The following is a 72,089-nucleotide window of genomic DNA, read 5'->3' as shown; positions in this document are numbered from 1 at the left end:
ACCAGAAACCGGAGACTTTTTTGGGCGTTATGGGACGTCAGAATCGAATGATCAAATCGATACTGCTACGGTTTACTGAAACCGAATACCGAGTAGGCCGAGTAAGAGACGTATACCGATTCCGAAAACCCGCGTTTCAGAGTCCGAATACTCGTTTCCGAATCTGTGTCATTCACAAAAAAACTCACAGGACAAAAACTCACGAGAGGCGCGTGTGTCTTATTACTCAGCTACTCACAAACTCACTTGTGCAAACGCTTGCTCTGACTCAAATGGTGCCTGACTAAACTTAGTGCAAATATATTGGAGTCCAGAGAGGTCACATAAAGCTTATTCTCGATCATAACTCCGTCTAAAAAAACACGTTAAAACTGTGCAGGAGCAGGATTCCAGTCAAACAAGTGAGTTTGACGGTTTTGAGACATCATCTTTTATTGAAAAAAAACCTTTTTCATTTTGCTGACGCGCATGGCTACTTCGACGCGCGCGCATACCAGAAACCGGAGACTTTTTGGGGGGCTAATGTTAAAGTTCTGAAAGTTTCTATGCTCGACGAAGAGAGTTTATCAAGTTCTTGTTTAGTCCACTTTTATTCTTGATTTGTTCATGAGGAAGATTTTGAGGTCACGAATTTCCAAGATGTTGCTGAAGAAGAAATCCATCAAATTTGAAGACTAGATGGTCCAGTTCTTTCAACAAGGCTTATAGTACATGTGATGGATGCATTGTCTTGAAAGAGACGCACAATTTACTTCTGAAATATCGCATAACTAGATAATTGCTGTTTTCTTTTTTAAGACAATGGACGTGAAATTTTCCATAACCATGCTATCAGTTGCAAACTTGACTTAATTAGTTGAGATGTACATGTACCTCGATTTTTCTTTTTACAATCTGCAGTTTCTTGGACGACAATAAAATAAAACTTCAGGTAGACTGGTACGCTTTGCTTTGACACACACGTGGGTCATCTGTCAATCATCAAGAAGAACGCATTCAAAGCGGAGGACCATCTTAATGCAGACAATTAATAGGCGCGTGCCTGCCACATAACTTAATTTACTCACATAAAAAAGGGTCAATGCAGCTCATCTCTGTGGCCACGCGCCAACAAGAGGTCAACAGGGTCAACCAACTTTACGACGGCCCAGATCCCCTGGTCTACATTGTTCTGCTCTCCGACATTCTTACGAGGAATTCACAGGTGTTAATCTCTTTCATGTCAAAATATATGGCTTCAACTTACTACACACAATACCCAGGGAGAAAAAAAATCAATACTTCGAGTCAATTCGACTTGAGCATACACTTGGCCAAAGAAATTGGGGTTTTTGAAGTTGAGAGTAATTAATTTCAACTTGCAAAAAAAAGAGTTAGACTTGGGGTTCTTCAGTAAAAAACCAACATTATTTTGCCCTTAAAAGGTACGGCTAGATACTAAAATTCTGGACATAAAATCCTGTAAATGAGCTTAAAATATACGATTGGAAGAGAGGTATATGAATGATACACAATAATTTCCGGAAAATGTCTGATGCTGGTTAACCCATTATTTTGGCAATTCAAATATGTACAGCTAGATACTGAAATGTGAACATAACATCTTGTAAATAAAGAACCAACAAATTGCAAATGGAAGAGAAAGTAAGAAGATGATACACAATAACTTCCTGCAAATTTGTGACACTGTTTAAAACCCATTATTTTGATACAGCTAGATATTGAAAATGTATAGAACATATACCCAAAAAGAAAAATACAAATGAAAGCGAAGGTATGAAGGTGGTAATTCCCAGCAAATTTCTGATACTGTTTAAAACCCATTATTTTGATACAGCTAGATACTGAAAATGTAGAACATATTCCAAAAAAGAAAAATACAAATGCAAGTGAAGTTATGAAGATGGTACAAACTAAATTCCTGCAAATTTGGGATACTGTTTAACACCCATTATTTTGGCAATTCAAAAATGTACAGCTAGATACTGAAATGTGGACATGACATCTAATAAATGCACAACCAACAAATTACAAATGGTAGAGAAGGAAAGAAGATACACAATGATTTCCTGCAAATTTGTGACACTTTTGAGGCCTATAACCCATTATTTTGATACAGATAGATACACTGAAAATGTATGGAACATATTCCAAAAAATTACCAATGGAAGAGAGGGAATAAAGAGCACACTCAATAATAACCTGCAAATTTTTGATACTGTTGTCAAATTTTGTATTTTGCCAAAAAAATATAGTTCTGCTTCCGAATACATGGCATTTGAAAATAGGGTAGGTAGGTAGGGAATTTTTTTTTTGGCAATTTTTTTTGTGATGATCATAATTATGGAGGCGTCTGCGGGTAGTCAAGGGTAAAAGACCTGTAGAAATTGATGGTTTTGGGTGTTTTTTCTCATTTTTTGAATAAAAAAATTAGGGTAGGGGCTGTCAGAACAGGGTAGGTAGGGAAACCGGAAGCAGAACTATTTCTTTGTTGCCTTACCTCAAAATATTGTTTTTGACTTACCAGTGTTGAGTCTACCTTTTCCTTGAAGCACAAACCTTTATCATCGCTCAGATCATTCGACAAAATTCCACAGAACAATTCCACAGAACAATTCCACAGAACAATTCCTCATATATTTCACAAAATAAATCCAAGAATCTTGTGTTCCAAGTTTTTCAGAACTTCAGTTCATAGTTCAGTTCAAGTGTTCATAAAAGTTTCTCGGAAATTAAAATAGTTAAGTTCTTCAAGTTTCGTAGCTTTTGAGTTCATGTGAGTTTGTGGCAGGCAAAACAAAGGTATATTTAAAGTATATGACAGTTTGGTTCATTTTTAATAAAGCTCGCCGAAAGTTCAGTTGAAGTTTTGTGTTCCACTATAAAGTGTCACTCACAGCAATTCCACGAACAGAAGTCTGAGAACTGGGTGGGAAGGCATAACACTTGGAGCTTGGAGTGATGTGAATTCCCAAGGGAAAGAAGCAGCGTTGAAACCCATGCAGCCGTGGTTCATTTTCCAAAAAAAATGTTCCACAAAAGTTCAGTCAAAGTTTCTGTTCCAGATAAAAATTCACTTACTACAATTCCATGGACAACAGTCGGAGAACAGAGTTGTAGAACTCGAAGTGAAGTGGAGAGCGGCAAATTCCAGAAGGCAGCAGCAGCATGGAAACCCGTCCCGAGCTGGGGCCGAGATCCGGGGTTTGGCCCGTCCGCCGGCAGCATCAGTGACCCGTCTGCAAACCTGCCTCTCTCGGCGACACGTTTCGAAACGCGACTCTTCCAAACAAATGTCTCACAGAAGACCACGAATCAATGACCAAGTATTACCGACATTGTTCCCGTCGAGTCCGTTGCGTTGTACTTTTGTACAATCATAAAATCCGCTGGAATATGTTATTTGTTTGTTGTGCACAAAAGGCGAGTGTCAGACATTCCGAATTACACGAGGACTACTCAATACAGCTCGCTCGCGCTTAATCACTAAAAGCAGCCGACAATAGGCTTCGTGTGTATTTTAAACGAAAATGTCGAGACTTCAAAATGTGTTCATACGCCGCCGGATTTTCTCTCGCCAGCAAACAAACTGCTATTAGTTGGAAGTGGAACAACAACAATTCTGATTGGCCGGTTGGGACCGTACGTGTTTACATGGGATTTTCCAAACCACGGTTTCTTTTCCGGCTTCGGCTTCATCGATCACTGGCTTAATCGATCGCTGGAATCATTCAGAAGCCTTCAATGTCCAGACGAAATCGAATGTTATTGTTATAATAAATGTTGCCTCGTAATGATAGTATTTTGATGAAGATAGGATTTGATGATGGGGGCTGGACACCATCTTCCCATGGGGGCGCTGTTCAAAACCTATATCATGGTTAATGTTAGACAATAACTACGGTTATTTGCTTTCCACGGACGTTAAAAAACAGCCACTCGCGAAAAAAAGGGTTTAGGTGGGCAATACGCACAAAACCGAGGAAAAAGGGACATTATGTTCTTCCAGCTAATCATGGTAACTCATACGGCTGTGCTTTTCTCCGGATGCCAAATTTCAAGTGGGGGAGGGGGGGGGGGGCGACTGGGAGGGGCACGAACTTTTTATGGTGGGCGTCCCCCAAATTGAAGGCATGGGCGTCGCGAGGGGGGGGGGGCAAGGGGGTCCCCCGGAAAAGAAAACGTAGACAAAAGAAAAAGAAATGAAAAAAGAAGACGAGGGGTGAATCACATCACTCTTAATTTAATGTATATTGAACAAAATGGACCGTTTTTAACAAAGCATTGAGTGATATTTAGCACCCCATCTCGATTTCCACGGCCGGCAATTTCTCCCTTTGCTTCTGGTGAGTGCTTTGCCCCCCCCCCCGAAAAAAATCCGAGCAACTCCCATGGTTGAAGGCCTAAGAACTCCTGATACTGAACCGAAGTCTGAAACAAGGTTTCGAAAAGCCCAAATGAAAAGCCCATAATAGCCCAACCCGGAGACGCTACATCTTTATTGACGGGGGCCCCCTTCAATGGCGAAATGATTTGTGCTAGCTATTGTTCAGAGAATCCATCACGGGGCAGTTGCTTTGTACAATAGCATGCACAATGGCATCTCCATTGAGTGAGTGTAGACTTATCACGTGCATTGAAAGATGCGTATCAAGGGTCTGGGTCAGGGAGAGGGGGGATATGGGTACTTTTTTCTAGAAAAAGACCCCCCATTTTTTTTTTTTTAATCGTTCTCAGTTTAGAAAAATAAATTGACACTATCGAGCGTAATGCGGTCCTTTGCTGGGGTAGGTTTGGGTAGATATCGGTGGGGGAGGGGGATAGCAGGCTTGTGCAACTATTTTTCTGCATCATTTTCCTATTGTTTTTTTTTTCCGAGGCCGGGGGGTAGGACCCCTTACCCCCCACCCCGTAGATCCGCCACTGTTTTGTGCTCTTCAACTCATTTCCCTTGAACAGATGATAGACCAAAAAGACATTAAAAATTTAAGGCTTGCCGAAGAACTTCTCAGGCAAATTTCCACAGACAGAAAATAAATTTGGACTAATTATCAGCCAATCAGACCGACATGAAGACTTTGACTAACAGATTGAAATCCACACTCGGGTATAGAGATGAGTTGTATTTCATCAAGAAACTATACTTCTGAAAATTTTGTAATTCATTAAACACTCATATATTTATAGCAACCGTTCATTACAGTGTCTTCCATTTTGTGTTCTTAATTGTTGTTATCATGACAGCTAAGTTAAATGTTATGTACAATAATGTCATCTTTAACAAAACAAGAATAAGGAAGAAACAAAGTTTAATAGTATTCATTCAAACTATTCCTACACAATTATGGAATAATGTTTTACAAAAACATCAAGCGATTTACTAAGTGAAAAGGAGCATACAATCTTTTAGTTGGATCTCATTTGATGAGGTTCATGCATTGTTGTAAGACATACACAAAGAGTTAAAGTTCTTTGAAAACATTGGCATTTTGTCACGATGAATGTCACGTCTGCTTAATAAACAACATGACACTGTACTTGGTATAAATCCTTGTCAAGTCATATCTGATTCAAAAAATTTATGAGCAACACTTTTACCCCCAAATTATTGCAAGTTAAAATATATTCCTCATCACAAGTCTTAAGTTCGCAAAATGAAATGAATAAATAACGAGTGTATTTCTAAGTGAGCCCTGCATTACTTGGGTTTTTTTTTTGGGGAATTTTACAAAGTATAACAGACAATTGGTAAATAATGATTGAAATCAGCAAAAACTATCCAATTACAGACTGGAATAATTATATTATCACCATTTATTAAAAGATTTCGAAGCCTTGCCGATTTGTCAGCTTGTTGGCCTATTCATCCGCCATCCAAAGTTATAGTTTGTCAAAATCCATCCATGTTAAGGTACCTTTAGACCGCGACACATGAGAGCCATGTCGGCTGGCGCTGACAGCCCTTGCTATGGGACTTACTGCACAAAAACGAAACTGGGGGCATCATGTACCTATGTCTGGGGCTCACTCCAAAAGTTTCAAGTCTGAAGCATTGCCGATTGGTCAGCTTGTTGGCCTATTCATTCGCCATCCAACAAGTTATAGTTTGTCAAAATCCATCTATGTTAAGGTACCTTTAGACCGCGACACATGAGAGCCATGTCGGCTGGCGCTGACAGCCCTTGCTATGGGACTTACTGCAAAAAAAAAAAACTGGGGCATCGTGTACCTATGTCTGGAGCTCACTCCAAAAGTTTCAAGTCTGAAGCCTTGCCGATTTGTCAGCTTGTTGGCCTATTCATCCGCCATCCAACAAGTTATAGTTTGTCAAAATCCATCTATGTTAAGGTACCTTTAGACCGCGACACATGAGAGCCATGTCGGCTGGCGCTGACAGCCCTTGCTATGGGACTTACTGCACAAAATCGAAACTGGGGGCATCATGTACCTATGTCTGGGGCTCACTCCAAAAGTTTCAAGTCTGAAGCCTTGCCGATTTGTCAGCTTGTTGGCCTTTTCATCCGCCATCCAACAAGTTATAGTTTGTCAAAATCCATCTATGTTAAGGTACCTTTAGACCGCGACACATGAGAGCCATGTCGGCTGGCGCTGACAGCCCTTGCTATGGGACTTACTGCACAAAAACGAAACTGGGGCATCATGTACCTATGTCTGGGGCTCACTCCAAAAGTTTCAAGTCTGAAGCCTTGCCGATTTGTCAGCTTGTTGGCCTATTCATTCGCCATCCAACAAGTTATAGTTTGTCAAAATCCATCTATGTTAAGGTACCTTTAGACCGCGACACATGACAGCCATGTCGGCTGGCGCTGACAGCCCTTGCTATGGGACTTACTGCAAAAAAAAAACTGGGGGCATCATGTACCTATGTCTGGAGCTCACTCCAAAAGTTTCAAGTCTGAAGCCTTGCCGATTTGTCAGCTTGTTGGCCTATTCATCCGCCATCCAACAAGTTATAGTTTGTCAAAATCCATCTATGTTAAGGTACCTTTAGACCGCGACACATGAGAGCCATGTCGGCTGGCGCTGACAGCCCTTGCTATGGGACTTACTGCACAAAATCGAAACTGGGGGCATCATGTACCTATGTCTGGGGCTCACTCCAAAAGTTTCAAGTCTGAAGCCTTGCCGATTTGTCAGCTTGTTGGCCTATTCATCCGCCATCCAACAAGTTATAGTTTGTCAAAATCCATCCATGTTAAGGTACCTTTAGACCGCGACACATGAGAGCCATGTCGGCTGGCGCTGACAGCCCTTGCTATGGGACTTACTGCACAAAAACGAAACTGGGGGCATCATGTACCTATGTCTGGGGCTCACTCCAAAAGTTTCAAATCTGAAGCCTTGCCGATTTGTCAGCTTGTTGGCCTATTCATCCGCCATCCAACAAGTTATAGTTTGTCAAAATCCATCCATGTTAAGGTACCTTTAGACCGCGACACATGAGAGCCATGTCGGCTGGCGCTGAAATCCCTTGCTATGGGACTTACTGCACAAAAACGAAACTGGGGGCATCATGTACCTATGTCTGGGGCTCACTCCAAAAGTTTCAAGTCTGAAGCCTTGCCGATTTGTCAGCTAGTTGGCCTATTCATCCGCCATCCAACAAGTTATAGTTTGTCAAAATCCATCTATGTTAAGGTACCTTTAGACCGCGACACATGAGAGCCATGTCGGCTGGCGCTGACAGCCCTTGCTATGGGACTTACTGCACAAAAACGAAACTGGGGGCATCATGTACCTATGTCTGGGGCTCACTCCAAAAGTTTCAAGTCTGAAGCCTTGCCGATTTGTCAGCTTGTTGGCCTATTCATCCGCCATCCAACAAGTTATAGTTTGTCAAAATCCATCCATGTTAAGGTACCTTTAGACCGCGACACATGAGAGCCATGTCGGCTGGCGCTGACAGCCCTTGCTATGGGACTTACTGCACAAAAACGAAACTGGGGGCATCATGTACCTATGTCTGGGGCTCACTCCAAAAGTTTCAAGTCTGAAGCCTTGCCGATTTGTCAGCTTGTTGGCCTATTCATCCGCCATCCAACAAGTTATAGTTTGTCAAAATCCATCCATGTTAGGGTACCTTTAGACCGCGACACATGAGAGCCATGTCGGCTGGCGCTGACAGCCCTTGCTATGGGACTTACTGCACAAAAACGAAACTGGGGGCATCATGTACCTATGTCTGGGGCTCACTCCAAAAGTTTCAAGTCTGAAGCCTTGCCGATTTGTCAGCTTGTTGGCCTATTCATCCGCCATCCAACAAGTTATAGTTTGTCAAAATCCATCCATGTTAAGGTACCTTTAGACCGCGACACATGAGAGCCATGTCGGCTGGCGCTGACAGCCCTTGCTATGGGACTTACTGCACAAAAACGAAACTGGGGCATCATGTACCTATGTCTGGGGCTCACTCCAAAATTTTCAAGTCTGAAGCCTTGCCGATTTGTCAGCTTGTTGGCCTATTCATCCGCCATCCAACAAGTTATAGTTTGTCAAAATCCATCCATGTTAAGGTACCTTTAGACCGCGAAACATGAGAGCCATGTCGGCTGGCGCTGCAGCCCTTGCTATGGGACTTACTGCTCAAAACCGATTTGTCAGCTTGTTGGCCTATTCATCCACCATCCAACAAGTTATAGTTTGTCAAAATCCATCTATGTTAAGGTACCTTTAGACCGCGACACATGAGAGCCATGTCGGCTGGCGCTGACAGCCCTTGCTATGGGACTTACTGCACCAAAACGAAACTGGGGCATCATGTACCTATGTCTGGGGCTCACTCCAAAATTTTCAAGTCTGAAGCCTTGCCGATTTGTCAGCTTGTTGGCCTATTCATCCGCCATCCAACAAGTTATAGTTTGTCAAAATCCATCCATGTTAAGGTACCTTTAGACCGCGACACATGAGAGCCATGTCGGCTGCCGCTGACAGCCCTTGCTATGGGACTTACTGCACAAAAACGAAACTGGGGGCATCATGTACCTATGTCTGGGGCTCACTCCAAAAGTTTCAAGTCTGAAGCTTTGCCGATTTGTCAGCTTGTTGGCCTATTCATCCGCCATCCAACAAGTTATAGTTTGTCAAAATCCATCCATGTTAAGGTACCTTTAGACCGCGACACATGAGAGCCATGTCGGCTGGCGCTGACAGCCCTTGCTATGGGACTTACTGCACAAAAACGAAACTGGGGGCATCATGTACCTACGTCTGGGGCTCACTCCAAAAGTTTCAAGTCTGAAGCCTTGCCGATTTGTCAGCTTGTTGGCCTATTCATCCGCCATCCAACAAGTTATAGTTTGTCAAAATCCATTTATGTTAGAGTACCTTTAGACCGCGACACATGAGAGCCATGTCGGCTGGCGCTGACAGCCCTTGCTATGGGACTTACTGCACAAAAACGAAACTGGGGGCATCATGTACCTATGTCTGGGGCTCACTCCAAAAGTTTCAAGTCTGAAGCCTTGCCGATTTGTCAGCTTGTTGGCCTATTCATCCGCCATCCAACAAGTTATAGTTTGTCAAAATCCATCCATGTTAAGGTACCTTTAGACCGCGACACATGAGAGCCATGTCGGCTGGCGCTGACAGCCCTTGCTATGGGACTTACTGCACAAAAACGAAACTGGGGGCATCATGTACCTATGTCTGGGGCTCACTCCAAAAGTTTCAAGTCTGAAGCCTTGCCGATTTGTCAGCTTGTTGGCCTATTCATCCGCCATCCAACAAGTTATAGTTTGTCAAAATCCATTTATGTTAAGGTACCTTTAGACCGCGACACATGAGAGCCATGTCGGCTGGCGCTGACAGCCCTTGCTATGGGACTTACTGCACAAAAACGAAACTGGGGGCATCATGTACCTATGTCTGGGGCTCACTCCAAAAGTTTCAAGTCTGAAGCCTTGCCGATTTGTCAGCTTGTTGGCCTATTCATCCGCCATCCAACAAGTTATAGTTTGTCAAAATCCATCCATGTTAAGGTACCTTTAGACCGCGACACATGAGAGCCATGTCGGCTGGCGCTGACAGCCCTTGCTATGGGACTTACTGCACAAAAACGAAACTGGGGGCATCATGTACCTATGTCTGGAGCTCACTCCAAAAGTTTCAAGTCTGAAGCCTTGCCGATTTGTCAGCTTGTTGGCCTATTCATCCGCCATCCAACAAGTTATAGTTTGTCAAAATCCATCCATGTTAAGGTACCTTTAGACCGCGACACATGAGAGCCATGTCGGCTGGCGCTGACAGCCCTTGCTATGGGACTTACTGCACAAAAACGAAACTGGGGCATCATGTACCTATGTCTGGGGCTCACTCCAAAAGTTTCAAGTCTGAAGCCTTGCCGATTTGTCAGCTTGTTGGCCTATTCATCCGCCATCCAACAAGTTATAGTTTGTCAAAATCCATCCATGTTAAGGTACCTTTAGACCGCGACACATGAGAGCCATGTCGGCTGGCGCTGACAGCCCTTGCTATGGGACTTACTGCACAAAAACGAAACTGGGGGCATCATGTACCTATGTCTGGGGCTCACTCCAAAAGTTTCAAGTCTGAAGCCTTGCCGATTTGTCAGCTTGTTGGCCTATTCATCCGCCATCCAACAAGTTATAGTTTGTCAAAATCCATCTATGTTAAGGTACCTTTAGACCGCGACACATGAGAGCCATGTCGGCTGGCGCTGACAGCCCTTGCTATGGGACTTACTGCACACAAACGAAACTGGCGGCATCATGTACCTATGTCTGGGGCTCACTCCAAAAGTTTCAAGTCTGAAGCCTTGCCGATTTGTCAGCTTGTTGGCCTATTCATCCGCCATCCAACAAGTTATAGTTTGTCAAAATCCATCCATGTTAAGGTACCTTTAGACCGCGACACATGAGAGCCATGTCGGCTGGCGCTGACAGCCCTTGCTATGGGACTTACTGCACAAAAACGAAACTGGGGGCATCATGTACCTATGTCTGGGGCTCACTCCAAAAGTTTCAAGTCTGAAGCCTTGCCGATTTGTCAGCTTGTTGGCCTATTCATCCGCCATCCAACAAGTTATAGTTTGTCAAAATCCATCTATGTTAAGGTACCTTTAGAACGCGACACATGAGAGCCATGTCGGCTGGCGCTGACAGCCCTTGCTATGGGACTTACTGCACAAAAACGAAACTTGGGGCATCATGTACCTATGTCTGGGGCTCACTCCAAAGGTTCAAGTCTGAAGCCTTGCCGATTTGTCAGCTTGTTGGCCTATTCATCCGCCATCCAACAAGTTATAGTTTGTCAAAATCCATCCATGTTAAGGTACCTTTAGACCGCGACACATGAGAGCCATGTCGGCTGGCGCTGACAGCCCTTGCTATGGGACTTACTGCACAAAAACGAAACTGGCGGCATCATGTACCTATGTCTGGGGCTCACTCCAAAAGTTTCAAGTCTGAAGCCTTGCCGATTTGTCAGCTTGTTGGCCTATTCATCCGCCATCCAACAAGTTATAGTTTGTCAAAATCCATCTATGTTAAGGTACCTTTAGACCGCGACACATGAGAGCCATGTCGCTGGCGCTGACAGCCCTTGCTATGGGACTTACTGCACAAAAACGAAACTGGGGCATCATGTACCTATGTCTGGGGCTCACTCCAAAAGTTTCAAGTCTGAAGCCTTGCCGATTTGTCAGCTTGTTGGCCTATTCATCCGCCATCCAACAAGTTATAGTTTGTCAAAATCCATCTATTTTAAGGTACCTTTAGACCGCGACACATGAGAGCCATGTCGGCTGGCGCTGACAGCCCTTGCTATGGGACTTACTGCACAAAAACGAACATGGGGCATCATGTACCTATGTCTTGGGCTCACTCCAAAAGTTTCAAGTCTGAAGCCTTGCCGATTTGTCAGCTTGTTGGCCTATTCATCCGCCATCCAACAAGTTATAGTTTGTCAAAATCCATCCATGTTAAGGTACCTTTAGACCGCGACACATGAGAGCCATGTCGGCTGGCGCTGACAACCCTTGCTATGGGACTTACTGCACAAAAACGAAACTGGGGGCATCATGTACCTATGTCTGGGGCTCACTCCAAAAGTTTCAAGTCTGAAGCCTTGCCGATTTGTCAGCTTGTTGGCCTATTCATCCGCCATCCAACAAGTTATAGTTTGTCAAAATCCATCCATGTTAAGGTACCTTTAGACCGCGACACATGAGAGCCATGTCGGCTGGCGCTGACAGCCCTTGCTATGGGACTTACTGCACAAAAACGAAACTGGGGCATCATGTACCTATGTCTTGGGCTCACTCCAAAAGTTTCAAGTCTGAAGCCTTGCCGATTTGTCAGCTTGTTGGCCTATTCATCCGCCATCCAACAAGTTATAGTTTGTCAAAATCCATCCATGTTAAGGTACCTTTAGACCGCGACACATGAGAGCCATGTCGGCTGGCGCTGACAGCCCTTGCTATGGGACTTACTGCACAAAAACGAAACTGGGGGCATCATGTACCTATGTCTAGGGCTCACTCCAAAAGTTTCAAGTCTGAAGCCTTGTCGATTTGTCAGCTTGTTGGCCTATTCATCCGCCATCCAACAAGTTATAGTTTGTCAAAATCCATCCATGTTAAGGTACCTTTAGACCGCGACACATGAGAGCCATGTCGGCTGGCGCTGACAGCCCTTGCTATGGGACTTACTGCACCAAAACGAAACTGGCGGCATCATGTACCTATGTCTAGGGCTCACTCCAAAAGTTTCAAGTCTGAAGCCTTGCCGATTTGTCAGCTTGTTGGCCTATTCATCCGCCATCCAACAAGTTATAGTTTGTCAAAATCCATCTATGTTAAGGTACCTTTAGACCGCGACACATGAGAGCCATGTCGGCTGGCGCTGACAGCCCTTGCTATGGGACTTACTGCACAAAAACGAAACTGGGGGCATCATGTACCTATGTCTGGGGCTCACTCCAAAAGTTTCAAGTCTGAAGCCTTGCCGATTTGTCAGCTTGTTGGCCTATTCATCCGCCATCCAACAAGTTATAGTTTGTCAAAATCCATTTATGTTAAGGTACCTTTAGACCGCGACACATGAGAGCCATGTCGGCTGGCGCTGACAGCCCTTGCTATGGGACTTACTGCACAAAAACGAAACTGGGGGCATCATGTACCTATGTCTGGGGCTCACTCAAAAAGTTTCAAGTCTGAAGCCTTGCCGATTTGTCAGCTTGTTGGCCTATTCATCCGCCATCCAACAAGTTATAGTTTGTCAAAATCCATCCATGTTAAGGTACCTTTAGACCGCGACACATGAGAGCCATGTCGGCTGGCGCTGACAGCCCTTGCTATGGGACTTACTGCACAAAAACGAAACTGGGCCATCATGTACCTATGTCTGGAGCTCACTCCAAAAGTTTCAAGTCTGAAGCCTTGCCGATTTGTCAGCTAGTTGGCCTATTCATCCGCCATCCAACAAGTTATAGTTTGTCAAAATCCATCCATTTTAAGGTACCTTTAGACCGCGACACATGAGAGCCATGTCGGCTGGCGCTGACAGCCCTTGCTATGGGACTTACTGCACAAAAACGAAACTGGAGGCATCATGTACCTATGTCTAGGGCTCACTCCAAACGTTTCAAGTCTGAAGCCTTGCCGATTTGTCAGCTTGTCGGCCTATTCATCCGCCATCCAACAAGTTATAGTTTGTCAAAATCCATCTATGTTAAGGTACCTTTAGACCGCGACACATGAGAGCCATGTCGGCTGGCGCTGACAGCCCTTGCTATGGGACTTACTGCACACAAACAAAACTGGCGGCATCATGTACCTATGTCTGGGGCTCACTCCAAAAGTTTCAAGTCTGAAGCCTTGCCGATTTGTCAGCTTGTTGGCCTATTCATCCGCCATTCAACAAGTTATAGTTTGTCAAAATCCATCCATGTTAAGGTACCTTTAGACCGCGACACATGAGAGCCATGTCGGCTGGCGCTGACAGCCCTTGCTATGGGAGTTACTGCACAAAAACGAAACTGGCGGCATCATGTACCTATTTCTAGGGCTCACTCCAAAAGTTTCAAGTCTGAAGCCTTGCCGATTTGTCAGCATGTTGGCCTATTCATCCGCCATCCAACAAGTTATAGTTTGTCAAAATCCATCTATGTTAAGGTACCTTTAGAACGCGACACATGAGAGCCATGTCGGCTGGCGCTGACAGCCCTTGCTATGGGACTTACTGCACAAAAACGAAACTTGGGGCATCATGTACCTATGTCTGGGGCTCACTCCAAAGGTTTCAAGTCTGAAGCCTTGCCGATTTGTCAGCTTGTTGGCCTATTCATCCGCCATTCAACAAGTTATAGTTTGTCAAAATCCATCCATGTTAAGGTACCTTTAGACCGCGACATATGAGAGCCATGTCGGCTGGCGCTGACAGCCCTTGCTATGGGACTTACTGCACAAAAACGAAACTGGCGGCATCATGTACCTATTTCTAGGGCTCACTCCAAACGTTTCAAGTCTGAAGCCTTGCCGATTTGTCAGCATGTTGGCCTATTCATCCGCCATCCAACAAGTTATAGTTTGTCAAAATCCATCTATGTTAAGGTACCTTTAGAACGCGACACATGAGAGCCATGTCGCCTGGCGCTGACAGCCCTTGCTATGGGACTTACTGCACTGAAACGAAACTTGGGGCATCTTGTACCTATGTCTGGGGCTCACTCCAAAGGTTTCAAGTCTGAAGCCTTGCCGATTTGTCAGCTTGTTGGCCTTTTCATCCGCCATCCAACAAGTTATAGTTTATCAAAATCCATCTATTTTAAGGTACCTTTAGACCGCGACACATGAGAGCCATGTCGGCTGGCGCTGACAGCCCTTGCTATGGGACTTACTGCACAAAAACGAACATGGGGCATCATGTACCTATGTCTTGGGCTCACTCCAAAAGTTTCAAGTCTGAAGCCTTGCCGATTTGTCAGCATGTTGGCCTATTCATCCGCCATCCAACAAGTTATAGTTTGTCAAAATCCATCTATGTTAAGGTACCTTTAGAACGCGACACATGAGAGCCATGTCGTCTGGCGCTGACAGCCCTTGCTATGGGACTTACTGCACTAAAACGAAACTTGGGGCATCATGTACCTATGTCTGGGGCTCACTCCAAAGGTTCGAAGTCTGAAGCCTTGCCGATTTGTCAGCTTGTTGGCCTATTCATCCGCCATTCAACAAGTTATAGTTTATCAAAATCCATCCATGTTAAGGTACCTTTAGACCGCGACACATGAGAGCCATGTCGGCTGGCGCTGACAAGCCCTTGCTATGGGACTTACTGCACAAAAACGAAACTGGCGGCATCATGTACCTATTTCTAGGGCTCACTCCAAACGTTTCAAGTCTGAAGCCTTGCCGATTTGTCAGCATGTTGGCCTATTCATCCGCCATCCAACAAGTTATAGTTTGTCAAAATCCATCTATGTTAAGGTACCTTTAGAACGCGACACATGAGAGCCATGTCGCCTGGCGCTGACAGCCCTTGCTATGGGACTTACTGCACTGAAACGAAACTTGGGGCATCTTGTACCTATGTCTGGGGCTCACTCCAAAGGTTTCAAGTCTGAAGCCTTGCCGATTTGTCAGCTTGTTGGCCTCTTCATCCGCCATCCAACAAGTTATAGTTTATCAAAAGCCATCTATTTTAAGGTACCTTTAGACCGCGACACATTAGAGCCATGTCGGCTGGCGCTGACAGCCCTTGCTATGGGACTTACTGCACAAAAACGAACATGGGGCATCAAGTACCTATGTCTTGGGCTCACTCCAAAAGTTTCAAGTCTGAAGCCTTGCCGATTTGTCAGCTTGTTGGCCTATTTATCCGCCATCTAACAAGTTATAGTTTGTCAAAATCCGTCCATGTTAAGGTACCTTTAGACCGCGAAACATGAGAGCCATGTCGGCTGGCGCTGACAACCTTTGCTAAGGGACTTACTGCACTAAAACGAAACTGGGGGCATCATGTACCTATGTCTGGGGCTCACTCCAAAAGTTTCAAGTCTGAAGCCTTGCCGATTTGTCAGCTTGTTGGCCTCTTCATCCGCCATCCAACAAGTTATAGTTTATCAAAAGCCATCCATTTTAAGGTACCTTTAGACCGCGACACATGAGAGCCATGTCGGCTGGCGCTGACAGCCCTTGCTATGGGACTTACTGCACAAAAACGAAACTGGGGCATCATGTACCTATGTCTTGGGCTCACTCCAAAAGTTTCAAGTCTGAAGCCTTGCCCATTTGTCAGCTTGTCGGCCTATTCATCCGCCATCCAACAAGTTATAGTTTGTCAAAATCCATCCATGTTAAGGTACCTTTAGACCGCGACACATGAGAGCCATGTCGGCTGGCGCTGACAGCCCTTGCTATGGGACTTACTGCACAAAAACGAAACTGGCGGCATCATGTACCTATGTCTAGGGCTCACTCCAAAAGTTTCAAGTCTGAAGCCTTGTCAATTTTTTCAGCTTGTCGGCCTATTCATCCGCCATCCAACAAGTTATAGTTTGTCAAAATCCATCCATGTTAAGGTACATTTAGACCGCGACACATGAGAGCCATGTCGGCTGGCGCTGACAAGCCCTTGCTATGGGACTTACTGCACCAAAACGAAACTGGCGGCATCATGTACCTATGTCTAGGGCTCACTCCAAAAGTTTCAAGTCTGAAGCCTTGCCAATTTGTCAGCTTGTCGGCCTATTCATCCGCCATCCAACAAGTTATAGTTTGTCAAAATCCATCTATGTTAAGGTACCTTTAGACCGCGACACATGAGAGCCATGTCGGCTGGCGCTGACAGCCCTTGCTATGGGACTTACTGCACAAAAACGAAACTGGGGGCATCATGTACCTATGTCTGGGGCTCACTCCAAAAGTTTCAAGTCTGAAGCCTTGCCGACTTGTCAGCTTGTTGGCCTATTCATCTGCCATCCAACAAGTTATAGTTTGTAGAAATCCATTTATGTTAAGGTACCTTTAGACCACGACACATGAGAGCCATGTCGGCTGGCGCTGACAGCCCTTGCTATGGGACTTACTGCACAAAAACGAAACTGGGGGCATCATGTACCTATGTCTGGGGCTCACTCAAAAAGTTTCAAGTCTGAAGCCTTGCCGATTTGTCAGCTTGTTGGCCTATTCATCCGCCATCCAACAAGTTATATTTTGTCAAAATCCATCCATGTTAAGGTACCTTTAGACCGCGACACATGAGAGCCATGTCGGCTTGCGCTGACAGCCCTTGCGATGGGACTTACTGCACAAAAGCGAAACTGGGCCATCATGTACCTATGTCTGGAGCTCACTCCAAAAGTTTCAAGTCTGAAGCCTTGCCGACTTGTCAGCTAGTTGGCCTCTTCATCTGCCATCCAACAAGTTATAGTTTATCAAAAGCCATCCATTTTAAGGTACCTTTAGACCGCGACACATGAGAGCCATGTCGGTTGGCGCTGACAGCCCTTGCTATGGGACTTACTGCACAAAAACGAAACTGGAGGCAGCATGTACCTATGTCTAGGGCTCACTCCAAACGTTTCAAGTCTGAAGCCTTGACGATTTGTCAGGTTGTCGGCCTATTCATCCGCCATCCAACAAGTTATAGTTTGTCAAAATCCATCTATGTTAAGGTACCTTTAGACCGCGACACATGAGAGCCCTGTCGGCTGGCGCTGACAGCCCATGCTATGGGACTTACTGCACACAAACAAAACTGGCGGCATCATGTACCTATGTCTGGGGCTCACTCCAAAAGTTTGAAGTCTGAAGCCTTGCCGATTTGTCAGCTTGTTGGCCTATACATCCGCCATTCAACAAGTTATAGTTCATCAATATCTATCCATGTTAAGGTACCTTTAGACCGCGACATATGAGAGCCATGTCGGCTGGCGCTGACAAGCCCTTGCTATGGGAGTTACTGCACGAAAACGAAACTGGCGGCATCATGTACCTATTTCTAGGGCTCACTCCAAACGTTTCAAGTCTGAAGCCTTGCCGATTTGTCAGCATGTTGGCCTATTCATCCGCCATCCAACAAGTTATAGTTTGTCAAAATCCATCTATGTTAAGGTACCTTTAGAACGCGACACATGAGAGCCATGTCGTCTGGCGCTGACAGCCCTTGCTATGGGACTTACTGCACTAAAACGAAACTTGGGGCATCATGTACCTATGTCTGGGGCTCACTCCAAAGGTTTCAAGTCTGAAGCCTTGCCGATTTGTCAGCTTGTTGGCCTATTCATCCGCCATTCAACAAGTTATAGTTTATCAAAATCCATCCATGTTAAGGTACCTTTAGACCGAGACATATGAGAGCCATGTCGGCTGGCGCTGACAAGCCCTTGCTATGGGACTTACTGCACAAAAACGAAACTGGCGGCATCATGTACCTATTTCTAGGGCTCACTCCAAACGTTTCAAGTCTGAAGCCTTGCCGATTTGTCAGCATGTTGGCCTATTCATCCGCCATCCAACAAGTTATAGTTTGTCAAAATCCATCTATGTTAAGGTACCTTTAGAACGCGACACATGAGAGCCATGTCGCCTGGCGCTGACAGCCCTTGCTATGGGACTTACTGCACTGAAACGAAACTTGGGGCATCTTGTACCTATGTCTGGGGCTCACTCCAAAGGTTTCAAGTCTGAAGCCTTGCCGATTTGTCAGCTTGTTGGCCTCTTCATCCGCCATCCAACAAGTTATAGTTTATCAAAAGCCATCTATTTTAAGGTACCTTTAGACCGCGACACATGAGAGCCATGTCGGCTGGCGCTGACAGCCCTTGCTATGGGACTTACTGCACAAAAACGAACATGGGGCATCATGTACCTATGTCTTGGGCTCACTCCAAAAGTTTCAAGTCTGAAGCCTTGCCGATTTGTCAGCTTGTTGGCCTATTTATCCGCCATCTAACAAGTTATAGTTTGTAAAAATCCGTCCATGTTAAGGTACCTTTAGACCGCGAAACATGAGAGCCATGTCGGCTGGCGCTGACAACCTTTGCTATGGGACTTACTGCACTAAAACGAAACTGGGGGCATCATGTACCTATGTCTGGGGCTCACTCCAAAAGTTTCAAGTCTGAAGCCTTGCCGATTTGTCAGCTTGTTGGCCTCTTCATCCGCCATCCAACAAGTTATAGTCTATCAAAAGCCATCCATTTTAAGGTACCTTTAGACCGCGACACATGAGAGCCATGTCGGCTGGCGCTGACAGCCCTTGCTATGGGACTTACTGCACAAAAACGAAACTGGGGCATCATGTACCTATGTCTGGGGCTCACTCCAAAAGTTTCAAGTCTGAAGCCTTGCCCATTTGTCAGCTTGTTGGCCTATTTATCCGCCATCTAACAAGTTATAGTTTGTCAAAATCCGTCCATGTTAAGGTACCTTTAGACCGCGAAACATGAGAGCCATGTCGGCTGGCGCTGACAGCCCTTGCTATGGGACTTACTGCACAAAAACGAAACTGGGGGCATCATGTACCTATGTCTGGGGCTCACTCCAAACGTTTCCAATCTGAAGCTTTGCCGATTTGTCAGCTGGTTGGCCAATTCATCCGCTATCCAACAAGCTATAGTTTGTCAAAATCCATCTATGTTAAGGTACCTTTAGACTGCGACACATGAGAGCCATGTCGGCTGGCGCTGACAGCCCTTGCTATGGGACTTACTGCACAAAAACGAAACTGGGGGCATCATGTACGTACGTCTGGGGCTCACTCCAAAAGTTTAAAGTCTGAAGCCTTGCTGATTTGTCAGCTTGCTGGCCTATTCATCCGCTATCCAACAAGCTATAGTGTGTCAAAATCCATCCATGTTAGGATACCTTTAGAGCGCGACACATTTTAGCCATGTCGGCTGGCGCTGACAGCCCTTGCTAGGGGACTTACTGCACCAAAAAGAAACTGGGGGCATCATGTACCTACGTCTGGGGCTCACTCCAAATGTTTCAAGTCTAAAGCCTTGCCGATTGGTCAGCTTGTTGGCCTATTCATCTGCTGTCCAACAAGCTATAGTTTGTCAAAATCCATCCATGTTAAGATACCTTTAAACCGCGACACATGAGAGCCATGTCTGCGGGCGCTGACAGCCCTCGCTATGGGACTTCCTGCACAAAAACGAAACTAGTTGCATCAGCTACTACATCTGCAGTTGTCTTCAAAATTTTTCTATTCTGGCGCCTTGAAATTGTGCATGCTGGTTGGCCCATTCATCCGCTTCCCAAGGGTGTCAAGATTGTCTAGAACAGTCTATGTTAAGGTACCTTTAGACAGCGATTACATAAGAGCCATGCGGGTTGGCGCCGACAGGCCTTGCTATGGGATTTACTGCACAAAAACGAAACTAGCGACATCAGGTACTACATTTTCGGTTTTCTCCAATAGTTGAGAGTCTAGAGACTTGCTGAAATGCATGCCGGTTGGCCTATTCATCCGCTTTCCAACAGTATAAAGTTTGTCTAGAACGGTCTATGTCAAGGTACCTTTAGACAGCGATACATGAGAGCCATGCGGGTTGGCGCCGACAGGCCTGGCTATGTGATTTACTGCACAAAAACGAAACTAGCGGCATCAGGTACTACATCTGCGGTTTTCTCCAAAATATTTAAGTCTAGAGCCTTGCCGGTTTGCCTGCTTGTTGGCCTATTAATCTGCTTTCCAACAGTATAAGGTTTGTCCAGAACGGTCCATATTAAGGTACCTTTAGACAGCTAAACATGAGAGCCATGCGGGTTGGCGCTGACAGGCCTTACTATGGGGTTTACTGCACAAAAACGAAGCTAGTAGCATAAGGGACTACATCTCCGATTTTGTCTAAAAGTTTCAAGTCTAGAGCCTTGCCAAGTTGCATGCTGGTTGGCCTATTCATTTGCTTTCCAACGGTATAATGTTTGTCCGAACGATCTATGTTAAGGTACCTTTACACAGCGATACATGAGAGCCATGCGGGTTGGCGCTGACAGTATTTGCTAAGGGATTTACTGCACAAAAACGAAACGAGGGGCATCATGTACTACATCTATGGTTTTGTCCAAAACGTTCAGGTCTAGAGCCTTGCCAATTTGCCAGCTGGTTGGCCTATTCATCCGCTTTCTAACAGTATGTAGTTTGTTCAGAACCATCCAAGTTAAGTTACCTTTAAATTGCGATTGATGAGAGCCATGCGGGTTGGCGCTGACAGGCCTTGCTAAGGGATTTACTGCACGAAAACGAAACTAGTGACATCACGTACTACATCTGGGGTTTTCTCCAAATGTTTCAAGTCTAGAGCCTTGCTTTTTAGTCAGCTAATTGGCCTATTCATCCGCTTTCCAACGGTATAAAGTTTGTCCAGAACCATTCGTGTTAAGGTACCTTAAAACTGCCATACATGAGAGCCAGGAGGGTTGGCGCTGACAGGCCTTGCTATGGGATTTACTGCAGAAAACCGAAACTGGTGGGAACAGGTACTACATCTGCGGTTTTTTCTAAAAGATTCAGGGCTAGAGCTTTGCCGAATTGCATGCTGGTTGGCCTATTCATCTGCTTTCTAACAGTATAAAGCTAGTCCAGAACCATCCATGTTAAGGTACCTTTAGACTGCGATACATGAGAGCCATGCGGGTTGTCGCTGACAGTAGGATTTACTGCACAAAAACGAAACTAGTTGCATCAGGTTCTACATCTCCAGTTTTCTCCAAACAATTCAAGTCTAGAGCCGTGCTGATTTGCATGCTGGTTCGCCTATTCTTCCGCTTTCCAACAGTATGTGGTTCGTCCAGAACACTTTATAGTAAGACTAGGATACATGAGAGCCATGCGAGTTGGCGCTGACAGGCCTCGCTAATGGATTTACTGCACAAAAACGAAACAGGCGGCTCCATCTGCGATTTTCTCCAAAGTTTCAAATCTAGAGCCTTGCAGATTTGCATGCGGGTTGGCCTTTTCATCCGCTTTCCAAAGTTTGTCCAGAACCATTCATTTTAAGCTGCACATAGAAATGTCAATCAATGTGTCATCTTTTTTTTTTTTTTTGGTTGACCATTGACTTTTCGAAGAATTCTCACCCAAAGAAGACGACCCCGATTTTTCCAAAAGCGGAAAAGTAGCCATCATGAACAACGATCCATCCACAACATGAAAAAATAGCGCCACTTTCGAGCTCCACTGCATGCAAAATGTTCAGATTTGGAAGTCCCATGTCTGGGCCAGTGGTTCATTGTCATATTTTTTTTTTCAATTCCCCAATTTTACGGCTCTCAGAACTGCCTCATAAAGAATATTTCAGTGAAGGTATAACTTTTATTCATGAGCTCGGTGGATGGGTTTGGGCTTATTCACAGGTGTGCACCCTTACACGGCAATTTGCTTCAATATAGTTGTGGCGGTTACAGTTAACAACACTGTTTCAAGTTCAACACTGTATATTCCTTGCTTATTTATTACCAAATATGACTGTAGCGATTGCAAAGTTCACGTAAAAACTGCAACAAAGCAAAAACAAGACTAATTCTAATTAGAATACAAGGTATTTTAAAATAAAGGAAAATCACTAATCTAAAATGTGCATCAAAAAATAGTAGCAATAAACCCTAGAAATGTAAGGTCAAAGGTCATCTTACCAGTGAAAGTGCACTTAGCAAAAATCATCTCATGCAAATAATGTAATGAAAATCTAGCCCTAAATTTACCTAAATCGCACTTATGTAGCACAAAAACTGCAATAACATAAAGTTCTCTAACAATCAAACTTTCTTTACCTCTGTCCTCGGGTCCTGGGGTGGAAGGATGATCGAATTATACTGAGTCAAAATACGAGTCAAAAATTTAGGACACAGACATGTGGACTCAGAGCGCCCTCAAGAGGTGTGGAGAGCGCCACCATTTGGCAAGCTTGGAATCACTCACTAGCAGTTACATGGCTCCCCTAATTTGACCTTTCAAATTACTTAACAACATTAACATTAAACTTGACTAAATGATGCAAAACTGCAAAGAGTAACTACTATACTACTGAGAATGTGAACACTACGTGGCTCCTTTAAGTACAGTTCATGTATCGGCTCAAGTTCAGGCCTTTGGCTTCTCGTCGGGGCGTCCCTGGTCCAACATTAGTACAACCTTATGGATAGGCCTCTCAAAGACGGATCCACCAGTTTGGAGCTTGACCTTCCTGATGTGACCGTCTGAGCTTGGGTACGTCGCCGTCTGAGAACACGTCAACGTTCTGAACATCCTTGACTCGTTCACTGAGAGGTATGAACTTATGAAGGTGGAATCCACTCTTCTGACACAGCCGTCTGCTGTCCTCTATCAACTTCAGGGCTTCATCGTAATTGGGACTGACTTTAGTCCATCATCGACGTAGAAGTCCTTCCGTATGAAGTCGGCTGCCGCCGTCCCACAACTATCTTTGTATGCATCAGCAGCACACTTCAGTGCAAAATTTGGACAAGCTGGGGAAGAGGTAGCACTAAACAAGTGAACTGTCATTCGATATTCATTTGGGGACCGGTTCATGTCACCTCCCGGCCACCACAAGAATCTCAGGTAGTTGCGATCTTCCTCATTGACGCCAACTTGATGAAACATGCCTTCGGTGTCACAGGCGAAGGCGACGTGGTCCTTCCGAAAACGGCAAAGAACCCCAACAAGATTGTTTGTCATATCGGGTCCCTGCAGTAGGTGTCGATTCAACACTTCACCCTCGTATTCAGCACTGCAGTCGAAGACGACTCTTATCATGTTTAGTTTCTTGGGATGGTATACCCCGTGATGAGGTATGTACCACACGGCCTTGTTGTCCAGGTCAAGTTCCTCGTCCGGAACCTTCTCTGCGTAGCCCTTTTCGATGATGTTTTCCATGAAGGTCTTGTAATCATCTCGATATTTTTGGTTGCTCAACATCTTCATTTTTTTGCTTGTTGAGCCGCTTCAGAGCTACTGGCTTGTTGTTGGGGAGCTGGACATCTGTTTTGAGCGGGAGGGGATCTCAAAGTGGCCATCATCACGTCTGTGGATACCATCCTTCATCTTCTGCATGAACTTTCGGTCATCGCCGGAAACCATTTCTTCAGTGTCTTTCTCGATGAAGTCCATTTCGAACATTTTTGTGGCTTGGAGGGGGCTGACTTCTTTCACCTGGATGCGAAAGGCGAAGTGGCCTTGTTGCTCTTTTGATGCATTGTTGCCGCTGTCGTCATGACGCATCATTCCTATCACTCCCCATCCAAGGGCTGTTCTGACTGCACATGGGGCATCTTCCTCTCCATGGACGACATCTCTCGGCTTGATTGCGCGAGTTGCATTGTAGCCAATCAAAAGTCCGATTTCGGTTTCACTCAGGTAGGGAGGTAGCAGGTTGGCGACTCATTTCAAGTGAGGCCACTCTTTCACGGTGTCCAACTTTGGAATCTGCTCACGGTTTGCATTAATAGATTCTCTGGAGTAGGCGCCTGGTAATTGTATCTCGGTGTACTCGGACAATCCGTTGACAGTTAGGCCATGCACCTTTCTGGATGATATAGTGCCCTGCGCTAATATCGTAGACAGACTCAGCTGGACTGCCTCTCCATCGATTCCGAGCCTTTGTAGTGTCCAATCTGAGACGAAGCAAGAATCGGAATGTTCATCTAACAGGGCGTATACTATCGCCTTCGCAGAGGGTTCTTTGATGTGATGAACGACAACGGGAACGATGAGAGTGTGTGAGCAATTTTCTCCGACGTCAAGTGTCTGCACTCGATGTGTGGTAGATTGAACAACAACCACTTCTTTGTCATCAAAGCAAAGGCCGCTCTTCTTGATGAGGTCATGCCTTTCACTAAGGCTCATGGCTGCAAAACTGCTACAGGAATCGAGTTGATGTTGGCTCTTGCAGAGGGGACATGTTGATGCCTTGTTTGCATTGGGTGAGGGGGGTGTTGCCCTTTAGGAGGGTTGTCTTCTTCTTCGTTGTGAGCTCATCTGCCTTTGAGGCAAATGTCGTGGCTGTTCCCGACTTGGTAGGTTTGACAAATTTTGTCTCCCTCTTCTGGTCCATCGGTTTTTGGTGAAAGGGGCTACAGGCAATGCGAGCCTCCTTTGCGATGAATTTGCACAGCTCGGCAAAGGGCGGTTAGTCACCTTCCTCTGCATCCTTCTGGCCATACATGCACTGGTCGACGAAACGAAGTCAACGACCCTGCACCTGCCTCGGTAGCTTTTCTATAATTTTCTTGTGCTCGGTTGAGTTGACATGGCTGTTTCGCACTGAAAAAGGAAGTCTGAGAGATTACGCAGTCCTTTTCCGTCGTCTTGCTTCACGGTCGGCCATTTGCTTATTTTCTCACGATAGGTGCTCGCAGCTAGCAACTTGTTACCGTACCGCTCAGTCAGGAGTTTCTTCGCTTTCTGGTATGTGTTCTCACTGTTCAAGGCGAGAAGTCCTTTGATACACTCTCGGGCCTCACCAGACGTGTATCTGCCTAAATAGTATAGGCGGTCGATTGGTGATGTGTAGCGCTGCTCTACCAGGACGGAAAACGAATTCATCCACACGGGGAAGTCGAATACACTGCCTTTGAAGATCTCTGGTTCTTTCTTAGGCAATTTCTCCTCCCTGTGTGTGAGCATATCTGCCAGTGCTGTGATGGCACTTGCCACGTCGTTGCGGGGTACATCACTGGTCTGTGGGGGGAGAACTGCGTCAGATGAATCCGACATTCCAGTAGGTGGAGTAGACATAGGGGATGGGGTTTTAGGGAAATTGTCACCATTATTCTGTGTGTCTCGAAAGGTATTCAAGATCCCATGTTCTGGTTTGCGAGCAAGATGTTGTGGACTATCGTTTGGTGCGTTATCAGCTTCTGCCTCGGTAAATGGCCCATCAATTATTGGGGGAGGTCATTTACATCATTCAACTCTGGCTTATGCTGCTGAGGGGACTCACCATCAAACTTGTCCAAAACTTCAAGTCCTGCGCTGTTCACATTAATCTCTGTCTGGAGTCTCAGCTGATTCGCTCGTCTTTGAAGTTCCAGTCGTGACATCTCTATCTGCTGCATGAGTCGTTGGTTTTCCATGTATAATGTTCGTCTTGATATTTTCAACACATGTGCTTCATTGATAGCTGCAGACCAGGCAGCAAGCTCTGCTCTCTTCTGCTCCTCTGTTATACGAAGCAGCTCCGTGTCCGAGTGTCTTGAGCTGGCTCTCGAACTGCGACTGCCATGGCTGAGAACTGAAGCCGAATAACCAAGCTGTATATCATCCGTGTCTGACATCTTATCCAAAGAAGAGTTTTTACTGTGGCGGTTGCAGTTAACAACACTGTTTCAAGTTCAACACTGTATTATATTCCTGGCTTATTTATTACCAAATATGACTGTGGCGATTGCAGAGATCACGTATTAACTACAACAAAGCAAAAACAAGACTAACTCTAATTAGAATACAAGGTATCTTAAAATAAAGGAAAATCATTAATCTAAAATGTGCATCAAAAATAGTAGCAATAAACCCTAGAAATGTAAGGTCAAAGGTCATCTTAACAGTGAAAGTGCGCTTAGCAAAAATCATCTCATGCAAATAATGTAATGAAAATGAGCCCTAAATTTAATATAAAGTTCTCTAACAATCAAACTTTCTTTACCTCTGTCCTTGGGTCCTGGGGTGGAAAGATGATCGAATTATACTGAGTCAAAATACGAGTCAAAAATTTAGGACACAGACATGTGTCATCAATATAAGGACCATGAATCTGTGGTAGCAAAGAAGATCGCCCTCAAGAGGTGTGGAGAGTGCCACCATGTGGCAAGCTTGGAATCACTCACTAGCAGTTACAATAGTACATTCATTCTTTGGCGGTTCCTGTCAATTTTCAATAACTGTAGTTCACATCTCGAACGGCCAGACATACGTCGGATCAGCGCGGTGAGCAGTGTTTGTGTAGGGCGCCCTCTTTTGTAAGAAATTGTTGCATGACGAGAAAATACGAAGTGTCCTTCATTCTGTAATTTCCTTCAATTATATTACATTCATTCTTCGGGCGGTTCCTGTCAAGATTCTAGAATTTCTTGTCAAATACCATGACAAAATATTACATGAAATTTCATTGCAATACAATGTGTTTATTTTGAGTTCCCAATTTCACATTAACTGTGTTGACATGATGTAAAAATACGTAGTGTCTTTCATACTGCAATTTCCTTCAATTATATTACATTCATTCTTCGGCGGTTCCTGTCAAGATTTTAGAATTTCGTGTCAAATACCATGACAAAATATCACATGAAATTTCATTGCAATACAATGTGTTTATTTTGAGTTCCCAATTTCACAATAACTGTGTTGACATGACGAGAAAATACGGAGTGTCCTTCATACTGCAATTTCCTTAAATGATATTACATTCATTCTTCGGCGGTTCCTGTCAAGATTCTAGAATTTCTTGTCAAATATCATGAGAAAATATTACATGAAATTTCATTGCAATACAATGTGTTTATTTTGAGTTCCCAATTTCACAATAACTGTATTGACATCACGAGAATACGGAGTGTCCTTCATACTGCAATTTCCTTAAATGATATTACATTCATTCTTCGGCGGTTCCTGTCAAGATTCTAGAATTTCTTGTCAAATACCATGACAAAATATTACATGAAATTTCATTGCAATACAATGTGTTTATTTTGAGTTCCCAATTTCACAATAACCGTGTTGACATGACGAGAAAATACGGAGTGTCCTTTACTACCTCGTGGAACTAATCACTTATTCATTTATTCACGTAATATACATCAAGCAATATAAACCAATCATCTAACGGTGGTTTGCGGTTACCAGCAACAGCAAGCGCGCCATGGCGCCAGACGACGGCTGATTTACGTTAGTAATTCTGCATTTTCATTGGTCAATTCACAATGGGTAATGCATTATGCATGTCTACCAAATCGGTAGACAAATGTAAAGAAAAACATAAGCGTGCTAGTCTTTTTTCGTGACAACTCCGGGATGCGTGTCCAAATTGTCCGGGTACAGGCACGTGGGACTTGACTATAGACTAGCCCTGACCAAAAAGCAGGTCAGCCCACCTATAACAACCGCTCATTTGCCCATCACTTTTCCTCAATTTAAACTGATTTTGATCAGGGTCGAAAAGCAGTATTTTACTGCTTTTTCAAGGGAAAGTATAAGAAAGGGGGAAAAGCTGCCGACGGACACACTTGTTCAGATCAGATTTCTAAACATACAATCCTCATTTCCTTGGAGTTGACGCTGCGTGACCACGCTAGCCCGTTCAGTTACAGGAAGTGTAGTAACATTCAACTATTGTTTTAAACCTAAGCAGGATATACCAGATAAAGAACTTGCTTCTTCTATTGAGAACAGTATCACCTATGAGGGTCCACTGTACTAATTGAAGCCCCATTAAAACAGTGTAAAATCAACAAAGTTCAGGGCCAAGTAACATGCAAGCCAACATCACTGGGGTTTTTGAAACAAAAATTAAATTATTGTCTTGTCTTTCATCTTTTCATTTCTTTTCAATTTTAGGTACATTAGCCAGTTACATTTTTAAATATTCACACCCAAATAAAATCACCTCCCGAAAAGTGATAGTTCTCGAGCCTGCATGTAGCCATTTTACAAGTGGCATCCTTCCACTTTCACAGGCAAATAGGACCCATTTTTCATCCGTGGTTTTATCAAGCCTGCCCTCAGATAGAAGCCCCAAAACCAGGGAGTTGATCCTTGGATATATTTAAACAATTCCACCGTTTTTAAAGCCAAACGGTCTCCGTTTTCAAAAGAAATTGTGGGGGCACTTTTTATGCTAATCAGCTGGCGTAGAAATTCTTGCTTGAATTAGTTCAGTGCACCCTTATAGGGTCCACTGTACTAATTGAAGCCCCATTGAAAACAGTGTAAAATCAACAAAGTTCAGGGCCAAGTAACATGCAAGCCAACATCACTGGGGTTTCTGAAACAAACATTAAATTTTTGTCTTGTCTTTCATCTTTTCATTTCTTTTCAATTTTAGGTACATTAGCCAATTAGGCATTTTTAAATATTCACACCCAAATAAATCACCTCCCGAAATGTGATAGTTCCCGAGCCTGCATGTAGCCGTTTTACAAGTGGCATCCTTCCACTTTCACAGGCAAATAGGACCCATTTTTCGTCCGTGATTTTATCAAGCCTGCCATCAGATAGAGAAGCCCCAAAACCAGGGAGTTGATCCTTGGGTATATTTAAACAATTCCACCGTTTTTAAAGCCAAACGGTCTCCGTTTTCAAAAGAAATTGTGGGGGCACGTTTTATGCTAATCAGCTGGCGTAGAAATTCTCGCTTGAATTAGTTCAGTTCACCCATGAGCGATCCTAATTGTGCCCTGACGACCAATCTTATGGCTCCTTCGTCAAAGTGTGTGAGAGTGTTGGGAAGTCTCTCCTTCCATCACAAACCAAACGACCACCTGGCATTGCATCATTGACACCAGTCAATGTAGCTCGAACAAAGGTACTCACCTCCTTACCAACCAATCTTCCTGCTGCTCAATCCAACCTCAGTAGTGTGTATGACGAGCAAGAAGACCTCAGAGTCAACAACATCCTCAGTGCTTTTGACGAGTGGGAATCGACCAACTCAATCCAAAATGCCTGGAAACTGGTAAAACAGCTCTCTGGTAAACGTCCAAACACCGTTTTCATTCAAGGTGATGATCGACTTGCCTCTTGGAAATCCCATTTTGAGAAGCTTCTCGGCTCTGATAATGCCTCCAATGACCCAGTCTCCATTGATCCCGTCTTTAATCCAAACCCTAACATCCCAACTGGCAAATTCTCCCAAGCCGAGGTCAACATGGCCATTAAACAAATGAAGCTTGGCAAGGCTCCGGGTCTGGACAATATACCTATTGATGTTTGGAGGCTACCTAAACTGAAGAAATATCTCACAAGGTTCTGCCATGCAACCCTTGAAGGTAACCGCCCTCCAGAATGGGGCTTGTCCGGCATCGTCCCAGTTCCAAAGAAAGGGGACCTCACCATCCCAGACAACTACCGGGGAATCAGCCTCTCTCAAACTGCTGCCAAGGTATACAATCGACTTATTCTGAATCGCATTCGTCCGGAAGTTGAGAAGATACTCCGTCCCAATCCAAGTTGCTTTTGGCCTCTACGTTCAACCTCATCTCAAATCCTTGCCCTCGGGCGCCTTATTGAGGAAATTCGTATTCACCAGAAGGAAGCTGCCATCATTTTCATCGATTTCCGTTAGCATTTGACTCTGTTGACAGACCAACAATGTTTAAGATCCTGCATGCTTACGGTATCCCGGAGGAGACCATTAATGCCATCAAAATTATGTATGAAGATACAAGTGCTGTTGTTCTCACTCCCGAAGGTGAATCGGATTCGTTCTCCGTCAACACTGGAGTTCTTCAATGTGATCATATCGCCCCCTACCTATTCATCATAGTTCTGGATTATGCCCTGCGGACAGCATTAAATGTAACCGATGGTCTCACCCTCTCACGCCGTAGGAGTAGTAGACACCCTGCCCAATACCTATCCGACCTAGATTATGCAGATGACATTAGTCTGCTTGCTGACACCCTCCTTGATGCCGAATCTCTCCTCCATAAAGTAGAAGCTTGCTGCAAGTCCATTGGTCTCTCTCTTAACGTAAAGAAGACTAAGTACATGGTCATCAACCCATCTACCCCCGATGACGTCACTGCACTAGATGGCAGTAAGCTTGATAAAGGTGATGACTTCAAGTATCTTGGCTCCTACACAAACAAAGCTCATGACATCGAGTGTAGAAAAGCTCAAGCTTGGTCTGCTCTGTTCTCACTGACCAAAGTGTGGGGATCCTCGATCTCCAAGACCACCAAACTTAAGATCTTCAAGACCTCAGTAGAATTCATCCTCTTCTACGGTTGCAAGTCCTGGACCCTGACCAAACAGATCTCTGCGTCCATTTGATGGCACCTATACACGGATATTGCGGGCTGTTCAGAACGTTTCTTGGCAACAACATCTTCCTAACTCTGTTCTGTATGGTGTCCTTCCCCCTATCTCCACCACCATCAGACAGCGTCGCCTTCGGCTATCCGGTCACGTTTTTCGACATAATGAGCCAGCTAGTCAAGTTCTCCTCTGGAATCCTGAAGCCCCTCGACGAAAAGGTCGTCCCAACATGACCCTGAACACATCCATCGAGCTAGAAACTGGTCTGAGTGGTCCATCTCTTTCCAACACTATGTTCGACAGGGACAGTTGGGCCCAACTCATCAAGTCAGCATGAAAATGAATGAATGAAGAAGAATTAAGAAGGATATACCATAAGCCTGAAGACACGATGGACGTACGGTTATTAATAGTAGGGCAGATAAGGGAAATATTTGGCTGGATTGTTCACTATGATGGTAAAGCATGGCATTTGGCACACAGTCAGAGTATGTCATGAGAAAGATATTTGGCTATGAGGGCCATTGCAGATTTGTTCTTTAAAAAAAATATATTATAGGTAGGATGACAAGCAATTTTTTTTTCTTTCTTTTTTTCAAAATGACTGCCATTGCTTGTTATTCTACTTATATGTTTACAAAGGACAATCTGTGGTGGCCCTATAGCCAAATATCTTTCCCATGACATACTCTGACTTGTGCCGAATTCCATGCTTTTAACATCAACTGAACAATCCCATCACATATCTGCTATTCTACAACCTCGTTTGTTGGATTAATAGATTTGACTACACCACATAATGGACTGACGATATCACATAATAGATTGACAACATCACATAATGGATTAATTGACGATATCACATAATAGATTGACTACACCACATAATGGACTGACGATATCACATAATAGATTGACTACACCACATAATGGATTCAATTTGATGATATCACATAATTGACAATATCACATAACAGATTGACGAAATTACATAATGGATTGACAACATCACATAATAGATTAATTGACAGCATCATCAAACAACGTTTATTCGGTACCATCATAAATTGGTACGTTTGGCGTTCCATATCCCAGGGAAGGAATTGAACCACTAGTGATGCCCGCGAGGCTGAAGGGTGCAGGCCAGTAAATCGGTCCGAAATTGCCTACGCCGGCCAAATCACGATTTGCATGCTCTTATTTTGGGCCATGATCTTGAGGGTTTGTAGAAAATAAGGGTGGAAGCCGTGCACGGCACCGTGAGCTTGTTTTTCTGTGCAATTTGGAAATTGGGGCCCTAATTTAAGCGCTCTATTTTGCAATTGAGTGTAGGCACCGTTTTTCAAAATGGCGATGGGCTTGCGGACTATTTTAAGGTATGATCATCTTCGGATGGAAATTTCTCCTAAAAGTCATCAGATTACCCCCAAAAAATTGAAAAGAAAATGAAAGATGATTTGATGTACATCTTGGACACCTTGGAGATAATTGTGAGTCCTTATTTTTATTTCTGAAGTGGGGGCATTTATCATGTACTTTGTCAACTGGCTGTGGGCCTCAATACTGATTTTAGGGGTGATCACGTTAGGAGGGTAAAAAATCAACCAAACAAAAGTCATTGGTTAAGCTTAAGTCTAAACAAAAATTGAACAGAAAGTGACAGAAGATAAACACAAGTTTCATTTGACATAATATCCTTATTTGTTTGGAAGTGGGTGATATATCTGTTACGGTGCGCGGCCTAGGGGATGGTCTGCACCCCGCCAAACGCGCCTGTCGTCATGCGCAATCTGAGGTCATTTTTCTAGCATAAACGAGTGCTGACCATGTCCTGACCACTGGCGTTCACTTGCCGTAGCTCAATGGGCATGCATATAATTGCCCTACATTCAGCGGGGGTTGCATACGTGTGTGAAGAGTTGCATTGAATATTCCCTGAAGAATAACATTCAAATTGGGATATTCTTCTAGGATATCTGTACGTAATATGTATTCCTTGCAAATATGGGGTGAATCACCGGCGTGAGAATATACGAAGATTAATCTTATTCCACTGCCATTATTGTGATTTCATATTTTTGTTGTCAGCTTGCAGGTCTATGGGTCCCATTGCCTATTTGTTTTTTTTCTGTTGCCAGTTAATCCGTTTTTGTTTGATTATAACTTATGTTCAACTGTTACTGATATTTGTTTGCTCTTACTCTTGCCAGTTGAAAATTCTCCAGTTTGTATTAGTTTGTTTCAGATTTTTATTTTGTTGTTGTTGTTGTCGTTGTTGTTGTTGTTGTTTTGTTTTGTTTTGTTTTGTTTTGTTGTTGTTGTTGTTTTGTTGGGGTGTTTGTTTGTTTGTTTGTTTACTTGTTTATTGGGTTGTTTGGGTGTTTGTCTGTTTGGTGTCTATTTGTTTGTCTGTCTGACTGCCTACCTGTCTGCAGGGGTGTTTGTTTGTTGTGTCTCCTATTCTGTTCTGTTTGTTGTTTGTTTGTTTGTTTGTTTAGGTTAATTTTGATTTTGTGCAGTTGTTTTTATTTTTTGTTGTATACAGAGATTTTTTATATTCATATTATAAAAAATAATGTGTCCCATTTTAAGATTGGATTAGTAGGCTTCCGAGTCACAGTGTTTAAGTACACTTTATTGATCATGGTCATCTTCAATTGGGTTTGTGTTGTTCATGTTTTTTATCTTTTAATACGTGTTCCTCTAGTTTTTTTCTGTAAAGGTTCATTGTCATATTCTCTGTATTGTTTTTTGTTATATTATAAATAATAATAATGTAAGTTATACAAGAAACGTGAAGATTCTTTGAAAAGTATCGTTTATGCATAACATGCATGACTTAATGTATTACCATGGACAAAAATACCTTCTTCATGATGACATTAACAACATTTTAAAATATAAAAAGTACACTAACAGACACAATCTGCAAAATGCTCTTTCAAGTGAGGCTCAGATGTTTGACTCATTTTAGATTATGACAAGTCATCAGGTCGACTCTAGTCGGACTGCAACAAAGGCACGCCATACATTATGCTCTCCCATGGATCAAGAGGCCGTGCTGATCTCGCCTGCGGTGGCTAGACCAGACTCGCCCAGCCCCGACGCAGCTGCAGTCCACGCACGTAGGTTAACGTCTGCCCACCTCGCATGGGCGTCGCCAGGATTTTTTTTCCAGCGGGGAAGCAAAGCAAATTTTCCTTCGCAATTCCATACCTTTCTCAAGATATTCTCAATATCATTTTTTCGAGCGTGAGCAGGGAAGCATTTGCCCTAACACCCCCCCCCATCACATTAACAGCAATATGGCTTCGCACCTCTTTTTCCTTTTTTTATTTTTGTTTTCTTTTTCCTTTTTTTTCTCGTTTTCCGCGGGGGGGGGGGGGGGGCAAGTGCCCCCCTTGTCCCCCCCCCTCACGACGCCAATGCCACCTCGAGCGCTACTCCTCATTATGGAGTAAAGAACAATCATATTTAGTTGTGCGACCTTGAGCGGAATCACATTAATGGAACACACAAACGTCCCGTGTTTTTGGTTCGCATTCTGTTCCACTTCTTGTCATAAGTTTGTTTAATCTAAATCTATAAGACAACAGTTACAAACAATGTTTGTTCAAGAAAGGTTCCCGCGGCAGACATTGACTTTGACGAAAAAGCTGGTTGTCGTAACAAAACAAAAAAAAATAGTCAAGGGAACAGCTACACGCCTCATTATGATTAATATTTCACTATGGGTAAAACAAAATGTTTATAATAGAGGGAGTGAGAGAGAGAAATGTACGTCTGTCATTTTTATAAATACATTTATAATGATAACAAATGTCTAAAACTTCAATTTGTTTTGTTATAATTGCTTGCTAAAGATGTATGACGTCTTGCCCTTTAAATGTAGGCATCTTGTGCAAGTAACCCGCACCATTATTATAATCATGACCACGAGGATATGCCATCTTGCGTGTTCTCGTGCGCATGCGTCGAAGCTCCACACCCAGTTTTTTTTGCAAGCGCTAGCGCAAGCCGTGTTCTTTCTCTACGGGCCTCGCCTCTCTCAAGCATTCTTGCGGCAAACGTCCTACGAGTACATTTTAGTATTTGTGCCCTTTCTGGCAATTTCAGCCTTCAATCGTCCCTCCGTCGACCGAACAGCAGGACAGGTCAGTATATGGACAAGCTTATATTTCTAAACTCTGAAGTTATTGATGGTATTTTTGGCGAGTTTGTTGTTTTGTCTAAAGTGACTGACGGTGGTGCATGATCAAAAATGATCAAGTATATATGTACATGTACATGTGTATGACAAACAGTGCCGTAGCGCGTGGGTGTATAATGGACAAGGTCATAACTTTGTCATCATTGTCATAGGGAGCTTCTGCCTTTAAATGTGTTTTAGTTTCAGTACTTGAGCAAGAAGGAAATAGCGAGCTCCCAAGTGTTCACATGAGCTCGGTTTTAATTGTTTATGTGGTTCACGTTTAGTGTTTCTGTTGTGAAAAAAAAACATCATTGAAGGCCAACGATGTGGTCTTCGTTACGTTTATCGGGTCTCCGTATTAAACCGTTGAGAAGACCTGATCGAGTGATCGTGTTTCACAAAATCCCTGGACTCCGAACAATATTTGTCTTCTTTGATTTCTGCAGCAAACACAACACAAGATGAATCACCTCGTTATCATCGTGATTGCTACTGTAGCATTCTGTAAGTATACAGCTTATTACCAATACTAGTCACTATACTGTCACTTCAGTCGAAGAAACCTGTTGTTGCCTAATTTTGATTTTGATCGCTTTCAGATATTTCATTTTTCTGTTACAGTCTCTTCAGAAATTAAACTATTATAACACAATATGAATGTCTTCTAAAACAAGGCTTAGTTACAACTTAAGTTACAAGCAAATAATTCACAAATAAACAAAGGCTTAGAAAGAAGTTGAGAGTTCGCAAGTACGATAAGCACTAGAATTGTTTCCATTTTAATACCTTCTCAATATACCTCATTTTAAGACGAATTATTCTACCTCCATGGTGTTAATAAAACTGTTTAAGGAAATTGTGAACCTAGACCAATAAAAATCCCGCCGCAAAGCTACTAGCTATATTATGCTTCAAAGAACAAAAACAGGGTTCCTTAGTGAGCGGTAAACCCGCTTGAAAGTACTGGGTAGATGTACAGTCATATTTCAAATTGTGGTCCATTTGTGGTTTATTTGAAGATGTGTTTTAGCTCAAATTCCACAACTATACTTCAAGAAAACTATCTATCGCTCATTATTGGCTGTTTCGGCACTTTTGCCGAAACAGCCTTTGTTTTCGTTAAGATTTTTTTTTTTATTTTTGGCTGTCTTGGCACTTTTGCCGAAACAGCCTTTGTTTTCGTTAAGATTATTTGTTTTTTCTTTTTCAGTAATTTTCGCCCATAGCATGTGAACACGTTTTTTTTGTTACGGGCACTTTGGGCACTAAAATCAATCCGATTGACTTTATACTTGGCACACACTTTGACCAGCATCTGAAGTTATTTGCCGTACATTGACATCATCGTGACGTCATCATGAGTTACGTGATGTCACATTATATGCGATTTTTCTGTTGTGACCATTTTCTAGCAGAATTCGTCTAGATCTGACAGATTGGGCTATATCTCCAGAACTAAAGGTCCGATTATGTTGAACGTTGGTATGGACCTAAACCGTAATGTGTTATAGATGAAAATTCAAGTGAAATTAGGATGATGTCATCAAGTGACATGTGACGTAATATCAAATGTGCATATTTTCAAGGTCAATATCTACAGAACTACAGGTCTGATTGGGTTGAAACTTGGTATGTACCTAGCCCGGGATGTGTAATAGATGAAAATTGAAGTGACGTCATGATGACGTCATCATGGGTTACGTGACATCTCGTAAAAAATTAATAGATTTAATCTTTAAAAATCAATATAAAATCCGTGAGAGACTTGAACATGATTTTTGCGGGAATGGATAGAATTATCGAGGGTCTTCATTTATATCAATATGTGCAAAATCACGTTACCCTTTCTTCTGGTTGAAACCGGAAGTGCCTTGTAATTTAAAATTGGTGAAAGATCTGAACTTGCTTTCAACGATGTTTGCTCTGGCAAAGTTCTTCTTTACAATAATATTATAGTAAGAGATGAAACTTTATGTGACGTCATCATGACGTCATTACGTCACATGTGACGTCATAATTCACAGCCCTATGAGAATAGAATCACATATTATATGCCACCATTTATTATAAACAGAACTACACATCCTTGGTTGATGAAACACATGTCACGTCACAAAAAGCTACCGAAACAGCCCTGTGTTTGTCCGCAAGCATAAGTCTGTTTTTTTGTTTTGTTTTGCTGTTTCGGCAACCAGCCGAAACAGCCTTTGTTTTCGTTAAGATTTTTTTGTTTTTTCCCCCAGTCATTTTGCCCATAGCATTTGTACACGTTTTTTTGTTACCGGCACTTTGGGCACTAAAATCAATTCGATTGACTTCATACCTGGCACACACTTAGACCAGCATCTGAAGTTTTGTTCCGAACATTGACGTCATCGTGACGTCATCAACTAATTTATTATAGAATTTTGAATATTTAATTTTTCCCATAGACTTTGTACACAGAAATTAAAAAAAATTGTCGATTTTCAAAGGGCATTTTTGACTCTTTGCCAGTAATTCATTTGCACCAATCTTTGTCCAAGCAAAGACCCTAGTTAAACAACATTGTGTAGTGATGACGTCATGATGACGTCATTAGTTAAATTGCAATTAAATTGTGACACTTATAATATTTAAAAATGCATAAGAAATCAACCGTACGCGTCCGCAGCATTCTGTTACCGGCAAGTGAGGTCTTTATTTCATTCAGTGGGCGTGAAATCACGCGACCCTTGCTTCCGGTCGAAAAAGGCCAACACCGGAAGTGGCTTATTATTTGAAAATGGTAATAGATATGAACTTGCTTCTTAGGGTGTTAGTCTTTTGGCTAAAAGTATTCTTCAAATCATCTACCAATGACGTCATGCAATCTTCGAGCGCCCTCTAGCGACATGTTGAAAATTAACAAAATGTATTTTGAATAGATGTCTGTAGCAAAGTTTGTCGGAATCGCCTAAATATTGGTGTAAATGATGACCTTGACCCACTTAAGACGTGTGCGAAGTTTTAGGCGAATGACGCCATCAGACCGGAAGTTATAATAAAAATACCCTTTTTCATTTGAAAATTCCTAAAAAAGTCAACCATGGCAGTTTTTATGTTAGTTGTTACGTTAATTGTCGAGTTAAGGGTAGGTCTAAACATTTCAAAGCGTCGAGGCAATAAGCGAACTCGGACATGCCCTGCGAACGCTTAAAACTTCAGGCTGATAATACATCTGCTCTAAAACATGCACAGAACATTTATATGTACATACACGTACGTTACGCACATACATGTACATCGTATGTCAGTCAGCCTGCAGAGCACGTGTTGCCGAGGTCAAATCCTGTCCACATCACAGTGACTGTTTTAGCCGAAAAGCCATACGTTACGTATTTAAAGGTGCCGTTTTTCTGCAGTGAGATTTTCCACAAGTCTTTTCCTATACAACAATGATATCTTACTGAGTAGTTCTGAACTTCAGCCGAGAATTACTATGAGAAGAAAAGAGCAATCGTGGTTTTTTTTCGCGCTGTCATTCGATTGAACATATTCCTAAGGGTCAGAATATCAAGTAATATTTCATAAAAATGTTTCAGTTCAAAGGCAAATTACAAATTTAAAGATGCAATTTTTCTGCAGTGGTTTTTTTTTTAGCCCGTTAACTTTGTACACGTGTTAGCCCATTGACTTTGTACACGTTTTCAAGCCACCATTTCTATAACTTGGCGATCTAGAATCGTCATCAATGTTACAGCCAAGGAAGACCCTTATACAAAAATTATGCCAAGACTATGACGTCATGATGACGTTATCACCTAACTTGTTTAATTGATTTTTGAAAATGTACGTGCATATTATGAAGTCCTATATCTACAGAACTGTAAGTCTGATTGGGTTGAAACTTGGTATGTGGCTAGACCTGGATGTGTTATAAGTACAAAAAATAGGTAACGCCATGATGACGTCATACGGAGATTTTATATGAATATTTGAACTTGTTGACCTTTTAGCCATATCTCATGAACGTAACATGCAAAATTAAAATTTCTTTGTGTATTTGGTCTGTTAGGTAAAAGGTATTTGCACAAAATTTTGAAAAAAAAAATAGCTGACATATGACACCAATTCAAAAATATTGTTAATTCTTTTTTCAAACACTTTTCACATGTCAATAAATCTCATGAACAGAAATGCTCAATTCAATTTTCTTAATTATATGAATCGGATTGAAGGTCAAAGCTATATGACAATTTCAAATGACGCAACGACTGCATGTAAGTTTGACTGCAAAAAATGAAGGAAAAAAAAAACAGAAAAAAAGGCTTAGAAATTGACCACAAGCGTGTGGCTGTTGGAGAAAATTAAACTTTTTTTCCAAATACGGTGGGTAATACTACCAAAACATCCCCTTCCAGGTGCATGCTTCAGACACATGTGATTGCATTGGTTTTAAATACTGATCTTTGGTATTTCGCCTTTTGTTGATCTCCGCCAATGCCATCTTAGATTGCTCTCAGTTTCCTTTATTTTGTAAACACCCCTATACGATTATAATTGAGCACATTAATACGAACTAAGCCCGCATCGCCGGCTTCGAGGGGTAATGAATAGAATAACTCACTACAAGGAAACTCTTTACAATTTATAACTGGGGAGAAACCTTGAATGAAGACCTGCTACAATTTGAGTTTTACGTAACATTAAATGGCCATTATTCTATTATATGGTCTGTCTGCAGCACAATACTATCCAATTTGGTTGTAGCTTGGTATGAACCTCAGCCGCCATGTCGTATACATACATCCAACTGACGTCATGATGACGTCTTGACATGACATATCACTCACATTAAAGCTGCATTTTTTACAGCCTATATATTTACATTTGCATTTTCTTTTTACTACACCTGCATTACCTATCAGTGTGTAACATAATGCCGGAACAGCCCTATGTTTGTCCACAAACATATGTCTAGTTTTGATGTTGATCGCTTTCAGATATTTCATTTTTCTGTTACAGTCTCTTCAGAAATTAAACTATTATAACACAATATGAATGTCTTCTAAAACAAGGCTTAGTTACAACTTAAGTTACAAGCAAATAATTCACAAATAAACAAAGGCTTAGAAAGAAGTTGAGAGTTCGCAAGTACGATAAGCACTAGAATTGTTTTCATTTTAATACCTTCTCAGTATACCCCATTTTAAGACAAATTATTCTACCTCCATGGTGTTAATAAAACTGTTTAAGGAAATTGTGAACCTAGACCAATAAAAATCCTGCCGCAAAGCTACAAGCTATTATGCTTCATAAAACAAAAACAAGGTTCCTTAGTGAGCGGTATACCCGCTTAAAAGTACTGGGTACATGTACAGTCATAGTTCAGATTGTGGTCCATTTGTGGTTTATTTGAAGATGTGTTTTAGCTCAAATTGCACAACTATACTTCAAGAAAACTATCTGTCACTCATTATTCACTCTTATTCTCGTGTACGTAAAGTAATTTCCATAAACAAGAAATAATGGTCTTGTCCCACACTTACAGTGGGTACCATAGCCTGTACAGGGTGTTTAAAAAAAAGGAAACCCAACTTCAAAGAATGAGTATGGACAGACGATATGTTTACTGGTTATAACATTGGTATCATCTGAAAGCTTGATCTCTATGCTTTTCAATGATACCGCGTTAAGTTTTTCTGAGTCATGCATCACTGAAAACTGGATGCAGAAATGCAGTGGGTTCACTTTCATAAAAAAAACAAAAACAAAACAAAAAAAAACACTGGGTACGTTGCGCCTATTGTTTCGGAAATGGCTTGAATGTTAATCCTCGGGAAAATGCCACATTGTTTTGAACGTGGCTTGGTCAACACGAGAAATTCATGACAAACAATAAAATCCAGTTTTGAAACCAACCCGACTTGTTTGTTGGTTTCTTTTTAAGCACTCGTGACATCTTCTTGAATACCTAATTATCATGCACACTATGCCTATTGTGTTTTGACATGAAAGTGAACCAACTGCAATTTTGCATCAAAATTGTATTGTATTGTATTGTTTTTATTTCCATTTGTCACAAATTAATATAATGCAAATGCAACAGATTATTTACTACAACAATAACTTAACTTACTAGAATAATAATACATGTACAACACTTTGATCAATTTAACATAAGTGGTGACAGATGGGGGAACCAGGAAAAAAGCCTAAGCTTATACAGAGCCTGGTCCCGTTAGTGAATAACGTATGAAATGAACAGCAATTATGGATATAATTTAAAACAGTGGTCAATAAATTAATAAATTAATTATTTACTTGGCATAATAGTCGAAAAACTGATGGAAATTGAAATATGCATGTATTTATTTACAATATAACATTTGACTATGATGGAGTGTGACTTGTACAAATGCGAATTATGGGTGCACGTCTTATATAATACCGGAAATTAGTAGGTTTTTTAAATATCTTTTGAATTTATGCACAGTCCAAAAGAAGGGTATAAGGGTTAGCTGATTCCAAAGAAGAGGGCCTTGGTGTCTAACTGTTTTCATGAATGATGTGGTCCTAGCCTTGCCAATGTGAATTTTTTTGGCTGATCTTGTGTTATGTAAATGGACATCTAGATTCCTCACAAACATGGACCTGATATCTGTAGGTAGTAGTTTGCCTTCGAATTTAAACATTAAGATTCCTAGATGGTATTTGTACAGTTCAAATATATTCAGTGTTTTATATTGTCTAAAAAGGGGCGCAGAGTGTTCTCTTAAACCGGAGTTTGTGATGACTCTCATCAGCTTCTTCTGTACAATTAATAATTTATTTAAATAAGTACTATGGGTATTTCCCCATGCTAGAATTCCATATTGAAGATGGGGTAATACAAGTGTATTATAAATAGAGAAGAGGACATTTCTAGGTAGTGTATGTCGAAGCTTACGTAGTACACCCAATAACTGGGAAATGGATGTGTGAACCTTTTGGCACTGTAATTTCCATGAAAGGTTACAGTCAATTATGACACCTACAAATTTGAAATGATCTACTTGGCTTATCTAAGATGTATTAATATAAATATTAATGTCAACATCAATGTACTTTTTTGAAAATAACATAAAACATGTTTTCTTTTCATTTACCGACAATTTGTTACATTCAAACCACATGGAGACATTCTTAAGTTCTTTGTTTATAATTAAAACAAGCTCATTTAAATTAGAGTGACTAAGGAAAACGGTTGTGTCATCCGCAAATAAAATAAAAGATAACAATTTCGAAGAGTTACAAATATCGTTTACATATATAAGGAAGAGTAATGGACCTAAGATTGAGCCTTGTGGTACGCCACAAGTAACTGACTGAAGGGTTGATTTATTATTTTTCCATTCAACAAACTGTTTCCTGTCACAAAGAAAATTTCTAAACCAGTCCAGGGTCTTCCCCCTAACACCATACCTGTTAAGTTTTGAAAGTAAAATGTCATGGTTAATAGTGTCAAAGGCCTTAGAAAGGTCTAAGAACAAGCCAGTGGCGCTCAGTAATGCATGACCCTAGAAATGTAAACAAGGTATCATTGAAAAGCATATAGATTACGCTTTCAGATGATACCAGTGTCATAGCCAGTAAACATTTGGTATGTCCATACTGGTTCATCAAAAGTTGGGTTTCCTTTTCATTGAAACACCCTGTATAAACTTGCAAGTATATACCAAGGGTTGAAGTGGGCCTCAATAACAGACGCAACGATAGGATCTTAATTTCTACGGGTTGAAGAATTGGCCAATCGAGAAATTTGTACCTTCAGTGAAAAGGGTATTTCATCAGCTTTCCAACAGTGTGGGAAAATAGTTCGCTACTTACAGCGTTGAAGTCACAACGCAATCGTTTTTTTTTTCTTTTATCTCTGCATATACAGTTTGTTTAGTATTATCATGGTACGGCCAGATGGCCTGCCAATACTCTAATTTGTATTTATCTCATGATTTGACTGACTCACCTACTCACTGTCACTATTAGACTTGCCTCAGTCCACTCTGGCCCAAACTAATGCACGCAATGACCCTATCTATAGAACCCAGCTTTAGGCGTCCCTTGTCAAGTCCTAGAGCTATGATTTGACCAGTTCCATTGTCAACTTTTTGCTTGCCTGGAAATGTCCAGACCTTCACGGTGCAATTTAAACAAGTGTTCTGTGTCATGTTCTTTGTTGTTCCAAACAGTAAGAATACACCATAAACTGGGTTGTTGTTTGTTTGGACGAAACGGGTCAGGGTTATTGAGTATAAATGATGATATTCTTTGAACGGATTAGGTAATTTCAGTATTTTTTTATCTGAAATGATAGCCTTTGCAATTAAGCTATAATTATTGTTGGTGCTACATATTTTTTTTTTTAAATAGGAAATATAACTTTTGGGGTTTGGGTTCCGCTTTTTTTAAATTCCGCAAACAGGACGCTGGGATACTCTGATGAATTCGCGCTCTGATTAATTAGATTTTGCGTGACCAGTGACCTGCGCGTCATCAAGGTCATGACTCTGCAAGATTTGAAACGGCCGTTAAGACTGATTCATTAATCTTTTTATCCGGTTTAGAGATGGTTTTCTCGTTGAAAAAGCGTTATAATGTAGGAAATTCTGTAAAACTTATCTGTGTTGTAAATTTACAATTCCCGTCACACGCTCAGACTCCGTTTCGAATCACGAACGGTCGGAGTGCATTATGCCACGCTCAAAATTTTGTCCACATGGTTCGCAATGAAACAGAAATCACCTCCGGTATGGAATGTGCGCAATTCTATGGGACGTTTTCGGATAACATTTGCGCACATTGTCTAACTGCGGTCTTGAACAGCTGCAGCCAGATGCTTTATACATAGGTCATAGGCCACTTCCTTCACAAGATTCTGTGAAGCTCATCAGAGCATGGAGGAAGCTATTCCTTCCTCCATGAAACAGCGTTCTGTTTGCAGGGCGGGGGGTACGAGCGAATGTGTATGGAATCACACATGGGTCATGCATGGGTCACGCACTACACAGGCACACAAGGTCACACGTGTGGTTGTTGGGAACAGGATACAATGTACCCTGCAATACACATGTACATTGTGCATGTAAGTATGCATTGGGCTTTATGTACATTTTTGTACATGTACTGTTCAGTAGACAGCACATACATGTATTGGGGCAATATGTCTTTATTTCCGTGTGTTCTTATTTGTGTTTTAGTTATATTTAATGTACAATGTATATTGGATGGTAGTCTCGATCTTTTCCTTTGGTAATTTATGTGGTAGCATTACTATCGTATTTTTAAAAGTTGCACATACATGTATATGCAAGGCGAAGTAACAAAAAAAAAAAACATGTTTCTCATCCCTGCCTGCTTCCTTTTCGGAGGCCACGATTAAAGCATATACAAACTGTTCATTGTGGACCATACCACTCCAAATGACTGTAAATGTGTTCGGTTCTCTTGTTCAACTTGTCTTTCATTTTAAAAGTGTTTTGGAACAGTGGAAAAACCAACGGTTGCAGGAAATTTTAAAATGGTGGCCATCTTGACAAAAATAAAAAATAAAAATCAAGTTCCTCTCAGCTTCCTTCTTTTTTTCAAAAACTTGGACGAGAAACATTTTTTTTATTTGGTAATTAGCATGGTACAACATAAGTACCACAGGATATCAAAGGTACCACACACATTTGTGTCGTACTCTCCTCCAATTCCACTGACCTGTGGTAGTTTGTGTGGTATTTAGTACAGTACAACATAAGTACCACAGGATATCGAAGGTACCACACACATTTATGTGGTACTCTCCTCCAATTCCACTGACCTGTGGTAGTTTATGTGGTATTTAGTAAGTACAACAGAAGGACCACAGGATATCGAAGGTACCACACACATTTATGTGGTACTCCCCTCCAATTCCACTGATCTGTGGTTGTGTGTGTGGTATTTAGTACAGTACAACAGAAGTACCACAGGATATCGATGATTGGTGGCGAATACCACACACATGTATGTGATACTCTTCTCAAATCCTACTATATAACAAGCTTGATCTACGGGCTAGCAAATGTTTTAACTATCAACGGTACTGAATGAAGTGAACAAAAAGTAATCGATCGAGCTGTAAAAGCAGACTTCACTCTCAACCAAACTTGGTAACAATACTCTTTGATTTGAGACATTTGATTCTAATTTGGTAAACTTCCCTCTGGCCGGGTAATGCACTTTTTGTTTGTATATTTAAAATCAAACTAAACGACACTAGTGTTATTTCATTGTCCTGTTAGCATAAGAAATGGTCGCCTATCCCGACTTCGCCACTCAGTTTCCAAATCACAATGTTCTTATCACAAAGCTAAATGTCATCATGAAAACATGCATTTTTGTCATGAATAATTGATTACACTGAAATGTTGAATTCAATATACATGAGTTCGGTCAGTGACCACACTTTGAAAGTGTTAAATCCAGCTTTTTAAATGTTAATGCCAACACTTACTATGTTAATTCAACATTTTAACTGAAGTTTTGGTTCAACATTTTTCAACTTTAACACTTTGAAAGTGTTGAATTAAGACTTAACAACATTTAAGATGTTGAATTAACATTGTAAGCGTTGGCTTTAACATTTAAAATGCTAGATTTAACACTTTCAAAGTGTGGTCACTGACTGAACTCATCTAAGTGTTGAATTCAACACCAGTTTTTAGATAAACGTACGAATTGGGTATTTCTGATTTACCATAATTTGTTCTAAAGATAGAACCTGTGAGATTAAACGAAACACTTCGATCATAATCAACCTGTTCACGTAAATGATCAAGTGTGATGTCGGCCGCAGAAACCTTGATTCTATACTAATTTGAGATATTTGTTTTGTTAATTACGTTTCTAGTCGGTCGTGGCGCTGATGCTCAGTGTTACAACTGCACTTACACCGTAATGGGCGAAATGATGGTGGGACAAAGAGGTTGCATGGAGCCCGGTTTCGACAGTACGGGAATAGAGACTGTACCATGTGAAAACAAATGCAAAGTAAGTACATACATTATTCAGACAATCTACGAATCAAACTTGTTGATGAACTGTAACAACCCGCATTTATGGAAAGTGGCTTCGTAAGCGGGTCCATTGAAAATGTACAGGGTCAAAACATTCGAGTCATTTTCTCTCAATTTGTCAATTTCTTGCTGTTTTTCTTGAGAGAGTTCTCTAAAATCCTCAAAAGTAATACTATCCAGCATAATTGTTGGTTTTTTTTTTGCACAAAATACACACTTTAAAAAATGTTTTCGTCCCATGCCGGCGAACGATGACAGGGAAAATTAATAGTAGGGCTCCTCTCCGCGCTAGTGAAAAAAATCCTGTGTGATTCGAGGAACCATCAAATTTTGGGCCGAATCGTGGGCTGAACAGTGTACCGCGTGCGTAATTGCTATTCCAAGGACGGTTGGGGCCAAGTCATAAATAATTCGATGTTTCGTTCGGCCCAGCATGTTTATTCATGAGAACAGAACAATGATATCAAGAGCATTGCTGTTATTAAGTCAACCAGTAACATTAAAGCATTTTAAAGAACGGTCGTCGTTGAGCTACCACAGCCTAGTGGATAACGAGATGAGCGAGCTATGTATACAAAGATCCTTGGTTCGAATCCTCGTCGTCGCTGCTCATTTTCAGGGACTATTTTTCTTCTCTAAATTTGAGATAATTTTTATTTAAGGGAAAAAGAGAATGAGAACCTAAGTGTCTTGCATTGATTCAAAGGACAAACTGAATTATGCATGACTTGGCCCCAACCCTCCCAGAAAAAAACATACGCGTACCGCGTGACGATGCGTTTCCGCCCAAATTTGATGGATGATACCCCGAATCACATGTATTTTTCTTTCACACGTGCGGAAAGGAGCACTGCAAATTTCCCTTGTCGTCGTGTGTACCCAAAGAAACTATGCCGGATAGTATTACTTATGACGATTTTAGAGACTTCTCTCAAGGAAAAAAAAACGACAAATCCTGGACACATGGACAGAAATGTCCCAAATGTTTGGACCCTGTTCAATGGGCCGCTTTCGCTTCCGCCTCATGGCCCTTATTTGCATACATTATCATTCTCGGGTAAAAAATGACTATCGGCCGGGGAAACAGCGATGAAATCTATTTGATGGTACTGTTCTGTAACACCCACACCCAAAGGCAGATCCAGGGGGAGGGGGGGGGGGGGATGGGGCCATCCCCCCTCCAAAAAAATTATATATATATATATATATATATATATATATATATATATATATATATATATATATATATCCAATATATATATTCCGGGAAAATGACTGAAAGGTAACGATCGAAGCCAACAAGGCAACAGTAAACTTCCTTGACATCACATTAGACCTGCGAACGGGAGGGTACAAGCCATACATGAAACCAGGTAATGTACCTCTCTATGTACATGTCCAGTCAAACCATCCACCCGCCGTCATCAAACAGATACCAGAGGGAATCAACAAGCGACTCTCCAACATCTCGTCGAGCAAGGAGGCATTCGAGAAAGCTGCCCCGGCCTACCAGGAGGCTCTGCAAAAAAGCGGGCACAAGTATCGGTTGACATACACACCGGGCAATAACACCAGGAAAAGGACTAGAAAAAGGGAGGTGACATGGTACAACCCGCCATACAACAAGAACGTACGTACCAACATTGGAAAGAAATTCCTTCAGATAATAGACAAATGCTTCCCCAAGGAACATAAGCTTCACAAAGTGCTCAACCGGAACACAGTAAAGTTATCGTACAGCTGCATGCCGAACATGAAGGCAACGATCCAGTCAATCAACAAACGGAAGGTAAAACAGGAGGACGACGTCGGTGGTAGAACATGCAGTTGTCCCCGCAATGCCGAATGCCCGCTGAACGGGGAGTGCCTCAGCAAGAACATAGTGTACCAGGCCACCGTCACGAGCGAAGGCAGGAAGGAGGCATACGTCGGGCTGACGTCCACAACCTTCAAGGCGAGACTGGCGAACCACAAGCAGTCATTCAGATCCGAGAGCAAGAGGGCGCAAACAGAGCTAAGTAAACATATATGGGACTTAAAGGACGAAGGGAAAGACTATGAAATCAAATGGGACATAGTTCTGAAAGCACTGCCATACTCTAACGTAAACAAGAGATGCAATTTGTGTATAGCAGAGAAGTACATAATCATATGTAGGCCAGATCTAGGTACACTGAATAAGAGAAGCGAAATCGTCTCCAAGTGCAGGCATCGAGACAGATGTGTTCTTACTTCAGTGACGTAAACGCGTACTAACTTCAATGACGTAACGCGCGTAACGCGTGCGCGCGCTTGATTCGAAATAAGGTAAGATGCTACTTGTATTCTATTTTTCGTCATTCTGCTGATGAGTGCCTTATGGTACGAAACAGTCTGTTCAGAAAGAGAATATTCTGAATTTATTGCATGTTTATAGCTCTACAGAGATGTATCGAGCACTGTGAATTGTGATAGAAGACGATTTCATTGGATATACTAGCTCCTATTTTTATAGTTGAGCACTCTCCTGACGTCGCACTTCAAAATGGAAAGAGTGAACTTTGAATATTCGACGAAGAATATTCCGGTAGCATCGAGAACAACATACCTCAAGCGCCTGATCGAGAAAACGGAAATGTTCATCAAAAGGATTAGATGGAGATCATTCTTCTTTCTGAATCCGGAGCTGAACAAAGACAAGGCGGAGAAGGAGGAAACGTACGGATTTGACTCGCGGAAAACACCACCAGTCATTCCGGAACTGAGAGAATTCGAAGACAATTTGGTGAGTCTGATTCAAAACGTCGAATTTGAGAAGACCACTAGCCAGTTCCAACGCAAATTAAACGAAGACATAAATACGATTAGGAATGATGATAAGCTTACCGTCAAGGCTGATAAGACTACAAATTATTACAAGATGGAAAAAGATGACTATGTAAATCTTGTCAGGGCGAATGTCACCAAAACATACAAGAAAACCGAGCAAAAGGAAGTAGCGGAAATCAATCGCGAAGCGAAAAGAATTGCTAAAAGTCTTGGACTGGGCGACCGCATAGATAAATTGGCCGAGAGGGAAGTCTTCATTACTTTGAAGGACCACAAGGACAACTTCGATAACAAACCATCATGTCGACTAATCAGCCCAACCAAATCAGAGATAGGACATATAAGTAAAGTGATCCTCGACAGAATCGTCGGTAAAGTCATAAGCGCGACAGGATTCAACCTGTGGAAAAGCACGGACGCCGTACTGGACTGGTATAAGAAAATCCCAAACAAGCAAGAATCGAGCTTCATAAATTTCGACATTGTGGAGTTCTACCCCTCGATAACGGAAAAGCTTCTCCTGAAGGCCCTAGGGTTCGCGGAAAACTACGAGAACATTAGCAGCAAGGAGAAAGATATCATCATCCACGCAAAACAGACAGTGGTATTCAACGACCAGGTACCGTGGAAAAAGCGTAATGCAGACAGCAAATTCGATGTCACGATGGGCAGTTTCGACGGCGCGGAGTCATGCGAGCTGGTCGTAGCATATCTGCTGTCGATCTTGAAGCCAAAGTACGGAAATAGAGTGGGACTATACAGGGACGACGGTCTGGCAGTATTCAAGGAGACCCCCAAGAAAATAGAAAACATCAAGAAGGAAATATGCCAAGTATTCCGGGAAAATGACTTAAAGGTAACGATCGAAGCCAACAAGGCAACAGTAAACTTCCTTGACATCACATTAGACCTGCGAACGGGAGGGTACAAGCCATACATGAAACCAGGTAATGTACCTCTCTATGTACATGTCCAGTCAAACCATCCACCCGCCGTCATCAAACAGATACCAGAGGGAATCAACAAGCGACTCTCCAACATCTCGTCGAGCAAGGAGGCATTCGAGAAAGCTGCCCCGGCCTACCAGGAGGCTCTGCAAAAAAGCGGGCACAAGTATCGGTTGACATACACACCGGGCAATAACACCAGGAAAAGGACTAGAAAAAGGGAGGTGACATGGTACAACCCGCCATACAACAAGAACGTACGTACCAACATTGGAAAGAAATTCCTTCAGATAATAGACAAATGCTTCCCCAAGGAACATAAGCTTCACAAAGTGCTCAACCGGAACACAGTAAAGTTATCGTACAGCTGCATGCCGAACATGAAGGCAACGATCCAGTCAATCAACAAACGGAAGGTAAAACAGGAGGACGACGTCGGTGGTAGAACATGCAGTTGTCCCCGCAATGCCGAATGCCCGCTGAACGGGGAGTGCCTCAGCAAGAACATAGTGTACCAGGCCACCGTCACGAGCGAAGGCAGGAAGGAGGCATACGTCGGGCTGACGTCCACAACCTTCAAGGCGAGACTGGCGAACCACAAGCAGTCATTCAGATCCGAGAGCAAGAGGGCGCAAACAGAGCTAAGTAAACATATATGGGACTTAAAGGACGAAGGGAAAGACTATGAAATCAAATGGGACATAGTTCTGAAAGCACTGCCATACTCTAACGTAAACAAGAGATGCAATTGGTGTATAGCAGAGAAGTACATAATCATATGTAGGCCAGATCTAGGTACACTGAATAAGAGAAGCGAAATCGTCTCCAAGTGCAGGCATCGAGACAGATGTGTTCTTACTTCAGTGACGTAAACGCGTACTAACTTCAATGACGTAACGCGCGTAACGCGTGCGCGCGCTTGATTCGAAATAAGGTAAGATGCTACTTGTATTCTATTTTTCGTCATTCTGCTGATGAGTGCCTTATGGTACGAAACAGTCTGTTCAGAAAGAGATATGCCAAAGTTTGTTTAACTAATATGCTGAATTTATTGCATGTTTATAGCTCTACAGAGATGTATCGAGCACTGTGAATTGTGATAGAAGACGATTTCATTGGATATATATATATATATATATATATATATATCTCTCTCTCTCTCTCTCTCTCTCTCTCCCCCCTCTCCCCCTCTCCCCCTCTCTCCCCTCTCTCTCTCTCTCTCTCTCTCTCTCTCTCTCTCTCTCTCTCTCTCTCTCTCTCTCTCTCTCTCTCTCTCTCTATATATATAATATAATAAAAAAAAGAATCAAAATATTATTTTAGTGACTTTGCAGTAATAGTCAGGTGGCACATGGTCGGAATCGTGACCGACTGGTCCAAAGCACCAATCTTGGCATATAGATTCTTATAGCCCTAGAGAAGATATTTAGAAGGGGTGACACCTGAAATTCTTTTGGGAAGGGTGCTTCATTTGCATAAATCGTTAATCCCTGCCGTGTAATATATTTATTCCCATATTCGGGTTAATTTTTTTTTTAAAGTGTATTTTGGCGATTCTACTTGCATATTCTTACCTCAATAACATTTTGTAAAACATATAAGTGACTAAATAATTAGGAGGACATAGTAAAGAACCAAAATTGGTACTATTTTTACCCTAAAGTTACGCGCATTTACCTTTTCCTCAGATATCATCAACTAGTCTCGCCAAACGTGGGTATTGATGAGCTTCAAATTCAGAAAGTTACTTACTGGCATAGTTACCCTAACAAAATTTAGTGGGAAATCAAGTGAAAATTAAAAAAACATCTTGATGTTTAGCCCAAAAGACCAAAAAAAGGGGAGAAAATGTGGTGTCCGTAAATTGGGCTTTTACGGGAAGGGTAACGTGGGGACTTGAACAAGTTCAACGAAATCCCCCTAAATAAGAGATTATTGTTGTTTTCAGTAATTTTGTCTACGCCAAAACGTTTTCTCAACAATAATTTTGGGAATTTCCTTGAACTTGTTCCAGTGTTCCATGCTAGGCAACCCTTCACCTACTTGTTAGCCTAATTTATGGACACTTGGTTTTTTCCATTGTTTGTTTTCTGGGCTTAATATCACAATGTTATCATTGTTCACATGATTTTGCATAAGGTTTTAATAGGGTAACTGTACCAGTAAGCTACTTGGTGAATTTGAAGTTCATCATTGCTGATGTTTGGCAAGACTAATTGATGATATCTTGAGACAAGGTAAATGCGCGCAATTTTAGGGCATAATAGTAGCCATTTTGGATCGTTACTATGTCCTCATAATTATTCAGTCACTTATATGCTTTGGAAAATGTTATGTAAGTAAAGATATGTAAGTAGAATCCCCAAAATACACTTTAAAAAAATAGAAATATACCAAAATATGGGAATAAATATATTACACGACAGGGATTAACGATTTATGCAAATTAGGCACCCTTCCCAAAAGAAATTTCAGGTGTCATCCCTTCTAAATATCATCTCTAGGTCTATAAGAATCTATCTGCCAAGTTTGGTGCTTTGGACCGGTCGGTCACGATCTTGACGAAAATTAGATCTAAGCCACCTGACTATAAAGGCAGGCAATGAGTACACCACCATCTTTTCCTAAAAAAAAATTGGTTAAAGTGATCAGAAATTGCCTCAGAACACACCACAGAGCATCTAGAATCCATTTTTTTTTTGGCCCACAAAAATCCGCCCTTGCCCACACCCTCAAAAAACACAAATAAACAAACACCCCAACAGCCCACCCCAAGCAAACAAACAACAACCAATGTACAATACGTGCGATTCACAATAGTGCGCCTCCAAGAGTTTACAACGCGTTGGCCAATTACAATTCGCGAAATCAGTCGACCCAATGCGCGTTTGCAAAAGGTCGACTGATTTCGCGCATTGTGATTGGCCAACGCGTTGCAAACTTTTGGAGGCGCACTATAGTGAATCACCCGTATTAAAATAAATGGGCACGTGTTATTTATTTGTATATTTATTTTACTTTTTTTCAGATCGCACATATGGAAATGGCTGCTACTGACATTACACCACAAATGACTTTGTACTTGCGCGGGTGTCAAAACAAGGCTGTGGAAGGACCTTGTATTGACTTAGACGGCTTCGAAGTAGTAGCAGGGCAGACACTAACTCAGACGTGCTGCGAGGGGGCGCTGTGCAACGGCATGGAAGCAGCAGGACAGACAACGCCTCAGACAAGCTGCGAGGGGGCGCTGTGCAACGGCATGGAAGCAGCAGGACAAACAACGACTCAGACAAGCTGCGAGGGGGCGCTGTGCAACAACGCTGCGCTGATTCAATTAAGTATTGCGCTTATCCTTGCGCCGCTCTGCGCATTGGTGTTCTAAACTGTCTAGTGTTCTCTCGCGCGCACCGTAAATTCTCCCATTTTTTAACTCGAGCATTTAACTCAAGTTGTAGGTGTAGTCTTGTACTAGTTTAGACCCACAGCCAATATCATGAAGTCACTAAGCACACACATTTAATTACCTCAGGAATTGTTTACAAAGCAAACCACAAAAACAATTACAAAAAAGAAAAAAAAAGGCTATTGCACTGCAAAATGCATGGCGAGTTGTACATTGCTTTGGAACTGTTTCTTAGGGGATGTTACTTAGCTTATACATAACCATGCTAAGTAGTAATGTTTCTATTTAATGACTTCGTGAAATTGGGCTCTGAGCCGGTGCGCATGCGTATTGTCATCCAGACATCTGTCAATCTTGACCTTTGGCAAGGCCTGGTGATCTTAGGATTCATACTTACCTTATTTTTTTCGTGTCAAGATTAGTAGAAATGTGTTTACACTTTTTTTTTTTTTACTTTCTTAGTTATTTAAACTGCTGATTTCTATGCATTGTATTCGTTCAATGGATGCAAACAATGTCAACCAAATGCACAATTTATTCCAGTCAAAATCACCAATGGCCGGGTCTGTGGACAAAACAAATATCATCAAATCAAAACTCTCAGAATGGATTTGTAATATGTACAAAATGACGTTAATTCCTGAGCGAATATAAAATAAATATATTCAAACGAGGAGACATAGATTAATGAAATCCTGCCAATTGACCTATTACCGTTTGCGAGTTAGCCACGCCCTTTAGACAAACCTATGGAATCTGTGTATGTTAAGCTTGTTTGTCTCAGATTTTGCGCGTTTTGCGTCCATCTTGTAATTGGACAAAATTGCACAAGTTGATTTGATGTGATTTGATGTGATAATAGAAGTATAGCGTATAATACCATGAAATATTCCCCTATGCATTTTAATGGGCCATGCATATTCATATAACCTTTGACCTATACCTCCCATGGTTACTTGATTACTGTACATATGGAGCGTGGAACATGACCTACAGAACTTCACCTAATACATCACCTAGTCTTGTCATTATTCTACATGTATTATCATATCACATGCATCAAATATGTACATTTCTTTCTCTGCGATATGGATAATTGGAAACAATGTGATTGGGAATACTGTATTTTATTCTTTTTTTTGTATAATGTCAGTTTAGGCGCCCCATAGCGTGGCGTACCTTTCTACCCAATTCAATTCAATTCAATTCAATTTATTATACTCGTCACGTAAAAAAAACATGAAATTGATTTCCAGTGTCCATTATACATGTACAATAAGACCACAGATATACGAATGTAAAATAAATAGAATTAGATGTAAAAAACAAAAGGTACTATAAGATATTAACACAATGACAAACTATATTTACAGAAAAATTGTTTATCAAAAATTACAAAGTTGTCATCCATCAAATAAAAACACCAGATTGTTAGAACAAGGAACCTAGTAAAAGACACAATTAAAAAGAGTTCTTTACAATAAAAACACCGAAGAATGGAGCGGATGGGAAGGATCTTGCATTATGTCTTGTAGCTTAGAGATAATTGCAGATTCAAACATACAATGTAAATTCTTAATGTCCAGGCCAATTGTTTTGGAGGACAATTTGGTGACACGTTCCAGTCTGTGTCTGTCCATCGCTCCTAGGGTACCGTACCAGGCAATCATACAGAAGGTGATGATAGAAAGTACTGAAGGTGATGATAGAAAAGGCTTGAGCTTTTGTTAATCTGTGTATATTCGTGTGGATTGAGATAGGAATAACTGATGATAATTATTCACATCTTCGATGAGTTTGGTTGATGTTGAGCGTTATATGGAACGGGGCAATGCTTGGATAAAATGATGCAGTGTACTCTAGTAAAATTACTATGCCATGTATAATTCCTTGCTCTATGTTCAGGCCTACATTTGTCTTGATACGTCTTAGCCTAAATCACCGGAGTCTGTCTGGTATAATTGTCACATTCGTTCAATTTTAATATTTTTCTAGTTTTGTAGCTGTTGACCTTATAACCTGCGATAATTAAATAAGCGATTATACAAGAATGTATTTCGTTCCGTCATTAATTTGTTGTATTAAAACAGTAAACTAACTGAGAACGGTTGACCAATCTTAAATAGAGGAATGAAGATACATAGAGTTACAGTTTAACCCTGAAAAGGCCGGGGGGGGCGGAATCCTCCCCCCCCCCCTCGACTTTTTCGGCGATAGCCTTTAAACATTTTCTTTTCGCGACCCGACCTTTAATAACTTTTTACCCTCGAGCCTTGCGCATCTTTTGACACCAAAAACATAAACATCGGACCAGGGGTAGTCGAGAAGCGAATTTTTTTTCCGGCGCCATGCGCCGTGAAAACTGAATTTTCCCATATACGTCATGTACACAGACCAGAATTGTCATTCATACATATGAATAATTAATTAGCCATAATTCCAAAACCCTTTGACCTTTCGTGGGTATGTTCATGAAGAGTTGCTCTATGCATGTACCGGGTTTCAACATGTTTCGTCACTCGATGGCCGAGATCTTAGGGGGGGGGGGTGGCGGAATCCGCCCCCCCCGGCTGAAAGATGGTCAAAATAACCCGGCCCCTTTAGGGTTAACGTGCCTTCATATTGAGACAAGATGAGATGTTGCAAAAGTGCAAGCCAGACTTTGACACTAGTGACAGGATTTGTGCATGACCCAGGGTGTCATGGAAGCACTCTTTTATAGAAAGCACTCGGAGAGCGACACCTCCGCCAATGCTAAACAAAATCGAATCGATTTATACTTGTACCTCTGCTTGTATATGCCTGTGTTGGTCTACCTTTCCACTCCCCTGTAAAATGGTCCAGTCCATTGACCTGTGTGGTTAAATTAGGTGGGTGATAAGGCATACAGGGTCACCGGGTCAGTGCCTCGCACATGCAGCTGGTCACACAGAGCGATCTGGTGAAATAGTTTCCATATGATGGCTGAAAAATACATTTAAAAAAATGCATCCAGACGCAGATCTGGATCACTTTAAAAAAACAAGGACCTCCCCTAAAAATAAATTTTATGAAAATCCGTCCAGAGCTTTTTGAGTTATCCTGTTCACGGACAAACACACCAACCAACTTGTCGTCGTCGGCATCCTTCCGTCTTCGAGAGACGATGGAGTGACTCCGTGGATCTCATTGGTTGTTACACTTCCGCGAGTGGCTGAACAGCCGCACCCGTGCGAGGCACTCTCTGTTGCACTTGGAGCATTTACTGCTGCGGCTGGCGTTCTTTTTCCTTCCGCCTTGATCTCTTCTCTGAGAGAGCCGCATTTCTCACATCCTCGGCTGTATGCACACCGGATGGGCGATCTTCATCCAGCGTCTCCCATGAGGCGACGTCGATGCCACAGAGCTTCAGGTCTCATAAGACGTCCCATAAGCGGAAGTGCTGGCGCCCGATTTGTCGAACACCCTCAGCTAGTTCGCCGTACAGGAGATCCTCGGGGATGCGAACAGGTTCCATCCGTCTGACATTGCCGAGCCAGCGCAGGCGTCTCTCCCTGAGGATAGCAAGCATGCTGTTCATCACGGGTCGCTCCAGAACCTCAGTGTTTGGTACCTTGTCCTGTCAGTGGATGTGCAAGATGCGTCGCAGACACCTTAAGTGGAAGCTGTTGAGTTTCTTCGCATGCCTTGCATAGGTAGTCCAAGCCTCGCTGCTGTAGAGAAGGGTACTGAGCACACAGGCCTGGTAGGCGCGCAGCTTGGTCTTCTCCGTGAGGCTGGCGTTGTTCCAGACTCTCTGGTTCAGCTTAGCCATAACTGCAGTAGCCTTGGCGATCCTGCTGTTCACCTCCGTTTCTAGGGTGAGCGAGCTTGAAATGGTGGACCCGAGGTAGGTGAAGTAGTCAACAGCATCCAGAACTTGCCCGTCGATGGTGATGGTTGGTCTGTCGGGGGTGATCACCCTGCGCCATGACGTTAGACTTCTTTAGACTGATGTCAGTCCGAACTCCTTGCAGGCGTGGGAGAGGCAACTGACAAGCTGCCTAGACCTTTTTTCCGTGTGTGCCGTCAGGGCTGCATCATCGGCAAAGAGCATCTTGCGGATGAGAACCTCTGTCACCATGGTCTTGGCACGGAGACGGGCGATGTTAAAGAGCCTGCCATCAGCCCTAGTCCGGATATACACACCCTCGCTGCAGTCCTTGAAGTCGCACTGGAGGAGCATCGAGAAGAATATGCCAAAGAGCGTCGGCGCAAGCACACACCCCTGCTTCACGCCACTGCTAGGAATGCCTCGGACGTAGCGCCGTTGGAGCAGACTGTGCTGTGCATGTTCTCGTGAAACGAGGTAACGACAGCAAGGAGGTGTGTTGGGGGGGGGGGCAGCCGATCTTCTGGAGAAGCCTGAATATTCCGCTCCTGCTGACCAGGTCAAACGCCTTCGTCAGGTCAATGAAGGCGAGGTAGAGAGGCAATTGCTGCTCTTGGCACTTCTCTTGGAGCTGGTGCAGTGAGAATACCCTGTCCACCGTTGACCGGCCAGCACGGAAGCCGCACTGGGACTCCGGGTAGACACGGGAGGCGAGGGTCTGAAGGCGTGTCAGAACGACCCGGGCGAAGACCTTTCCCACGATGCTGAGGAGGGAGATCCCGCGGTAGCTGTTGCAGTCGCTTCTGTCTCCCTTGTTCTTATACAGGGTGACGATGTTAGCGTCTCGCATGTCCTGGGGAATGTGTCCCTCCTCCCAGCATTGGCAGAGCAGTTCGTCAAAGGGCTGGAGCAGCACAGGTTTCCCGCTCTTTAGGACTTCTGCAGGGATGCCTTCGCTCCCTAGAGCCTTCCTGCCGGCGAGGCAGACGATGGCTTTGCCGAGCTCCTCTTCTGTGGGCGGCGTGTCCAGCTCCTCCATCACCAGCAAGTCCAGGATGGCAGGGTCGGTGACAACGTTCTGGGTCGCATACAGCTCGAGGTAGTGCTCCACTCAGCGCTCTAGTTGCTTTCCTTGGTCGGTGATCACTTCACCTGACTTGGACTTGAGCGGGCAGACTTAGTAGGGGTGGGGCCTGTCGCCTTTCTGATGCCATCGTACATCCCTCTTGCGTTCCCTGTTTCGGCGGCTGTTTGGATGCTGCCACAGAAATCCCGCCAGTAGGTGTTGGCGCATCTGCGGGCGGTCTGTTGGGATGTTTTCCTGGCGGCCTTAAGTGCCGCTAGTGTACTTGTGCTGGGAATCCTAGATATTACTTCATTCAGCGCCTCGTAAAACCGGTCTTTTTCCTCAGGGGTTGAATAGAGGGTACACACTGAGGATGGTGGCAGGGCTAGAGGATGTGGACAGCCGAAGTGAGATGATTCTCTCATTACCTGATGAAGGGGGTTCAATGGAGGCGACAAGCGTGTTTCTGACAGCAAATCCAACCCCATGCTGACGAGGTTCATCTGTAGATATGCCTTGCCAGAAGAATGTGTAGCTCACTTCTCTGATGGTACCGTTGTCAGCCACTCGAGTCTCCTGAAGACAGGCTTTGTCGACGTTTAGCCGAAATAGTTATTTGTCGACGACTGCAGTCTTCCTCGCGTCGTCAATTTGCTGCAGGTCAGCAGCGAGTTCAGGACACAAGGTCCTGACATTCCAGCTTGCGAAGCGAAGAGCTTGCGAAGCGAAGAGCTTCTTTTCTATACATTTTGTTTTTGTAGTAGTTTTGCCTGGTGCGGGGGTTTTATGGCTCCCTTTTCGAGATGAGTCTCTACTTTCCAAGCACCCGATGGAGTAGGCAAGCCATGGCAGAACAACACCTAACTGGCTGGGGGCTGCCCAGCTTGAGGCAGGCGGTAGCTGTTCAGTGGGACTACAACGGTCCCTCCCGCCGACGGAAGTGGCCCCTGGCGCCCGTTTACCTTCGCCAATAGGTTGGGCTTAGAACCAGTAACTGCTCACTTCCCGTGTTGAGTCGGCACATTGCGGTGACGCTGGAGTGTCCTCTCCAGTGGAGCTACGTAGTCTGGGCAGGTACATTAAGAGGGCTAGCTGTTGTCCAGGCAGCAGACCCCCCCTCTCCACGCAGCTGGTGGCCCAAAGGGAACGACGGGTGCCGATACAAGTATCCCTAGCCCCAACCGGGAGTAACACAATCGTATGTGAAAGTTGTCGTAACATAGGCGTGTGGAAACATAGAGAGTCGTCGGAACATATGACAGTCACCTTTAAAAAGACTAATATTCCCTCATAAATACTCGGCTATGTGCGTGAGCAAAGGGATCATAAATCATCTTACGATACCCAAAATGTGCAAATCTTTTCTCTGTTTTCTCAACATAGTGGCCACTCAGCTAAAACTTCCACACATGTTTGTTGTGCACCCTGCTAAAGATTTTGAGCAATAATTATTGTATGGCTTCAAACGGGGAAAAATACAACAAGCATGATCAAAAATATCTGGGAAGGTGGGGGCCAACGAATTCGTGTTCATGCATGAGTCATGTACGTAATTGTGCCATGTAATGTCTGGAAGGAATAGTGTACGTGTTGAGGTTTTTTCTACAAAATAGGGTTTTTGACCCCAGTGTTCCCATAATGATCTTTGACCCCACTTTGGTCGTGATATACTGACACTTTTGACAAAGTTTGGTTGAAATCTGTCAAAATATGCAGGAGCCACCGGCGATGTCAACGTTTGTTACTAACTAACGAACTAACGGAGCGACATAATTATGATGAATTTGTTGAACTGCTTTTTCGCAGCTAAAAACGGTAATAATGCCACCTTTAAGTTGTTGAGAAGGGATCATTGAAATGCCGACTTGTTTATTAAGTGTTCTTCGTTTTAGACGGTGCATAGACAGTAGTCGTGTCCTATCCAACCATACGCCCTGCAAAACAATTCAAACCGGGGCCCGATCGTTTGGCCAGATGTCTACCGTTCTTACGTTATAATTATAATTATGTTAGGGGCCATTCAAAATTTTCTCTGATTTTAAATTTGGATTTTTTTTCTCCAAATTGTGGGTAGGTGGGTCAAGGTAAATAATTGAAAATTTAAATTCACTTTTCATAGAGCCTTGCCGATTTGCATGCTGGTTGGCCCAATAATCCGCTTTCCGACGGTATAAAGTTTGTCCAGAACTGTCTGTATTAAGGTATCTTTAGACTGAGATACATGAGAGCCATGCGGGTTGGCGCTGACAGGCCTTGCTATGGGACTTAGTGCACAAAAACAAAACTAGTGGCATCAGCTACTACATCTGCGGTTTTCTAGAACAGTTTCAGGTCTAAAGCCTTGCCGATAAGCAAGCTGGTTGGCCCATTCATCCGCTCTCCAACAGTATAAAGTTTGTTCAGAACCGTCCATGTTAAGGTACCTTTAGACTGCGATACATGAGAGCCATGCGGGTTGGCGATGACATGCCTTGCTATGGAACTCACTGCACAAAAACGAAACTAGTAGCATCAGCTACTACATCTGGAATTTTCTCAAAAAGTTTCAGGTCTGGCGCCTTTCCGATTTGCATGCTGGTTGGCCCATTCATCCCCCATTCAACGGTACAACATGGTAAGATACCTTTAAACTGCTCTACATGAGAGCCTTGCAGGTTGACGATGACAGGCCTTGCTCAGGGACTTACTGCACATAAACTAAACTAGTGGCATCAGCTACCACATCTGCGATTTTCTCGAACAGTTTCAAGTCTAGAGCCTTGCCGATTAGCATGCTGGTTGGCCCATTCATCTGCTTTCCAACGGTATAAGTTTGTCCTGACCGTCCATGTTAATGTACATTTAGACTGCGCTACATGAGAGCCTTGCGGGTTGACGATGTCAAACCTTGCTAAGGGACTTACTGCACAAAAACACGAAACTAGTGGCATCAGCTACTACATCTCCATTTTTTTCCTCTAAAAGTCTCAAGTCTAAAGCCTTGCCGATTTGCATGCTGGTTGGCCCAATAATCCGCTTTCCGACGGTATAAAGTTTGACCAGAACTGTCTATGTTAAGGTACCCTTAGGCGGCGATACATGAGAGCCATGCGGGTTGGCGCTGACAGGCCTTGCTATGGGACTTAGTACACAAAAAAACTAGTGGCATCAGCTACTACATCTGCGGTTTTCTACAACAGTTTTAAGTCTAGAGCCTTGCCGATTAGCATGCTGGTTGGCCCATTCATCTGCTTTTTAACGGTATAAAGTTTGTCCAGAACCGTTCATGTCAAAAGTGACTTTAGACTGCCAAACATGAGTGCCATGCGGGTTGGCGCTGACAGGCCTTGCTATAGGACTTAATGCAAAAAAAAACGAAACTAGTGGCATCAGCTACTACATCTCCATTTTTTCCTCTAAAAGTCTCAAGTCTAAAGCCTTGCCGATTTGCATGCTGGTTGGCCCAATAATCCGCTTTCCGACGGTATAGAGTTTGACCAGAACTGTCTATGTTAAGGTACCCTTAGACGGCGATACATGAGAGCCATGCGGGTTGGCGCTGACAGGCCTTGCTATGGGACTTAGTACACAAAAAAAACTAGTGGCATCAGCTACTACATCTGCGGTTTTCTACAACAGTTTCAGGTCTAGAGCCTTGCCGATTAGCATGCTGCTTGACCCATTCATCTGCTTTTTAACGTAATAAAGTTTGTCTAGAGCCGTCCATGTAAAGGTACCATTAATCTGCGATACATGAGAGCCATGCGGGTTGGCGCTGACAGGCCATTCTATGGGACTTACTGCACAAAAACGAAACAAGTAGCATCAGCTACTAGATCTGCTGTTTTCTCAAAAAGTTTCAGATTTAAAGCCTTGCCGATTTGCATGCTGGTTGGCCCATTCATCCGCTTTCAAAGAGTATTAAGTTTGTTCAGAACCGTCCATGTTAAGGTACCTTTAGACTGCGATACATGAGAGCCAACCGTGTTGGCGATGACATGCCTTGCTATGGGAGTTAGTACGCAAAAACGAAACAAGTAGCATAAGTTACTACATCTGCAATTTTCTCGAACAGTTTCAAGTCTAGAGCCTTGTCGATTAGCATGCAGGTTGGCCCATTCATCTGCTTTCCAAAGGTATGTTTGTCCACACCGTCCATGTTAATGTACATTTAGACTGCGCTACATGAGAGCCTTGCGGGTCGACGATGACAGGCCTCGTTAAGGGACTTACTGCACAAACACGAAACTAGTAGCATCAGCTACTACATCAGCGCTTTTCTAGAACAGTTTCAGGTGTAGAGCCTTGCCAATTTGCATGCTGGTTGGCCCATACTGCACAGAAACGAAACTGGGGGCATCATGTACCTACGTCTTGGGCTCACCCCAACAGTTTCAAGTCTGAAGCCTTGCCGATTTGTCAGCTTGTTGGCCTATTCATTCGCTTTCAAACAAGCTATAGTTGGTCAAAATCCATCTATGTTAAGGTACCTTTTGAACGCGACACATGAGAGCCATGTCGGCTGCCGCTGACAGCCCTTGCTATGGGACTTACTGCATAAAAACGAAACTGGGGGCATCATGTACCTACGTCTGGGGCTCACCCCAACAGTTTCAAGTCTGAAGCCTTGCCGATTTGTCAGCTTGTTGGCCTATTCATTCGCTATCAAACAAGCTATAGTTTGTCAAAATCCATCTATGTTAAGGTACCTTTAGACCGCGACACATGAGAGCCATGTCGGCTGGCGCTGACAGCCCATGCTATGGGACTTACTGCACAAAAACGAAACCGGGGGCAACATGTACCTACGTCTGGGGCTCACTCCAAAAGTTTCAAGTCTGAAACGTTGCCGATTTGTCAGCTTGTTGGCCTATTCATCCGCTATCCAACAAGCTATAGTTTGTCAAAATCCATCTATGTTAAAGTACCTTTAGACCGCGATTCATGAAAGCCATGTCGGCTGGCGCTGACAGCCCATGCTATGGGACTTACTGCACAAAAACGAAACTTGGGGCATCATGTACCTACATCAGGGGCTCACTCCAAAAGTTTCGAGTCTGAAGCGTTGCCGAATTGTCAGCTGGTTGGCCTATTCATCCGCTATCCAACAAGCTATAGTTTGTCAAAATTCATCCATGGTAAGGTACCTTAAGACCGCGACACATGAGAGCCATGTCGGCTTGCGCTGACAGCCCTTGCTATGGGACTTACTGCACAAAAACGAAACTGCGGGCATCATGTACCTATGTCTGGAGCTCACTCCAAAAGTTTCAAGTCTGAAGCCTTGCCGATTTGTCAGCTTGTTGGCCTATTCATCCGCCATCCAACAAGTTATAGTTTGTCAAAATCCATCCATGTTAAGGTACCTTTAGACCGCGACACATGAAGGCCATGTCGGCTGGCGCTGACAGCCCTTGCTATGGGACTTACTGCACAAAAACGAAACTGGGGGCATCATGTACCTATGTCTGGGGCTCATTCCAAAAGTTTCAAGTCTGAAGCCTTGCCGATTTGTCAGCTTGTTGGCCTATTCATCTGCCATCCAACAAGTTATAGTTTGTCAAAATCCATCCATGTTAAGGTACCTTTAGACCGCGACACATGAGAGCCATGTCGGCTGGCGCTGACAGCCCTTGCTATGGGACTTACTGCACAAAACGAAACCGGGGGCAACATGTACCTACGTCTGGGGCTCACTCCAAAAGTTTCAAGTCTGAAACGTTGCCGATTTGTCAGCTTGTTGGCCTATTCATCCGCTATCCAACAAGCTATAGTTTGTCAAAATCCATCTATGTTAAAGTACCTTTAGACCGCGATTCATGAAAGCCATGTCGGCTGGCGCTGACAGCCCATGCTATGGGACTTACTGCACAAAAACGAAACTTGGGGCATCATGTACCTACATCAGGGGCTCACTCCAAAAGTTTCGAGTCTGAAGCGTTGCCGAATTGTCAGCTGGTTGGCCTATTCATCCGCTATCCAACAAGCTATAGTTTGTCAAAATTCATCCATGGTAAGGTACCTTAAGACCGCGACACATGAGAGCCATGTCGGCTTGCGCTGACAGCCCTTGCTATGGGACTTACTGCACAAAAACGAAACTGCGGGCATCATGTACCTATGTCTGGAGCTCACTCCAAAAGTTTCAAGTCTGAAGCCTTGCCGATTTGTCAGCTTGTTGGCCTATTCATCCGCCATCCAACAAGTTATAGTTTGTCAAAATCCATCCATGTTAAGGTACCTTTAGACCGCGACACATGAAGGCCATGTCGGCTGGCGCTGACAGCCCTTGCTATGGGACTTACTGCACAAAAACGAAACTGGGGGCATCATGTACCTATGTCTGGGGCTCATTCCAAAAGTTTCAAGTCTGAAGCCTTGCCGATTTGTCAGCTTGTTGGCCTATTCATCTGCCATCCAACAAGTTATAGTTTGTCAAAATCCATCCATGTTAAGGTACCTTTAGACCGCGACACATGAGAGCCATGTCGGCTGGCGCTGACAGCCCTTGCTATGGGACTTACTGCACAAAACCGAAACTGGGGGCATCATGTACGTATGTCTGGGGCTCACTCCAAAAGTTTCAAGTCTGAAGCCTTGCCGATTTGTCAGCTTGTTGGCCTATTCATCCGCCATCCAACAAGTTATAGTTTGTCAAAATCCATCCATTGAAAGGTACCTTTAGACCGCGACACAAGAGAGCCATGTCGGCTGGCGCTGACAGCCCTTGCTATGGGACTTACTGCACAAAAACGAAACTGGGGGAATCATGTACCTATGTCTAGGGCTCACTCCAAAAGTTTCAAGTCTGAAGCCTTGCCGATTTGTCAGCTTGTTGGCCTCATCCCCGCCTTCCAACAAGTTATAGTTTGTAAAAATCCATCCATGTTAAGGTACCTTTAGACCGCGACACATGAGAGCCATGTTGGCTGGCGCTGACAGCCCTTGATATGGGACTTACTGCACAAAAACAAAACTGGGGGCATCATGTACATATGTCTGGGGCTCACTCCAAAAGTTTCAAGACTGAAGCCTTGCCGATTTGTCAGCTTGTTGGCCTATTCATCCGCCATCCAACAAGTTATAGTTTGTCAAAATCCATCCATGTTAAGGTACCTTTAGACCGCGACACATGAAGGCCATGTCGGCTGGCGCTGACAGCCCTTGCTATGGGACTTACTGCACAAAAACGAAACTGGGGGCATCATGTACCTATGTCTGGGGCTCACTCCAAAAGTTTCAAGTCTGAAGCCTTGCAGATTTGACAGCTTGTTGGCCTATTCATCTGCCATCCAACAATTTATAGTTTGTCAAAATCCATTTATGTTAAGATACCTTTAGACCGCGACACATGAGAGCCATGTCGGCTGGCGATGACAGCCCTTGCTATGGGACTTACTGCACAAAAACGAAACTGGGGGCATCATGTACCTATGTCTGGGGCTCACTCCAAAAGTTTCAAGTCTTAAGCCTTGCCGATTTGTCAGCTTGTTGGCCTATTCATCTGCCATCCAACAAGTTATAGTTTGTCAAAATCCATCCATGTTAAGGTACCTTTAGACCGCGACACATGAGAGCCATGTCGGCTGGCGCTGACAGCCCTTGCTATGGGACTTACTGCACAAAAACGAAACTGGGGGCATCATGTACCTATGTCTGGGGCTCACTCCAAAAGTTTCAAGTCTGAAGCCTTGACGATTTGACAGCTTGTTGGCCTATTCATCCGCCATCCAACAAGTTATAGTTTGTCAAAATCCATCCATGTTAAGGTACCTTTAGACCGCGACACATGAGAGCCATGTCGGCTGGCGCTGACAGCCCTTGCTATGGGACTTACTGCACAAAAACGTAACTGGGGGCATCATGTACCTATGTCTAGGGCTCACTCCAAAAGTTTCAAGTCTGAAGCCTTGCCGATTTGTCAGCTTGTTGGCCTATTCATCTGCAATCCTACAAGTTATAGTTTGTCAAAATCCATCCATGTTAAGGTACCTTTAGACCGCGACACATGAGAGCCAGGTCGGCTGGTGCTGACAGCCCTTGCTATGGGACTTACTGCACAAAAACGTAACTGGGGGCATCATGTACCTATGTCTGGGGCTCACTCCAAAAGTTTCAAGTCTGAAGCCTTGACGATTTGACAGCTTGTTGGCCTATTCATCCGCCATCCAACAAGTTATAGTTTGTCAAAATCCATCCATGTTAAGGTACCTTTAGACCGCGACACATGAGAGCCATGTCGGCTGGCGCTGACAGCCCTTGCTATGGGACTTACTGCACAAAAACGTAACTGGGGGCATCATGTACCTATGTCTGGGGCTCACTCCAAAAGTTTCAAGTCTGAAGCCTTGCCGATTTGTCAGCTTGTTGGCGTATTCATCCGCCATCCAACAAGTTATAGTTTGTCAAAATCCATCCATGTTAAGGTACCTTTAGACCGCGACACATGAGAGCCATGTCGGCTGGCGCTGACAGCCCTTGCTATGGGACTTACTGCACAACAACGAAACTGGGGGCATCATTTACCTATGTCTGGGGTTCACTCCAAAAGTTTCAAGTCTGAAGCCTTGCCGATTTGTCAACTTGTTGGCCTATTCATCCACCATCCAACAAGTTATAGTTTGTCAAAATCCATCCATATTAAGGTACCTTTAGATCGCGACACATTAAGACCATGTCGGCTGGCGCTGACAGCCCTTGCTATGGGACTGACTGCACAAAAACGAAACTGGGGGCATCATGTACCTATGTCTGGGGCTCACTCCAAAAGTTTCAAGTCTGAAGCCTTGCCGATTTGTCAGCTTGTTGGCCTATTCGTCCGCCATCCAACAAGTTATAGTTTGTCAAAATCCATCCATGTTAAGGTACCTTTAGACCGCGACACATGAGAGCCATGTCGGCTGGCGCTGACAGCCCTTGCTATGGGACTTACTGCACAAAAACGAAACTGGGGGCATCATGTACCTATGTCTGGGGCTCACTCCAAAAGTTTCAAGTCTTAAGCCTTGCCGATTTGTCAGCTTGTTGGCCTATTCATCTGCCATCCAACAAGTTATAGTTTGTCAAAATCCATCCATGTTAAGGTACCTTTAGACCGCGACACATGAGAGCCATGTCGGCTGGCGCTGACAGCCCTTGCTATGGGACTTACTGCACAAAAACGAAACTGGGGGCATCATGTACCTATGTCTGGGGCTCACTCCAAAAGCTTCAAGTCTGAAGCCTTGCCGATTTGTCAGCTTGTTGGCCTATTCATCCGCCATCCAACAAGTTATAGTTTGTAAAAATACATCCATGTTGAGGTACCTTTAGACCGCGACACATGAGAGCCATGTCGGCTGGCGCTGACAGACCTTGCTATGGGACTTACTGCACGAAAACGAAACTGGGGGCATCATGTATATATGTCTGGAGCTCACTCCAAAAGTTTCGAGTCTGAAGCCTTGCCGATTTGTCAGCTTGTTGGCCCATTCATCCGCCATCCAACAAGTTATAGTTTGTCAAAATCCATCTATGTCAAGGTACCTTTAGACCGCGACACATGAGAGCCATGTCGGCTGGCGCTGACAGCCCTTGCTATGGGACTTACTGCACAAAAACGAAACTGGGGGAATCGTGTACCTATGTCTAGGGCTCACTCCAAAAGTTTCAAGTCTGAAGCCTTGCCGATTTGTCAGCTTGTTGGCCTATTCATCTGCAATCCTACAAGTTATAGTTTGTCAAAATCCATCCATGTTAAGGTACCTTTAGACCGCGACACATGAGAGCCAGGTCGGCTGGTGCTGACAGCCCTTGCTATGGGACTTACTGCACAAAAACGTAACTGGGGGCATCATGTACCTATGTCTGGGGCTCACTCCAAAAGTTTCAAGTCTGAAGCCTTGACGATTTGACAGCTTGTTGGCCTATTCATCCGCCATCCAACAAGTTATAGTTTGTCAAAATCCATCCATGTTAAGGTACCTTTAGACCGCGACACATGAGAGCCATGTCGGCTGGCGCTGACAGCCCTTGCTATGGGACTTACTGCACAAAAACGTAACTGGGGGCATCATGTACCTATGTCTAGGGCTCACTCCAAAAGTTTCAAGTCTGAAGCCTTGCCGATTTGTCAGCTTGTTGGCCTATTCATCTGCAATCCTACAAGTTATAGTTTGTCAAAATCCATCCATGTTAAGGTACCTTTAGACCGCGACACATGAGAGCCAGGTCGGCTGGTGCTGACAGCCCTTGCTATGGGACTTACTGCACAAAAACGTAACTGGGGGCATCATGTACCTATGTCTGGGGCTCACTCCAAAAGTTTCAAGTCTGAAGCCTTGACGATTTGACAGCTTGTTGGCCTATTCATCCGCCATCCAACAAGTTATAGTTTGTCAAAATCCATCCATGTTAAGGTACCTTTAGACCGCGACACATGAGAGCCATGTCGGCTGGCGCTGACAGCCCTTGCTATGGGACTTACTGCACAAAAACGTAACTGGGGCATCATGTACCTATGTCTGGGGCTCACTCCAAAAGTTTCAAGTCTGAAGCCTTGCCGATTTGTCAGCTTGTTGGCGTATTCATCCGCCATCCAACAAGTTATAGTTTGTCAAAATCCATCCATGTTAAGGTACCTTTAGACCGCGACACATGAGAGCCATGTCGGCTGGCGCTGACAGCCCTTGCTATGGGACTTACTGCACAACAACGAAACTGGGGGCATCATTTACCTATGTCTGGGGTTCACTCCAAAAGTTTCAAGTCTGAAGCCTTGCCGATTTGTCAGCTTGTTGGCCTATTCATCTGCCATCCAACAAGTTATAGTTTGTCAAAATCCATCCATGTTAAGGTACCTTTAGACCGCGACACATGAGAGCCATGTCGGCTGGCGCTGACAGCCCTTGCTATGGGACTTACTGCACAAAAACGAAACTGGGGGCATCATGTACCTATGTCTGGGGCTCACTCCAAAAGCTTCAAGTCTGAAGCCTTGCCGATTTGTCAGCTTGTTGGCCTATTCATCCGCCATCCAACAAGTTATAGTTTGTAAAAATACATCCATGTTGAGGTACCTTTAGACCGCGACACATGAGAGCCATGTCGGCTGGCGCTGACAGACCTTGCTATGGGACTTACTGCACGAAAACGAAACTGGGGCATCATGTATATATGTCTGGAGCTCACTCCAAAAGTTTCGAGTCTGAAGCCTTGCCGATTTGTCAGCTTGTTGGCCTATTCATCCGCCATCCAACAAGTTATAGTTTGTCAAAATCCATCTATGTCAAGGTACCTTTAGACCGCGACACATGAGAGCCATGTCGGCTGGCGCTGACAGCCCTTGCTATGGGACTTACTGCACAAAAACGAAACTGGGGGAATCGTGTACCTATGTCTAGGGCTCACTCCAAAAGTTTCAAGTCTGAAGCCTTGCCGATTTGTCAGCTTGTTGGCCTATTCATCTGCAATCCTACAAGTTATAGTTTGTCAAAATCCATCCATGTTAAGGTACCTTTAGACCGCGACACATGAGAGCCAGGTCGGCTGGTGCTGACAGCCCTTGCTATGGGACTTACTGCACAAAAACGTAACTGGGGGCATCATGTACCTATGTCTGGGGCTCACTCCAAAAGTTTCAAGTCTGAAGCCTTGACGATTTGACAGCTTGTTGGCCTATTCATCCGCCATCCAACAAGTTATAGTTTGTCAAAATCCATCCATGTTAAGGTACCTTTAGACCGCGACACATGAGAGCCATGTCGGCTGGCGCTGACAGCCCTTGCTATGGGACTTACTGCACAAAAACGTAACTGGGGGCATCATGTACCTATGTCTAGGGCTCACTCCAAAAGTTTCAAGTCTGAAGCCTTGCCGATTTGTCAGCTTGTTGGCCTATTCATCTGCAATCCTACAAGTTATAGTTTGTCAAAATCCATCCATGTTAAGGTACCTTTAGACCGCGACACATGAGAGCCAGGTCGGCTGGTGCTGACAGCCCTTGCTATGGGACTTACTGCACAAAAACGTAACTGGGGGCATCATGTACCTATGTCTGGGGCTCACTCCAAAAGTTTCAAGTCTGAAGCCTTGACGATTTGACAGCTTGTTGGCCTATTCATCCGCCATCCAACAAGTTATAGTTTGTCAAAATCCATCCATGTTAAGGTACCTTTAGACCGCGACACATGAGAGCCATGTCGGCTGGCGCTGACAGCCCTTGCTATGGGACTTACTGCACAAAAACGTAACTGGGGGCATCATGTACCTATGTCTGGGGCTCACTCCAAAAGTTTCAAGTCTGAAGCCTTGCCGATTTGTCAGCTTGTTGGCGTATTCATCCGCCATCCAACAAGTTATAGTTTGTCAAAATCCATCCATGTTAAGGTACCTTTAGACCGCGACACATGAGAGCCATGTCGGCTGGCGCTGACAGCCCTTGCTATGGGACTTACTGCACAACAACGAAACTGGGGCATCATTTACCTATGTCTGGGGTTCACTCCAAAAGTTTCAAGTCTGAAGCCTTGCCGATTTGTCAACTTGTTGGCCTATTCATCCACCATCCAACAAGTTATAGTTTGTCAAAATCCATCCATATTAAGGTACCTTTAGATCGCGACACATTAAGACCATGTCGGCTGGCGCTGACAGCCCTTGCTATGGGACTGACTGCACAAAAACGAAACTGGGGGCATCATGTACCTATGTCTGGGGCTCACTCCAAAAGTTTCAAGTCTGAAGCCTTGCCGATTTGTCAGCTTGTTGGCCTATTCGTCCGCCATCCAACAAGTTATAGTTTGTCAAAATCCATCGATGTTAAGGTACCTTTAGACCGCGACACATGAGAGCCATGTCGGCTGGCGCTGACAGCCCTTGCTATGGGACTTACTGCACAAAAACGAAACTGGGGGCATCATGTACCTATGTCTGGGGCTCACTCCAAAAGTTTCAAATCTGAAGCCTTGCCGATTTGTCAGCTTGTCGGCCTATTCATCCGCCATCCAACAAGTTATAGTTTGTCAAAATCCATCTATGTTAAGGTACCTTTAGACCGCGACACATGAGAGCCATGTCGGCTGGCGCTGACAGCCCTTGCTATGGGACTTACTGCACAACAACGAAACTGGGGGCATCATTTACCTATGTCTGGGGTTCACTCCAAAAGTTTCAAGTCTGAAGCCTTGCCGATTTGTCAGCTTGTTGGCCTATTCATCTGCCATCCAACAAGTTATAGTTTGTCAAAATCCATCCATATTAAGGTACCTTTAGATCGCGACACATGAGAGCCATGTCGGCTGGCGCTGACAGCCCTTGCTATGGGACTTACTGCACAAAAACGAAACTGGGGCATCATGTACCTATGTCTGAGACTCACTCCAAAAGTTTCAAGTCTGAAGCCTTGCCGATTTGTCAGCTTGTTGGCCTATTCATCCGCCATCCAACAAGTTATAGTTTGTCAAAATCCATCCATGTTAAGGTACCTTTAGACCGCGACACATGAGAGCCATGTCGGCCGGCGCTGACAGCCCTTGCTATGGGACTTACTGCACAAAAACGAAACTGGGGGCATCATGTACCTATGTCTGGGGCTCACTCCAAAAGTTTCAAATCTGAAGCCTTGCCGATTTGTCAGCTTGTTGGCCTAATCATCCGCCATCCAACAAGTTATAGTTTGTCAAAATCCATCCATTGTAAGGTACCTTTAGACCGCGACACAAGAGAGCCATGTCGGCTGGCGCTGACAGCCCTTGCCATGGGACTTACTGCACAAAAACGAAACTGGGGGCATCATGTACCTATGTCTGGAGCTCACTCCAAAAGTTTCAAGTCTGAAGCCTTGACGATTGGTCAGCTTGTT

At 43.4% G+C, this 72,089-nt stretch overlaps 1 protein-coding gene across 1 annotated transcript; it reads left to right on the top strand.

The window, feature by feature from the left end:
- The first annotated feature begins 34,859 nt into the window (after positions 1–34,859).
- Positions 34,860–55,314, top strand: LOC119723036. Its single transcript, XM_038193517.1, has 4 exons — positions 34,860–35,116; positions 35,601–35,658; positions 46,031–46,170; positions 52,980–55,314. Exons 1-4 carry the CDS (start codon positions 34,892–34,894, stop codon positions 53,331–53,333), a joined length of 777 nt encoding a protein of 258 aa, XP_038049445.1. The 5' UTR covers positions 34,860–34,891; the 3' UTR covers positions 53,334–55,314.
- The last annotated feature ends 16,775 nt before the right edge of the window (positions 55,315–72,089 follow it).

The sequence above is a fragment of the Patiria miniata genome, unplaced genomic scaffold (genome assembly GCF_015706575.1).
Source record: "Patiria miniata isolate m_02_andy unplaced genomic scaffold, ASM1570657v1 HiC_scaffold_16, whole genome shotgun sequence".
Taxonomy (NCBI): Eukaryota; Metazoa; Echinodermata; class Asteroidea; order Valvatida; family Asterinidae; genus Patiria; species Patiria miniata.
This window is presented reverse-complemented; position numbering and strand designations above follow the sequence as displayed.

Bases quoted from the DNA above. Each gene is read 5' to 3' on its own strand.
- LOC119723036 (XM_038193517.1), top strand. From the start codon at position 34,892: ATGACCACGAGGATATGCCATCTTGCGTGTTCTCGTGCGCATGCGTCG. The intron at 35,117-35,600 runs GTCAGTATATGG...TGATTTCTGCAG, and splicing joins TCGACCGAACAGCAGGACAG to CAAACACAACACAAGATGAA. The intron at 35,659-46,030 runs GTAAGTATACAG...TTACGTTTCTAG, and splicing joins GATTGCTACTGTAGCATTCT to TCGGTCGTGGCGCTGATGCT.